The 60948-nt window shown below is 41.3% G+C and overlaps 3 protein-coding genes across 9 annotated transcripts in view; all 3 read right to left on the reverse strand.

Annotated features, from left to right (window-relative positions):
* Positions 1-12417, reverse strand: part of pbxip1b (pre-B-cell leukemia homeobox interacting protein 1b) — a 16823-nt gene extending 4406 nt beyond the window's left edge. For 2 of the 3 annotated variants that reach the window (XM_012865709.3, XM_021318131.2), the window contains exons 1-8: positions 12284-12417; positions 6830-6907; positions 6426-6501; positions 4921-4991; positions 4366-4690; positions 2459-2680; positions 2313-2336; positions 1748-1800 (exon numbers count right to left, since the gene is read on the reverse strand). In XM_012865709.3, coding sequence (XP_012721163.3) covers positions 1748-1800; positions 2313-2336; positions 2459-2680; positions 4366-4690; positions 4921-4991; positions 6426-6501; positions 6830-6880 — 822 coding nt within the window. In that variant the 5' untranslated portion in view covers positions 6881-6907; positions 12284-12417. The remainder of the gene's footprint in view (positions 1-1747; positions 1801-2312; positions 2337-2458; positions 2681-4365; positions 4691-4920; positions 4992-6425; positions 6502-6829; positions 6908-12283) is intronic. The other variant, XM_012865708.3, reaches the window with a different exon arrangement.
* A 1531-nt stretch (positions 12418-13948) lies between these two features.
* LOC105928441 (lens epithelial protein) lies at positions 13949-14685 on the reverse strand. The gene is made up of 2 exons (XM_021318177.2): positions 14219-14685; positions 13949-14079 (listed from the first exon to the last, which is right to left on the reverse strand). The coding sequence occupies exon 1, from the start codon at positions 14531-14533 to the stop codon at positions 14339-14341; it is 195 nt and encodes a 64-aa protein (XP_021173852.1). The 5' UTR covers positions 14534-14685; the 3' UTR covers positions 13949-14079; positions 14219-14338.
* A 4463-nt stretch (positions 14686-19148) lies between these two features.
* On the reverse strand, positions 19149-60715 carry shc1 (SHC (Src homology 2 domain containing) transforming protein 1). 5 transcript variants are annotated; one of them, XM_012865759.3, is made up of 14 exons: positions 60448-60715; positions 50123-50177; positions 38648-38812; positions 36210-36280; positions 35636-35696; positions 33408-33527; positions 29684-29737; positions 29217-29268; positions 24347-24473; positions 24088-24250; positions 23767-23824; positions 23484-23600; positions 21993-22246; positions 19149-21898 (listed from the first exon to the last, which is right to left on the reverse strand). In XM_012865759.3, exons 2-14 carry the CDS (start codon positions 50132-50134, stop codon positions 21770-21772), a joined length of 1383 nt encoding a protein of 460 aa, XP_012721213.3. In that variant the 5' UTR covers positions 50135-50177; positions 60448-60715; the 3' UTR covers positions 19149-21769. The 5 variants fall into 5 exon arrangements, with proteins under 5 accessions (XP_012721213.3, XP_012721214.3, XP_035990023.1 ...); XM_012865760.3 differs by lacking the exon at positions 50123-50177; XM_036134130.1 differs by lacking the exons at positions 50123-50177; positions 60448-60715 and adding an exon at positions 39202-43403.
* Between the last annotated feature and the right edge of the window lie 233 nt (positions 60716-60948).

Below are 60948 nucleotides of genomic sequence, written 5' to 3' on the forward strand. Positions count from 1 at the left end.
ACGCTCACAGAAGTGGATGCTCACAACCAAATCTGATGAAAGTCAGCAAGACTTGTTGAAGCATTGGAGAAGATAAAATGATGATGGAAATCTGGCTTAATCCATGTTAGATGGGAATTGGTCTGACATTTTTAGATTATAAAAAGACAATTATAACATGTAATTGCTTTTTGTTTTAAAAAAAAAAAGTTTTGTCAATCAGCCCATAGCTTCACAACTGTTGTAAAACAGCATCACTATAACCGTTAGTCCTTTAGTTTTCACACCGTGATTATTTTTAATAGGAAATATTTACAATTGTATTATAATTTTTTCACTAACAATGCTTGTTATTTTATTCTGTCTCTATCCAATGTTTTAACACGCTTACTAATGCATGACCCTTGCATTGTCGTTTTTCTGCTGTTACTAAACCCTTTGTTACTGCTGCTTGTGCTTAAAATAACTGCTGTTTCCACCGACTAATTTTACTTGTATTATTGCGTCTTTACTGTCGCTGCTTTAATGCTACAATGGAATAACACAGCCCTAATATTTTGTTTCAACTCTAGTTTAACACTTTATAATATTTTATGCTTCTTTTAGGGTGCCACCGTACAACAGGCAAACAGGACTGTAGATGAAAATTAGCTTTTGGCCAACTCTGACATGTTACAGGTGTATCGTCGTCGATATGCACTGTCCTGGTAAATAAAGAAATACAGAAAATACATTTATATAAAAAATAAATAAAAACACACAGCCAGTCTTTCCCGCATATATAAAACGCAGCCGCCTTCTCACAGCTAGCTGACCTGCAATCCATAGCAACGGGTTGGGGAGGGGCACAGCTACATGAGTCTATGCTCCGTAAAACCAGAGACGACTTCCGCTGGCTCCTGATTAAAAGGACTTTAAAAATAGCATAAACCGTAGACAAGAAAGCCTTCTGGTTATCGGTCCAGACTGTTCTAGTCACTGATGAAATTTGTATTGTAATTGCACAGTTTTCCCATCTGGTGCAGCTCCGTTTCATTGCATTAAACAGCCTACCGTCCAGGAACAAAACGACATCATAAAGATAAGAAGGGGACCAACTTTAATCTCCCATCTCGGGCTTGCTCAGTGTACGCTGTGTCCTTTGATGATCTAAAAAAAAAAAAAAACTGTCTCTCCCCTGAGTTTATTTAGCTCAGTTTTAAAGGCAGCCGAGCAGTGATCTTGTATGCATTTTTGCTCTGTGAAAGAGGAAATGATTCCCTCTCAAAATAAAGCTGCAAATTGATGTTTAAATTTAAAAATTGAAGCGCCCTGCTTTAAAATGTCTAAAACCGTCTACTCCTGTGTGGGCATCATAACTCAGGGTTCGGCGTTTACTCACCAACCTCACAGTAAACACTGTGACTTTGAGGAAGGCGGTTTCAATCAGAAATACATTCATCTTTTGTTTATAAAAGTATTCTGTGATGCATGGATTCATTTGCTGTTTTCTATTTTTCCATTTGCGACCAAACGTTTTTGCAAATCTGATCTTTTGGCACGAGCTTATTGAGCAACAGTGATATCTGTCCTGGGGGAACATGGTGAGCAGTACACAATCACAGTGATTGAATAAAGCAATAAATCAAATATGCTTGGAGGAATTTCTGTAACGTCGCTACTTGAGTTACTTGTGGAATCGATTCAGCCCCACACTGTACACGTACAAATTCATGCACACTGGATAAATGTGATGTCAATAAAACAGACAGAAGAGAGGGAGACTGACCTGTTTTCCTGGTGTTTCTGCATCCTTCAGTTCCCTTGTTGTGTAATCACCCTCTGCAAATCATTATAGGCAGTAGAATCAATGTGGATGACTGTAACTTCAAATCAGCATAATATCTTTAGCTTATAAAAAGGTAAGCTGCACAAATAATAAAAATGCCAAGCAAAAAATGTTCTGCAAATTTTAGGATAAAGTGAATGTATAAACCAATATCAACTTTTCTAAAAAAAGAGGGCAAGTTTGCAAACTTCTGGATAAAAACTAGAAAATTCTTGTTTTATTTTAACCTCAAACTGTATAATCTTCCTTTCACTGATTGCAATATGCATGATGGTCAAGCTACTAGACCCTTCAGACTTTAGTGTAGCTAATTTATGTGTAATTTTAATACCAATGTCAGGACAAACCAAAACAAAGCGAAAGGACTGGGGACTTTTAATGCATATTTTGAAAAGCATCCCATGCAAAGTTCTACGTGCACTTTTTTCAAAACACACTGCTGCCAAGAAAAGTTGCATCATTTTACATCCGTGTACACACAACAGGACTAATAAAAACAGCCTACCCTCGTCGAAGTCCATGAAGACACCTGCAGGCATAATACACCTCAGTCTCAGAGCCTCCCTTTAGTCTTGTTTTTTTATTACTTCCCACTTTTATGTGTTTAAAGCCTAAAACGCCGTGACGAAAAGGCCGAGGAGTGATGCTCACCAGAGAAAAAGACGGTGCCGAGACCCAACAGAATGAGAGCGGCCAGGATGCATTTGTTAAGAGAGAACACGCCGTCGGTCTCTGGCTGCGGCACCTGAAATTCTTCTTCTACTTCTTCCTCTTCCTCCTCTTTTCTTCCAATCTGCTCCAGGAGAGACTTTTTCCTCCTCTCCTCTAGCTCTACCTTCTCCCCTTTGTTCTCCGTCCTTTCTTCACAGACTCCTGAACACAAAGGGGGAAGAGATCTTTAACAGCTATTGAAATGAACTTTCTGTGCTTTACTGCAAATAAAAAGGTTTTGATGTTCAAACTCAGCTCTGACACACATTTTATATAAGCATTATGAAACTGCCACTTTATTAGGTACATGTAGATAGGAATGGATCGGTCCCCCCCCCCTTTGGCTTCAGAACTGATGATATCTTAGTAGCATCAGTTCAACAAGATGTTGGAAACACGCCTCACAGATTTTGGATCATATTGACATGATGGCATCACATAGTTGCTGCAGATCTGTCGTCTGAACGTCCATGATGGAGTTCTGTCTTGGACTGAGATCCGGTGACTGTGGAGGCCACTGGAGCACATTTAACTCCTGCTCATGTTCAACAACGCAGTTTGGGATTAGCTCTTTAGGACATGGTGAATCATCCAGCTGTTAGTAGCCATCAGATGATTGATTAAAAGTAATGAAGGTTTAAATGATGCTGCTATGGCAGGAGACCCAAAGATATCAAAGAAAAAAGAACATATCATTATACCCCCACAAGCCTGAACCAGATAATAGGGCCTGAATTTTAGACCCCACCATCTTAATGTTGCAGGTAAAAAAAAAATAAACAAATAAAAATCAAGGCTTTTTGGACCATTACCATCTAACTATGGTAATCTGTTACAGAACTGTAGAAAATGGTGATCCTCTGGTTATGGAGTGCCATCTACCCCAACTGGTTGTTGGGAGGCCTGCTGGATTTCTGTTTTACCATCAAAAACATAAACGTATTTTTGATATCTAAATGACATCAGTTTAAAGTTATTGTCCACTGTTGTGGGCTTGTTTATCTTTCAAAGGCTCCTGGAAACATGTCAAGAGTTCATGGCATTATGAACTTTGGAATGACGTCCACCTAAGCTGGGAGCTTCCCAGCTGCGAATTAGATTAAATTTGCCAATTAGTCTGGTGTCTAAATGCTAGCCATAGACAACTATAATATTTTTTTTCTCTTAACTTTATTGCTTAAAACACAAATGTTACAGGTCACCAAACTTATTTACAATGAGCACCACTGGTTTAAAGAGATAGTTTATATCCATTTACAGTTCAGAAGGTTTCTATCAGCAACCTTTCCTACATTTTACATGTGCACGCTGCCATATTGCCAAACACAGGATCACTCCATGAGTTTTGACACCCCCACTCAGGATTTAAATTAATATTTTTGTTGCATTTGCCTCGAGAAACTTGGGAATCCGACTTCCTAGTACAAAAAAAAAAAAAAAAAAAAAAAAAAACACTCCATCGGATCTTTCAGCAAGACAATAATGCAAAAAAGTCAGCCCAGATAAGGTTAACCAGATAAAAACAGGTCTTTGTTATTGGAGAAGGCTGCACTGTATCCTAATTTTAAAGGAGGATTTAAAGAAATATAAACAGTTAGGATGCTAATAATTGTTGAACTGGTGATTATGTTAAAAACTATTTTTTATTAAACATGGCACATTTTTCTAAACTGAATACATGTTCTCAAATTAAAAAGGTAAAATTGTTTTAGAGATTAATAGATAATTTTTTACATTATGCCCCTGCAATAAAACAAATTTACCCACATTTATGGGAGATCAGTGCTGTGTGTTAATAACCCGACAACCTGACCATCTTTCCGTGTCACTGGTCTGTGGATACTCACCTGACTCCTCTCCCTCTGGGTGCGCCTCCTCCTTATTTTGCAGATGCAGTTCTTCTTCTTGTGGAAGCTCCTCTTGAGCCTGTGAAAACTCTGCACCTCCAAGAGTCTCTGTGCCGAGCAGTGAGACTGGGGGCCCGTCGAGGGAAGGTGTCAGGAGGGTGTAGGAGTCGGAAGATGATTCCGGGTCAGGGCCAGACTGCGTCGTTCCCTCGGGTCTGCTCTTCACGTCGGCCCGGTCCGAGGTGCCGGGGCCATCCACGGACAGAGGAACAGAGGAGTGCTGATCTGAGTCTGCGCTTTGATCTGCTCTTTTTTCTTCAGATACCTAAAGGAGAGAACATGTTTTTCTTTAAAAATGTTCAAAACTTTTGAGGGTAAAGGACAACAATGATTCTCCAGCAATGTAAAAATAAGCAAACCTTTAAAACAGTGATAAGATTAAATGTTAAATAAAAGCAATTGATCACTGGCTAATTTTAAATGCTCGAAAATAAAGCAAGAGGACAACACAAACTACTGTTACATAATACAGTGTCATGAGTTTTGCTGTCTTACTAGGTAATCCTCCTCAGGGAGTCTTTCTGCAGACTCGGCACTTTTTGCAGGCTGGTTTTTCTCTCCAGGTCCTGGTTCGTCAAGAAAGAACAGGAGAGGAAGCATTTAAAGCAGCAGTTCAGCGTCGTTCAACCGTCACCTTTATGAACGGGAACCATTCAGGCTGCTGTAAAACACTGAGCACCTTTGACCATAACCGATGGCCGAATTCAGCTTTGATTTTAATTCTGACCAAGAAAACACAGGAAATTAATGTTCAGATGAAACAAAGTTTTAAAAAAGCATTAGTTTGCCATGGCTAAGAGACAAAAAAACAAACAAACAAAAAAACACTTATTCAAGCAAAGAGAGTGAGCCAAAAATAAAATGTAGCCCTCAATTAGACAGTTTGCAGAACAATGTTTTATTAGTGATGACTGGAAGTAGTCTTCTTCTTCTGTATCGCCACATCAGTACCAGATTATTGTGAGGAACATGATTTAAACTGATGCAGGTTTATAACATGTGTATAGCTGTCAGAGCTGATAACTGGTTAATAAAAATGTTTTTAAAGTAGTCTATACTTCTCCAGAATTCTCTCTAAATATTTTGTGGGATTTGGGTTTCTTATTTTTTATATTTTTTACCCCCACCTTTGCCTTAAGAATTGTATCATTTAGGAAATGCGCTGCATTGATGTGCACAGTGCCAGACACCTTACCTCCACTTTGGCAATGGCAAACTTTACATTTTATAATAAAAAAAAGAAATTAAAAACCCAGACTTTTAAAAAAAAACATTTAACAGCCTATACAATCCCCTTTAAAGCACTGTGAGCTCAACATGATTGGACAAATGGATACACAAAAAGTATAAATAATATATTTATGCTTTTGTATAAAAGCAGGAGAAAACACTTCAGATTTTTCGCAAAACATATTTTGCAGAAGTCTTTTCCGTTGAGGAATAAGTAAGGACAACCCAACGTACAGTTTGGATTAAAATGGCTGAAATTCCCACGTAGACACATCGGGCACACGTAACATAATCCTTACTCAGCATTTTACTTTATTTTTTTTATTTTAATTAACCAGGAAAAGTCTCATTGAGATGAAACTTTTGAAAGTTTCCTCAGTTTCTTATGTACACATAAGAAACCCCCCTAACATCTCACAGCGGGAGGTGAGGAGTGGGCAAACTTTCCTCGGACCGACGTCAGTAGATGGGTTGATCTTATGCCAGACAAGTGAAGGAAGCTTTAAGGGGGAAGGGGTGCTCAAACTTCTTCTTTAGTTAGATCACACCTTTTTGGTTCTCTAATAAATAAGAGAGTTTATTTTAAGGCGTTTATATGTACCTACATTACCTTACATTTCCGAGATTAGCGAGCATAACTTTATTCAAAGTTAGTCCAGATTCTCCGTTCATCACAAAACCCAGGCACTTGATTGGCATGTTGCGTAATTCATTGTAAATATTTTCATGTGGGTAAAAAAAAATAATAATTGCATATACTGTAACGAGACCTGCAGCAGATGTATGGCTTTCTTCATGCTGCTTTGTTCCCTCTGCGAGGGGCCTCAGGGTTTCAGCAACCGTCTCCTATGATGATCAGAGAGTCCGTCAGAAGACAGAAAGCCATTTAGGTAAAATAAAAAAATACATTAAAATATGTCAAATTGTATAGGAAAAAAACAATTCGTATGTGTGTGTACAGAAACCTTTTGATTGACTGAACTTCGTTCATCTTCTTTTACAACGTTCACATGAAAAATGTTTTTAAAACATAATGACACAAACCTAATTCATATTCAGGTGACCCGAAAGGGAAATTAACTGGGGCAAGGCTTTTTCCTTCCTTCCTCTTTCTAGAAGACTAGCTTAATAGGGTCAGCCAGTGTGACTTAACATTTTAACAAAGTGATCATACCTCAGATGTGAGGATGGTCCAACTGTTGTTGGCGGCACCGCCCCCAGACATGGCCCCCCCAGAGGCTTTGCCCGTCTCCTGCAACACAAAACCGGCAGTGAAAACAAACCTCGTGATTAGCATTAGCTGCACGGAACGAGAGTGAGGACGGCCCTGTGCTCTTCTGCTTCTTCATACCGCCTGTGTCAGGAGTTCAACCTTTCTCTCTCCACTTGTGGGCACAAGGAGAAGCTGGCCCCTTCCCTCTACTGACAAAGCCATGAGAAGAAACACAGAACAGGTTTCCAGATTGGATGGACAGACGGATAGATCGAGAGACACACAAAGGAGATGGGTGGATAGATGAAAAAAGGAAGTATACAAATGGACACAGGACAGACATATGTAATAATAGATTGAAGATCAAGAACCGTAGATAGATGGATTATTATTTAAGATAAGCTTTATTGATCTCACATTGGAGAAATTCACTTGCCACATCGGCTCATAAAAGAAGGTGCAAAAGTAGGAAAGGTGCATCAGTTATATACAGTGAATCTTCATATATACAGTGGATCAAAGGAAAAGAGAAAAATAAGAATAAAAAAAATACAAAAAGAAATAGGAATGGGCAGATGATGTCTTATTTACATTCACAGATAGATAGATAGATAGATAGATAGATAGATAGATAGATAGATAGATAGATAGATAGATAGATAGATAGATAGATAGATAGATAGACACACGTGGTGACAATAAAAGATAACAAATTCTATAAATATAGAAAGAAGTTAAAATCTGAAAATGCTAATGTTTTTATTCTCTATTCTTCTTTTTAAATCTGGAAAATAATCAACTCACATTTTCAAGCCTTCACATGAAACCTTGAGATAAAGAACAATGCTTAAAAAAAAAAAAAAAGAAGAAGAAAGAAGCAAAACCTCTTTCATAACACCCTGATGGTGACCTTGAGATTTCATTCTTCTGGTCAGGAGTTATTTGGCAGCTGTGACATTAATAAAAACCTAGGGTGTGGTTTTTTTTTTCTTCAATTTTACTTTTACAGGAGCGATGAAGAAAAATAACCTACCACTGAATGTTTGTCCAGTCTGAGCACAAATGTCTGTCCTTAAAAAAACAAGTTTTTGCTTAAAAAAAAAAAAAAAAAAACTAAAGTGTAAGTAGTTCTGAGAATGAGCCTGCTTGAAAGCTAAGTTCATCACAATGGAGTCTGCATTTTTTTTTAGGCTGATAATGCAGAGAATCAAATTAATTTACAATAAAAAGGTCATTGCTTTCTCTATCAAGTCCCCATATAGAATTGCAGATGTCTGCTGAGTCAGTGTGGGTGTTTTTTTGTGCTACTTGATCATTAAACATGCTGTGAAAAATTATCACAGCTTCTAGTTGGACCTTTTCCCTCAATCTCTTTTCTAGTTTGAACTCTGTTCTCTTTGCAACAGATCATGTTGAGGAAGCATCATTTTATCTAGGGGAAGCTACGGACGCTCGGTAAGGCCGTTTACAGCTCGAAAGGTGACCAACATCTTTTTCTGGTTAAGTCAACTCACAGTAGTTGACCACAAAAAAAAAAAAACCAAAAAAAAAAAAAACAGATTTGCTCTTGAAAACGCACAGTTGCTAAGGGACTAATCACTGCACAACTTCCATTTAGCTGCTTAGTTAGATTTAAATAATTAGACTTTTTTGAGCATCAATGATTCAGTATTTCCACGTTCAAAATGCCTTAAAAAAAGGCAGCGAATGTGTGTTGAAGTTTTCCCATTACAGTACAGCTTGGTAGGCAACTTGGGGTTAAGTGCCTTGCCAAGAGGCACATCAACACAAGGAAGCTGGAATCGAGCCAACAGCTTTTAGATTGCAAGACAACTATTCATTTTGGATCAAATATGCATTTACAGGCGCATCTGTATAAATCATCGACTTATTTTTAATTGAAAAGGTGAAAGTCATTATATAGAATCATTACTCGTGATGTATCTTTTGAAGAGTTTATTTTCTGCATTATTTGAAAAAAAAATTCTGTTTCTTAGAAAACAGAATATTATACAAGACATACAAAAGACTGATATAGAAATTGTCTCATAGGAGAACAAGTTATATGTGATAATATTGGGGAATGTTGCAGTGACAATATGTATTAGAAGAAATTAATAAAAACAAACAATTCAACGTTTTCGTCACAAACACATGGTTTTATTTTTAAAATGGCTGCATTCAACTACGTCTGCAGTTTGGGAAAGAAACAACTGATGAAGGGAAGCTTTTCCGCAGATACAGGAGGATGGGCGGAGAGGAAGCGGATCCAAACTGCTTCAGGCCCAGTTTATACCGCGTGAAGTTTCCACGGTCATCTACTGCTGCCGGTCCACTGCGGTTCATCAAGTAGAAAATCAGCACGGCCATTTTCCAGGAAGTATTAGAGCTTTTCATGCTTCCCTCTTTCTTCCAAGCTTTATTAAGACGCCAATTTTATTTTCCAGCAGGGCTTAGTTGGCACCTGACCATAGGCTGCGCGATATGGACCAAAATTAATCTCTCAACATTTTTTAGGCTGAATACACCATATTTGTCGCGATACGTTTTTCCTTTTTGCAAAGTAATTCTAAAAAGACATCTCTGACTCAAAGCTTTATCCCAAATGTCTCACAGGCAATTTTTTTTAACAAATAGCTGTAGATAAATATGAGAAACAGCTGAAAAACAACCTGCTGGAATACACACAAGTATAACTATAATGCAACATGGACCATCTCAATATGGTCTCATATCTCTTTTTTAAAAATCTCAATATTTTTAAAATCTTGATATATTGCCCAACCCTACATGCCCACACTGCCAAAAGTACCTGAGTTTAATGACTGTGCTTGATTGGCCAGAAAACGTTCACTAACCGATGCTAAGGAGCTATAAGGAATCCCATGATGCTTTGTGTGACATGATGCCCACCTCACGGAAATGAATGAAAATGTCCGGAGAGAAGAGAGCGCACACTTTGTAGTTCTTTTTTTTTTAATCGAAAGGCTGTAGGCCAGGATTTGACTCGCATCATCCATGTGTGTATCCATAACGTAATGACGTCGGAGTTAAAGGATGTCCAAAATACCCACAGTAGTATTATTACTGTTTATCTCACGAAAGGTCAAGGAACAGGAGCTAGAATCTATAATTAAGGGTATTTGGATGGATACTCCTTTTGGGGGTAACGGACAAAACGAGGTTCCTACGCTAAATTAGCTGTGTGAGGAAGCATGCAGGCTCATTTTCCTACCTCCTTCCTTACTGACTGCACTATTTAAAAACGGCACTTATCGTAGTGACCGCTGATACACTTCCCCTTTGGCTGAAGAGTCCTCACCCAATAAGGGTATTCGGACGGACCCCGAATCTTGGAAAGTAGAGCCAGGAGGAAGAGGTAAGACACAAGACCCAGCAATTGAGATGGCCGTCAATAAAGCAACCTGGGTGTCTATTGCAGAGTTTCAATTTTTGAACTGAAATAAAAGAGAATTGATCAACAAAAATATAACCGAGGTGAAAGAGTTCAGAAAACAATGTGTGTGCACATGAAATAAAAACACGTAAAGGACTGTATGCAAACAGTCAAACCAGTTCAAACTGTTTATCATCCTCAAACGGAGCAGAAAGCCTGTTTAAAAGAGACGCCGTTCCAGATATTTTGTTAATTTCCCATACCTGAACGGAGCTCACCCTCAAAACAGGCTTTCCATCCATATATCACTAAAGTCATAGTGCATGAAAGAAAATCATAAACATTTGCTTAGGAGCTACAAAATGAAAATGATTAACAAGTAGGACAATCACTGTTTATCTTGCGGCTTTAAGACATTTACATGTGTATTTGCATGCGCAGCATTTGGATTCCAGCCTCACCCATTCTACTAACATAGGCCCTACTGTAACGTGTTACAAACATTTAGTGAGAAGAAGTGTGTGGGTGTGCAGGAAAGTCTTATTGCTGTAGGAGAATTCAGCTCTTTATTAGTAGTTTGGGAGCACAGGAGGCCTTGCGGGCACCCTGGCTTTTGACTAGCAGACAAATGTTTTGGCACAGACTCGGGTAACTAAGGCCTCCGCCACTCTGAAGATAGAGGCTAAAGGAGCCTTTCATTTCAAAACGTATTGCTCCGTCCAATAGACGTCTACCAAGTGGCACATTTTAACTGCCCGCTGTATTTCTGAGGACACAAAGAGAAAGGGATTTTTAACGCCAACTTTCAGAGCAACTTCTCCAAACGTAAAAAAAAAAACGCTAATTGCTCTTTCACACGTCATCCGAGCATGATCTATTAATGCAGACACCTCACTGGTGGCCCACACGCTGGAAGGATAATGACACACTTCACTCCCCAAATTCAATTTTCCTCCCAGCGCCGCAATGTAGGTCTCCTAATCCAGTTCCTCCCGAGAGAAGTCTGCCGGATCTAGCCTGGGGGCCCCACAAGGAGCATTGTGGAGCATATAGTGGAGTGGTTTAAATAGATGGCAGCTAAATTTAGCTGCTGTGGGATTGACTAGAGACAGAAAGAAAGGGGGGGTGCATACAGAGGATGGCCGCAGGGAAAAACAGCAAGAGGAGTCTAAGGACACTTTTTAAAAGGATTACCTTACATGCACCATAAAGCCTGATGCTTTAAAAGCTAATTGCATCTCTATTCGACAGTTTTAAGAGTTTGGACTCGAGTGCATTTTTCCTCTTTGCTCATTTGCAGATAATCCGCGCAATGTCTGACCTCCCCCTTTTTACTCCATCAACTAAACACAACTCTTTATAGCTCCTTGCACGCACTGTATGCAAACGTGCACAGATGACAATGCATTATAGTGGCCGAGCATGCAAACTAACACATCAACTGGGTCCCAGCAGCTGATCCTATCTGGTCTCTCCGGGGAGGGAAGGATTGGAAGGAAGAAAAAGAATAAGAAAAAAAAAAAGATGACCAAAAAAGGTCAAGCGATTAAACTGCAAACGGGATGTGTCTTTAAAGGGTTTACAGTGAGGCAAAAGTTGGTGCCGGGAGGCTCACATGCAAAGCAGACCTGACATGCATTCATTATACGCAGAGACAATGGGAGTGAGCGGAGGGGGACAGGAAACGTCAGATGAAGCTGGCTCAGGCTTAAGAAAACCTGAAGCCTGGGATATTTTCTGCAGACCGATAAAAGTTTGGATGACTTTAACCCATTGGAGGAGAACCAAAACGCAACGACCGTGTTGTTCCTTGAAACGCTGCAACCTTAGAGGATTACGAACATGTTTTTTTTCTCTTGAAGGCGAGCGAACCAGGAAAACGTGAACCGACGTAGGCGGTGCCGCACGAAGATGTGTGCATGCGCTGCAGCTGTTTGGAGGTTAAAATAAACCCCTCCCCAAAACAAAAAACAAACAAACAAACAAGAAGGCAGCGTTAAAGTTCAGATTATGCCTACCGTGGTGGTGGTGGGTAACTTTACTCCAGACCCCCGGAGAATGTGACAAAGACAGCGGGCTGTTTCAGTCTCTTCCCATCCAACTTTGTCAACTTCAACTTCGAGTGTGTGCCGTCTGAACTTGAGGAGCTACACGCCCCTTGGCCAATCACAGCCTGAGGTCGCGCTGACCCCGCCCCTTCGCCAGACGGCGGAACCAATCAAGGCCCAGCTTCAGTTTTCCTCGAAAAAAACACGTTTATTGGTTGATTGACAGGTTTGTGTGGCATACATGTCACATTTTTTTCACGTTGCTACCGCAGACTTCAAATTGTACAACATTCGATTTTAATTTATTTAATATATAAACAAAAACGAGCACGTAATGGTGAAGTGGAGGAAAAGCGACATGCCTTTTTAAAAAATGTTTTGGACAAAAATCTGTGAAGGGCGTATATTTATAGCTGATACAGCCTTCAGGGGTGAAGTTGTTGGGTTTGGTTTTAAAACGATATCTCAAGCTTTGCACATTTAACGGAGAACTATTTAATCCATCAATCATCTACAAATCCAAAGAAAATGACATTACAGGGCAGGCAAGGAGAGCATTAATTAAAGAAACAGCCAAGAGGCGCTAAGTAACTCTGGAGGAGATGCAGAGATTCAGAGCTCGGGTGGGACAATCTGTCAATGTGAAGAGAGCCGTCGGTGTACGAAAACCAAGAGACTTTCAGTTTCCAAATCATGCACAAGAGGGTTTTTCAGTCAAACAAGACCAACCGCTTTATACTAGATACAAAAAACTGTCTGAAAACTAGCACCGCACATCAACCTGAACACAGCGATCCAACTGGAAGCACGGTGGCGGCAGCATCATGGAGTGGGCGTTTCTTCAGCAGCTGGTCAGAGTTAAGAGGGGAATGGAAAGAGCTAAACATGGCGAGAGAAAATCCCATTAGAAGCTGCACAACTCTCAAACAGCAACCCTAAAGGTTCAAGCGGAGCTACAATTGAACAGTTTAAATCGAAGCATTTTATGGGTTGGAATGGCTCTGGTTTTGGCAAGACTTTTAAAATTGCTAAACTCTTTCCCTCTAATCTGAACTTTATAGTCTGTAAAACATCAGCCATAAAATGACAAGGGGTGTTCAGAGTGCTTTACGTTGACTAAAACGTTCATAAAATTTTAATTTCATTTTACAAATTACTGAGCCATTTTGCTTTATGTTGGGTTCGTTAATATTGTTTCATATCATTTATTTTGGACGTTCTATATTTGATTGATCATTAGTGTTAAGAAATTAAGCTGATTAATATTACATGTACTGCTGGATTGCGCTGATTGCTGGCTCTTAATGACTATTCTCACAATCTTGTAATCAAAGTGCTCATTTTCTTTGATTGAAAAGCAACCTTAAATTCTGAAAAATACAGATGAATCTTAATTCTTCTCATACTTGTACAGGAACCGCTCAAGAATTCAACCTTCAGACTGATTTTTGATCAAATGTTGGACGGGCTGGTGTGTGGCGCTCAGCATAGTTTAAATTGCATTCAGCAACAATTTAAATTAGAAATACTTTACTTTCTCCACACTCAAACTTCGACAAAGTTGTTGCACACAAAAAAAAAATGTAGTTGGTAGTCTGCACAGCAAACTCTGTCAAATAGAAAGGAGACAAGATGTGAAGGTAGAAACATTTAGTTTATTTTTCTTTGGCACATCGAGGAAAAATAAGGTCGGCATAATCCAAGAAATCCCAGATCTTCAGAGTCACCCTCTGAAATATTAAACCCATTCGAGCAAAACGGGCATCCTGCGGATACCAAAACAGAAACAGATGGACTCAAATTATTGCCCTCTGGAAGAAAAAAATAGTTTGACCAGTGCTCTAAATATAAAGAAACTGATTTGGTTTTGTAAGACCACAATTGCTAAACAAGAAATTTGCTTACCACAGCATTTCCCAGAATGGTCCTCCTAACGCCCCGAAACAAATGCAGATCGAAAAGGCATCGTGCAGAGCCGCTGACAAATGTGTAAAAATAAATATGTTCGCCTTCTACTTTCTTCGTTCAGTCCAGGATCTCCTTGATGCACCAGCAGCAGAGGAGGAAATAAAGGCACTCTTTAATGGACTGGACGAAACCGTAGGCAACGTTCCCTCCCAGGAAGTTCTTGCCCCGACCCAGACCCATGGTCATGTCCCGCAGGTGCTGCCCCAACGAGGACGAGGGCATGGCCTGAGGAAGAGGACGCTGGGGGTGCATGGCTCGGGAAGCAGTAGCAGCGCAGAGGCAAAGGTGACCGCTGTCAGCGAGAGCATGTGAACAACGTTGCCTTACAGGACGGGTCGGCCCACCTGTGGCCTCTACTTATAACCTTGTGTCCAAACCGCAGTCACATCCAGGATTTTCTCTTATGCTCGCCTGCTTTCCATCATCTGCTGATTTTTTTTTTTTTTTTTTTAGAGGCTTTGTTTACCTTTGCAGTGCAACGCCCGTCTGTGTTCAATCCCTACACAAAACCCGTGTGGGACACCCCGCTGTCGCAGCCTGGTCTGCTAACAAACAGGAGAGTTCCAGTAAATGCCTCCCTCTGCCAAACCCATCCTTTTTATTTAGAACAATGCATCACACCTTTACACTTTTCTAGCAGTGTGTTGTTGTTGTTGTTGTAGTGAGCATGAATACCTCTGATTTGACCTTCACCTACAAGAACGACTTTTCTCCAGGTTAGTTTAAAAACCTTCTTTCTGGATCACGGGTCTCGCTAAAATGAAGCTGAAGCGCAAGTTCAATCGAAGAAACTCATCGCCTGCCTCCATTCAGAGTCTGATCCGCCTCTGATGTGAGCCAATCAGCTACGAACCGCACCTCCATGAAGCCAATCAGCATCCCGCGCTCATCTTAAAAGCAACTTCAAATCCACGTCTCAGCCTGCTAACCAGCAAGCGCAAACAGATTGCATGTCGGATTTCGAATCAGATGTCCGATTCAACCCACCCCCAACCCCTTCTCCACCATCATAGCTGAGTTCATCTGGCTTCCAAGACGTTCCTCCATCCTCAACCCATCAGAGTATTTTCTCCCTTCAGTCTTCATCACTCCCTATCGCCCGTTATTGGTCCGGCAGAAGACCACCATGTTGGGCCCGGTTCTGCCAGAGGTTTCTTCCCAAAGGGGAGTTTTTCCTCTCCACAGTCGCTTCATGCTTGCTCATCATGGACAGTTCATGCAAACCTGTGTTTATCAAGTTGGACTTCTATCTTAAACAGATCACCATATGGACTGAACAAACTTCTTCTATCTCCACTCCACCACCAGTTTCAGACCTGGGGGGAACATCCCTGTTCTCATACATCTACTTATGCATATTAAAGTATAATTCAGCATTAATGTTCCTGCCAAGGTCTGAGCGCCAAAGACTTAAAATATTGTGTCAATAAAATCCTTCTAATTGCTATTTCTTTCTCTGTGAGTTTTTCAGATTGAAATAACCTGTTAATCCGTTCAGGAGGGGTTCTGAGATCTTCACATTTACTTTGTGCTCTGAAGGTTTTCTCTGAATGTGTTTCAGTATATTTCCAAAGTTCCCTTACAGAAAAGGATTTCATTTAGCCGATTTAGAAATTCAGAAAGCTTTGAAATAATTCATGTCTAGTCACAACCTTGGATGCGGATTGATTTAAGCCTTGAATGTGAATAAAAAAAAAAACCCAACATGAATCTACTGCAAAAACAGCCTCGATTGTGAGAAGTTATGCGTACAGGAATACTTTGAAACTCTTTCTTCCTCTCTGTGTAAAAGTGGTTAAGAGGAAATAAGACTAAGTCTGTTTTTTTTATTGCTCGTCTAACACGCCCTAGCACAAGTCTTCCTCTGATTGGGTGATCAGCCCCTGATGATGACTCCTCTCCCAGAAGTCCATGCAGCTGAGAGCTGAGCTCGGAGTCAGAGAGAACCTTAGACCCCATCGACGTTTTTCCTGACAGAGTCTGAGAGATCTGGATTCTGACTCTCAGCTGCCTATCGGCTGATCAGGACAGGGCGACACCAATATCTCCCTGATTTTGTATTCACGCCACTGACTGCCTGTTTCTTTTCTGATTGTTTTTAGGATTCGCTTTCAGTTTTTTTTAATGTCTAAATGGTCTGGCACCTCTTTGCTTTAGTGAGCTTTTACACCCACACATCCCCGGTAGAAGATCTAAAGCTCTAGTTGATCCCTGGACTCTGCTCACGACCAGGGGAGACGGAGCTTTTCCAGCTGCAGTCTCCCTTTCTGTGAGCTATGCTCAAACTTTAAATGATTTTAAATCCCTTTTAAAAATGTTTCAAACCAGCTTTTAATTCCAGAGAGGCCAGTCTTCGTTTTTTTCTTTTCTGTTATTGCTTATTTTTTAGGGTTTATATTGTGACCCTTGTGTTGCTTATTGCAAGGCAGTGGCGGTTCTAGACCAAATTTACCAGGGGGGCCAAGGTGGGGCCAGTGTTTTTTCACAGGGGCACAGAACAAAAAAATAAAAAAAAACAATAAAATGGCAATATTTAAATGTGTAATAATATTAAGTATACCACTGGTGGCTCTGGAACTGCAGGTTTCGGACCCCTGATCTAGCAGTTGAAAACTTTGCCCCCAGCTCAATGCCGCTAAAGCTAAACATGGAACATCTTAAGTTTTAAATTCTTTTTAGTGTAAAACTGCATAGGTAAAAAATAATATTGGTCAAAGGGACCAGTCAGTTATGGTTTCTTTACCATTGGAAATAATTATGAGAAGTGTATTTATTATCATGTCTTCAGTACAGGGGCCATAATGGGCCAGGACCATTTCTACAGGGGCATGGGCCCCTGTTGGCCCCTGTCTAGAACCGCCCCTGTTGCAAGGGTTCCAAAACATTTCAGCCTGCGATCCCCAAAATAACAGTGCAAGAGACTGGGGACCCCATTTTGGCCAGTGGGATTTTTTTTTCTTGGAAATTAGGAGAATAAAGTTGTGAAATTACGAGAATTAAGTATTATTTCTCTAAGAATTATTGCAGAAAAGTGCACTCTTCCCCCTGCATTAAAATGAGGAATGTGGAACATCTTGCAAAGTTATACTTTAATATCACATTCATAAAGGAAATACTAAATCTTTTTAGCACATCAGCATCAAATCATCCACGACCCCCCTGGGGGGGTCCAGACCCCCACTTTGGGAACCCTTGGCTTATTGTTTTTCATAATTCTGTTTTTATTTTATTTACTTGTCCAGAACTCTGATGCATACTGGTTTTTAAAGCACTTTATAAATAAATAAATGGATTGCTTGTTTATGTTCATGTTAGTATCAACAGGCCACAATTATCTAATTTTGGTCTCCTTCCAGCAAGATTAAATTCACGCTGTGGTGCTTATTAAAGTCCATTTATTATTATTTTTTTTCTTACTTTAACTATGTATCCTACTCTGTTTCACAAGTGATTCATATTCAAGTAATTCATAAGTCCAGACAGAAAAAGTCCTCTGATTCAGAGTGAGCTGCGGCTGTTGGAACAGAAAAGAAAGCTGAGCCTCCAGCTCAGAGAAATTAAAGTGGGTGAATCAGGTGAGAAAAATACACGCGAGTACAAAGCCCCATTTCCCCATTTAAACCTGTGGTTGTTCTGGTACATAAAGTTGATTCCAGATCTCAGTCAATACATCAAATGGTTGAATTTTCCTCATCATAAAACATCACTTTCTTAGTAGTAAGAGAGTCGAATTAGAATAGCATTTTTGCTTTTGTGTTTCTTTCAACCTAATGAATAATTAGGGAGTAAACAATTTTCTACACTCAATTTTTGATTGTGCTGATTACTTGCGCCCGTCGATTCGCCTTAGTTGAAGTATACTTATCTTCCAAGTAAATATTATACCTGAAATAAACTAATTGTGATTTTTTTTATGATCAAGATTGCTCAGATCAAAAGGATTAAAGGAGGTTTTGATAGATGGTTAAACAGAGCCTAAACTACAGTACTTTAGTGTTTCAATTTCCTTCAAAAGGACTTTATATATATTATAAAAATAAAGTAAAATGCAAACTAAGACCCACAAAGATGAATGATGTATATATATATTTATATATGCAATCTATATTTTCAGTTACAGGTGTAACCTAAAAAGAAAGGAAAGGGACAGGTGTTTCCCTAAAAAGAACAACCGGAACGAAAAGAAAATACAAAATACAAATCAATATCTTATCACACTATTTAAAAAGGAACCTTTGGCTTAAAAATCATAAAAACAGCATCAACAATATCACCGCTGCCGACGACAAAAAACACAACGTCTTTTTCAAACGGATTTTCATGCAACAAAGGCAACTGTGATGAACAATAACAGGACCGGTTCACTAAAATGATACAGAGGGTCACTGAGTCTATTCCAGCACAACATGCACACACACACACACACACACACACACACACACACACACACACTCACAGAGTAATGACAGAGCTCCTCGCTGGTTTCCCCCCCCCCCATTTCTGACCCATCTAAAACAGTTGCCACTGCGGTACGTCTGCACGTTCGATCACTTGACGGAAAGGTCCCTTCTCACATTTCAACATTTTTGGTTTCAACCTCTTGGCCATTCTAAAAAAAAACAAACAAAAAAAATACAACACCTTAATGCTGTCCAGTCTGCATTACTCATCAAATCAATAAATGCACAATAGAAACAATAATCAAGCTGATCACTCTAAAATTCATGGTATTTACAGGCGATCGAGATATACAACCCCCCCCCCCCAATGGTGACATCAAGTATCTGTGACTAGAAGCTGAATGCAGGAATGTGCATCAGAGGAGATTGCCATCACTGGAGCCGCGTGTCATCATCAGGGTGTCGCTTTTTTCTTTTTGCTAAACTGAGAGATTCTCCTGCTGTTGACTACATCTGGATTAAGTACATAAGGTGACTACATTGAAAGAACATGACTGCATCGAGGAAACAAGGCACAATCGAAAAGATAGAAAACACGGCGTGAACTGAGGGGAGAAGAAAAAGGACGACCCCGCCTCCCCCCCCCCCATTCTTCGTAACCTTGCAAGTTTGAAAACAGCACGCTGAAGATCGACGGCGACGCTTTAAAAAAAACGTGACCTGCAGTCACGTGGAGCCGCTTTGTTTCGTTTTAAAAAGATGATTCCCTCTTTATACACGAAACGATTACAGAAATCTCTGCGTTGTATTTGCAAGCAGGATGTTCTTGCTTAAAGACTGCTGAGCGTTTCTCCTCTTTGCTTTAACTCTGAAGATATTACCCATAGATTGTCGATGCAAACACCTCCTAAAAGTGATATTGAACAGCACCCTCTATGCTTCGTAAAATGCACAATTTATTTATTTTTTGTCCTGTGGCTGACATCAGTGTACTTCATAAATCTCCTCTTTGATGCTGGATCCAGGCACGATCACCTCTATTTATTTTTTCTTTTTTCCTCCAGTAGAAAACAAGCCCATTAAAAAAATAAAATGAATATGACACAACTAGGCATGGGCCGGTAAGCAGTATCCAGGTGTACCAAGGGTTTAAACATGAATGGTTATACAGCTGCTAGAAACGTGTGTTACTTTGCTCCTGATGTTTAAAGTCTTTCTACATTGATGCTGGAGAAAACGCTTGAGTGACTGAAGTTTCACTTGTTACTGGACCAAAAAAAAAAAAAAAAAAACTGTCATGCTGTTTCTAGTATTATAGTACTTAAGCGGCCCCCAAAAAAGTGTCAGCTTTCTACAGCTGTTAGAACCATAGAGTAGCAAAAACACTGTCCCTTCCCAAACTGTTGCTGCACACTGCCAGCCAGCTGACAAAGAGAAAAAGGAAAAAAGCTGATGAAATGCAACCGTTTCAAAAACCGATAAATTTTTTCCATTAGCCGTGCCTGCAGTTTAAATTTCTTTACATTTTCCTCAGATGTGAAGAGCAACGGGTAGAAAAAAAAGCTGCTTCCTCCTCTACCTGTTGCTGCCCACTGCCGGTCAGCTGGCTGATTGTAAAAAAAAAAAAAAAAAAAAGGTGCTACATTTCTTTCAGGGCTTAAGAAAGACAACTTCAATGGCGAACGCCCCCTCCCATCACCTTTATGAAGGTAATTGTTAACCTGATAGCAGCATTTCTGCTAGGTGGACAGTCAGAGAGCATCTGACTGTCCAACTTGATGCACCAACTAGCTCGTCACCCGCCTGTTCATTTAGAAAAGAGCTGCCCTGCACAACGGTATAATTTTCTGTGCCAAAAAAAAAAAAAATGCTTTTAAAGGATGGTTCTAAACTTAGCAGGTGATAATTTTCCTTATTTTAGCAATAAAATAGATGTTTTCACGTCATTTTAACCGTTAATCATATAGTATATCATTCTAGCAGCAGTAGGAATAACGGATCTTCTGTTACTTTTTGTTTTTCCAGAAGATCCTCGCGCCACGAGAATCTAATCCCAGCCCATGCCTAGACAAAACTGCTAATAATAGTCATGGCTTCCTTTTTTTTTTTTTTTTAAGCTAATAGCAACCAAGTTTATGATCTTTGGCATGACGTGAGTGTGTGTGTGTGTGGTGTGTAAAGGTGTGTATATACATATGCATGTGTGTGCAAAAGGATTGGGGAGATACAGCTGTTTTTCTTCCTGTACTCCAAATGTCCACTGAGTGATTTGACTCACGATATCAGAACAAAACACACACAACAGAATAAAAGATATGAGGGCCTTTAGCATAGCTTTTGCATACATGCTTTCCTCCAAGGTCCAAAGTCCTCAAACAGGAGTGACTGAAGGTGGGGGCGGCGCTCCTGATAAGACAGGATGCAGACTCGTGTATGCATAATCATCTGCCCAATCTTTTTCGGACTCCGCTTCTCCAGGGAGACTTGAAGGGCGAGTCGGAAATCGGTGAAGTCTCTGAAACCGCCTGGTTTGCGCCTTTTCATCTAAAATTCCCCAGCGACGCTCCGAGGAGGCACCGTTTCCCCTCTCAGTCCAAGTCTGTTCCTCCATCCTCCACAGTTCAACAGTTTTAGGACACATTTCCACGTATTTCTAAGCACTTCTGTTTTTTTTTTCCTTTCTTCTTCCTTTCAACCGCATTAAAAGAAAAAAAGAAATTGCATCTGTTTTCTGCCCTGCTGTGATCTTGGTGAAGGGCCTCCCTGGTTCACAGTAGTTAAAGAAAATGCATCCGTGCCTCTCTGCATTAGATGGACGAGTCTGACAGTTCATACAGTTGATGAGAGTCTGCAGGTCACAGTTTGGCAGAACATGTGGCGACAGCAATAAGAAAGTAATGTTTTTTTTTTGTTTTTTTTACTGAGAAACCGGTGACATATTGTATTATTTTTTTGGCTGATGTTCCATGGGAGTGCTGTGTGTAGTGTGGTGCGTATTAAAGCATATGATTTGGGGAGTGTGTTGTTTGGATTTGCAGAGGGAGTGAGCGTCTATTTTTGGTGGAGTAATTCATTGGCGTGTGTAGCTTCAGGCCCTGCGCTCCACTGGCTGCTGCAGGAACACCTCGCTCCCGGCGGACACAATGGGAAGCCTGTTGTCCATGTGGTAGCTGATCAGGTGGCTGACGCTCCCGAAACGGTGGTCTTTCGTGCGCACCTAATAGGAAAAAATATCATGCATTACCAACAAAAAGTATCGCGCTGCTGTATCCAGTTCAAAACATAACCCCGCCTCATCACCCTCGACTTACCACTCCCTCTGGGTCGACCAGGAGCAGGTGCTTGGGCTGGCCCCCCTGCTGTCCCGTAAGGACGTACTGCCCAGGGGTGGTCCCAGACTCTCGCACCAGGAAGTCTCCGTCTCGGGTCAACAGTCTCTCGGCTTCTCTGCGACTCAGGCTACCGTGGAACCAGATTTCGTTCTGCAACTGTTGCACCAGCGAGGGCGGCACCACCACCGACATCGGGCCGTGTCCAGAGACTCCCAAGGCATCGTCAAGCGGTTCTTGGAAATAATAAATGCAAAAACATTTGTAACCCCTGCACAATTCTACCAAAATCCCTCTGGAGAGTAAACAAAAATCTCTCTTTTTTTTTTCCTATTTCTTATTGGAAAAGCAGCAGACACCCATGCCTCAGACGGCATAAAATGTTTTAGAATAAGAACATTATCCAAGGACATAGACCCAGGATTCCTACACATTTTTGATTTCATGATTCCCCTTGGTCTGGATTCAGAGATATACGAATGATGGATGGACAGGCGCCTAAACCAATGAATGGATGGAAGGACAGGCAAACAGATGGATGACTGCACAGACGGAGAGACAGACCAACAGTTGTGCAAACGAATGAGAGATCGACACATGGATGGCTGATTGGCTGGACTGACAAACTGATAGATTGATAAATGCATGTATGAATGTATGGATGAAGGGACAAATGATGGATGGATTGATGGTAGGATGGATAAACGGATGGACAAAATGGATAGAATAGACAGACGGTTGGATGGATGACAGAAAAAAAAATTAATGGATTGAAAAATGTAGGGACAGATGGATAAACTGATCAATTAGTGTATGTATGAATGTGCAGATGGAGGATCAAACTGATGGATAGACGACTGGATGGATGAACAGATAGATTATTGACAGGTGGAAGGATGGACAGACAGACTGATGGATGGATTTGATTAACTATGGTGGATAGACACCTACAATCTTTAGAGAACTGGACAGGAATAAAGTCCGGAAATCGTTCCATACTTGGAAAATACTCCAATAACATACATAAAAATGGTTAAAAATGTACTTCTCCAGATTTTCCTAACTGCGTCAGAATTCTGCAGATGACGTACGTGGATTTTTTTGGCTTTAATGGGGAAAAAAATCTTGTAAAGCAAGCCAATGATGTTCTTACAACAAAATGCACATTTATTCCCACATCTTCCCTCATGACTCCCTTCCAGAGAAGCCTCTGTATTTAGTTTTCATCTGCAGGAATGACAGCTTATTTCCACTGTTAATGTATTTTCTGCACACACTGATTAGAAGCCATTTTCCTGTTCTGATTACAACCCACGCATCCTCTTTACAATAATTCCTATCGGTGTTCACCCGTTTTGCAGCAAGGTGCTCTATTGTGGCACCACTGTGTTACCCACAAACGTACATTTGAGCACAAATTATCAAGTTAATAAATAATTATTTCAAATAAACTAAACAACCCCAAACACTTACTCATGTCAAAAGCGTCTCTGTGAGCGTTTCCATTAGCTGCTACAGGAAGTCGGGGTTTTTCCACGTTAACGTATGACGGGTCGTCAAACAGCTCCCGACCTCCTTCTTTAACACCCACTAGGAATATTTTTAAAAAGACAAGAGTTCAGTGGCTTCGGCATGTTTTTATTTGCTATAAGATGTGCAAAAAAACATTTGCTATTTTGAAGTAAAGGTAGGGTCTTGAACATGGTTAAAGCCAAAAAGTCTTTTCTTTCTTGAGAGAGGCAGAGACGGGGCTCACCTGGTAGAGGAGGCACCGGCTGTTTGTGAATGTCGCTCTGACCCGGCTGCCCATAAGGCTGCAAACACACCAACAGTCATAAAAAAAACCAGACACTGTTAGCACTGCTGAAAAGATTACAAATGTCAAAAACAACATGCAGCAGCGGATCTATTCCTTCTGGCTAACGGCGACATTTGTCACAGCTTCCAGGTTTGCAGCTTGAAAATGTATCGAAATACAAGTCATTAAACAGCACAGTGTAAGCAGCCCAGCGGTAAATTTAACCAAAACCATTGATATAAGCTGATTTTCTTCCCCCTCTAATCCACTCATCCTCACCAGCGTTGCTCCTGGACGGCTCCTCATGTCAATCAGTCCACCAGGGGGAGGCTGCTTATCAGGGAAGTTATTATAGTAGGGAACCTCAGCAGGAGGCGGAGGGAGAGAAGGAACAGCCTCGTCATCTTCTTCCTCCCAAGCAGAGCCGTCAAATGGAGCCATCCTGACACAGACGGGTTGTTTTTTTTTTTAAAAAAAAGGAAAGCAATGCAGGAAATACACATCTGCTTTCTTTCTAAGCCAATTTTTTGACCTGTACCTGTCATGAGGTGTGACCAGTTTGGGGGGGTTCTTCAGGTACTGTTTGAAGCGCAGCTCAAAGGCCTGGCCGATGGTGCTGATGACTTCCTGTGCCAAGCCCTCTGAGCACTCCAGGATGTGACACGCTGCAGTCGAGGAGGAACAAAGAGCAGATAAGGAGGCTGCAGCAACATGTCCTTGAGTTACATCCAGCGCGCAGACAGACAACACCGTTCTAGCAGAGGCAGAGACGTAGGAAGGGACCTGCAAGTTGATCAAGTTCCTCACTAAATAATAACTGTAATATGAAGAAAAATAAAACTTGCAGCAGGAGAAGAGAGAACAGACCACAGAAGAAAAACAGCAAAGATGGAAATAAAAAAGAAAGAGGAAAGGAGGATGAGATAATGAAGAAGAAAATGAAAGCAGAACAAGAATGAGGAAGACAGAAGAAGAGGGTAGAAAGAAGGAAGAGGAGAAGGAAGAACCCAAAAAAGAAAAAAGAAAGATGGAAGAAAGAAGAGAAAAAAAGACAAGTGAAGAGGAATGATGATAGAGACTACGAAGCAGGGCACACAATGGAAGAAGAATGAAAGAGAAGAAAAAGATTTTATTTATGGAGCACTTTCTAGCAGTAGTATATTCAAAGTCCTACACAGAGAAAAAAAAAAGTGCAATCAATTTATAGTGGCAGTAAAAAAAAAAAAATCTGGGAAATATAAATGAAAAATTACTACAATTCTAAAAGAAAAAAAGAAAAATGGAGCTTAGATACCAGTATAACAAAATATAAAAGCAGACCAAAACAAAGTTCAACTACAATACAATACTAAGTAATCAACAGAATCACTAAAGAGTGACTTACATTACCATTTAAAAAAATATTAAAACAGTCAGCCGCTCGTTAAGTCTTTGGGAGTGTCATAGTTTTAGGAGATAACTAAAAACAGCCTCTTCTCTCCTCATATGAGCCTTATCTTTGAAAAGTTGATACATTGAATTTTGAATGACCTTAATCTGGGTGGAACGAATAGCCATATTCAATAAATGTGATGAGGCTCGATTGCCAGATTAAAAGTACGTTTTGAAAACAACCTTTAAGCAGGGTTTAAATACAGTTTTAATAAAACCACATTGCTGTATTTTTTCCTTTGGTCTTAGATGTACTATTCTAATCTTAAATGTTGTGTTTTCAATACCTGCAGGTGGAAAATCCTCATAATTAAAAGAAATAAAGGTTTGAAAACATCAGCCTGTCTGTAATTAATCTATGCGTTTCTGAAATACATTAACTTTTCAACAATATTCTAATTTACTCAATGTGAGTGTAGATGGCAATCATGCTCACAATAAATAGTGAGTTTAATCCTATGAAAAACTAAAAACAATGTGGTACTAAAAGCTATATATGATTAAAGTTGTGTGACTGACTCCACCGTTTATAATCTCCTTTTATTCTTGAAGGAAAAATAATATAATCATCTTGTTATTTCTTTTGCATCTCATTTCCAATAACAAGAATTTCAATTTTGTTCTTTAAGTGCAATAACTTCACTTTATGTAACCTATTCCAGCAGCTTTTCTAACAGGTAGCACGTCAGTAAATTATTATTTTTCCAGCCCAAATATAATCTCGGAAACAATGGATCTATGTGCTTGTGTTTTCACTGACGTCACTGGCCAACTTCCGGTCCGCCATATTGGGTGGCACACTTCCTTATCTCTAGTTGTCTTACACGTATTATCGTATCGCGAATGGATAAGTACGCCAGCACGCTAGAGCGACCAGATAAGGACGTATATCTGAGGAAATGTTCCGTGATCGACCATATGGACCCGTATGCCCTCCACGGTGCCTTGTTTAGCCGTAATCCAGATGATCGGCCAAATGTAGAGCACGGCGACATAGTGCATTACCTGGTGTTCGGTGAAAACCCTCTGCACACTCTTGAGGAAATGAGAGCTTACAAGGTTCTAGAGGCTCACAACCAGTTCACATCTGGTTATGTACATCAAGGAAATCGCCATCATACGTGGACGGGTGAGTTTTAATAAGATGGTAAAAATGTAAACAATCCGACGCAAATGTGTTGCACCGCCTGCCGCCGGCGGGCGGTGCGCGAAGGCGCTTGGCTGCAAGGCCGATCGACGCCGCTCGCGGCTTTAATTATTTAAGCAGAACAATGACCAGTGCAAAATTAAGTTGTATTTACCGTATTGGCGCCGGTAGGAGCTGCAGATCATAAAGCCAGCAAACAGTGGGAACACAGCAACTCGTTCAAAGGTAAGCTGCGCTCAGACGGGTTAGCACATGCTAACCGTTAGCGCTAACAACCACTCGCGCATGTAATGTACTTTTAACTAGCTGCTATGTGTTTCAAACGTTTAGAACACACTCTCATTGACATCGGGATACTGTGGAAAGTTATGTTCGGTCTTACAGCCGCGATCCAAGCGAGCCGACGATCTCTTTATCTCTGTAACTCGTTCAAAGGTAAGCTGCGCCCAGCCGGGCTCTGGCTCATGCTAACCGTTAGCGCTAACAACCACTCGCGCATGTAATGTACTTTTAACTAGCTGCTATGTGTTTCAAACGTTTAGAACACACTCTCATTGACATCGGGATACTGTGGAAAGTTATGTTCGGTCTTACAGCCGCGATCCAAGCGAGCCGACGATCTCTTTATCTCTGTAACTCGTTCAAAGGTAAGCTGCGCTCAGCCGGGTTAGCACATGCTAACCGTTAGCGCTAACAACCACTCGCGCATGTAATGTACTTTTAACTTGCTGCTATGTGTTTCAAACGTTTAGAACACACTCTCATTGACATCGGGATACTGTGGAAAGTTATGTTCGGTCTTACAGCCGCGATCCAAGCGAGCCGACGATCTCTTTATCTCTGTAACTCGTTCAAAGGTAAGCTGCGCCCAGCCGGGCTCTGGCTCATGCTAACCGTTAGCGCTAACAACCACTCGCGCATGTAATGTACTTTTAACTAGCTGCTATGTGTTTCAAACGTTTAGAACACACTCTCATTGACATCGGGATACTGTGGAAAGTTATGTTCGGTCTTACAGCCGCGATCCAAGCGAGCCGACGATCTCTTTATCTCTGTAACTCGTTCAAAGGTAAGCTGCGCTCAGCCGGGTTAGCACATGCTAATCGTTAGCGCTAACAACCACTCGCGCATGTAATGTACTTTTAACTTGCTGCTATGTGTTTCAAACGTTTAGAACACACTCTCATTGACATCGGGATACTGTGGAAAGTTATGTTCGGTCGACTTACAGCCGCGATCCAAGCGAGCCGACGACTCTTTGTTATCGCTAACAGTTGTTCTCCGTGGTTGCGCCTCCAGGCAGGAAAGCGGTGGAAAATTAATCTGTTTCTATATTTTTCCCATGGCGATCATGTGTTGCGCTGTTACAGCCCACAATACAGCAACGGTTTACCATGGTTGAAATCAAGTTAAGGTGAAATTAATAAAATTAAAACACGGCTGAGAGAGGGAGTACAGTATGCGGTAGTAATAGGCAGTAGAGGCGGCGGAGGCAGTCAACACGACAGCCGCGGAAAGTAATAAGTCATAACGCCCAAGCCCTATTATTAATATATTCTTCTTATATGTTTTAAATACTTAACAGTTAATTACCTGTGACAAAGTGAGCACCGCAGACTCTGGCGTATTCCAGCTTAACACCGTCCAAATCGGACCTGGATATCCGTGTCAGCCATAGGTGACGGCGTTGTTCAGACAGCTGGTTTTTTTTTTTTCACATTGATTCACTATTACGGCTGGTAGGCGATAGAAAGAGCGTTGATCTCCACCTTCACGGGCCGTGCAACCAACCATTAAACACGTTTTCCCCATTGTTCACTTCCAATACTGCCTAAGGCGTCATACAATGCAGGTCAACGGTGCGAAACGACTGCCACCCAATATGGCGGACGCGCTGAGTAGTCACGTGAGCGTGACGTCAGCTGAAAACCCCCTATTAAGCACAAACCAAACCGGTGCAGGAACAAGTGGATATGAAGCATTACTATATCATTCAAGTACCAAACACACATGTTTCTTTATTACATCTGCCAGGTGGAACATATGCCATAACACTAAAATAATAAGGCCAAGTTTTGAGCTTTGTGGGACCCCACATTGTAATACAACAAGTAATAGGGAACTTCTCTGTTAACAAGCACAACAAAACAACTGGTGATAAGCAACGATCTAAAATCAGTTCATTACCGCGCTCGAAAAGGTCAAACTGGTTTTGAATCCTGTTCAGTAAGGTTTCGTGGTCAACAACACCAGAAGCCGTACTTAGATCCTTACATAATTGAGCTATTTCAGGACAGCTATTTCCGTACTTAAATGGTAGAAGTCCATGTTGCTGTAAATTTCCGTAGATCAACGGATTACATCATGAGGACCGTTAAGAGAAGATTGTTGTTTCTAGAACCTAAGAAATAAACTTAAAACAGCTTGGCTCTGTGGGAATGCTTTGTGTTTGGCATTCTTAACATAAGCAAACATATGCGGCGTTTAAGCAGACGTTACATAAGACGCTTATTTATTAGATTACGCAGTCTTACTTCCTGTGCTGTGAACATTGTGTATCTAATGTCCCAGCTGTGATAGGCGGTGTTTTAAATACAAAACTGGAATGAAGCAGATAAGCTTTTCAGGCGCTTAATGGAATTAATATATATTTTAATGGAAATGTTTAGACAGAAATTGACATGCTATGTAATTGGAGAACGCGATGTCAGGCTCCGTTTCCCTGCGTTGTGCACAGCTCAACACAGAAATCAGGTGATCTGTGTAAAAATTCCACATTAAGGAGTCAAATCTGTGGTTTCCGACAGATCCAGCTGCTGTTTTTGCTCACCTCTCTGGTTGACTGGATCTTTGGCCACATATGCTACGTACTCAGCTGTATCCTGTGGGAACGAGACGAGGGGAAACACAGTTAGAGGAGGAGGGGAAAAGGGAAAAATCAATAGCATGAGAAAGTAAAAAGGCAAGGTTTAAAATCGGAGGGCTGAGATAAAGACAACCAGACAGATAAAGCAGCAGCTGTAGTCTCTGAGTTGTAGCACGGGTTAAAAAAAAAAAGTAAAGCGAGCTGAAAAGGAGAACACAGGAAGTGATGTGGTCAGAGACCGTGAGCTAATAAGGCAACAATGAGGTAAGTGGAATTCACAGCAATAGACAATGACTTAAGTCAGGAAGGAAGCACATGCGGGCTGAAGAGAGATGGAAAAAAAGGCCGGATTGAGATCTGAGCTGAAAGAAAGCGAGAGGAAGAGAGAAAGAGAGAGAGAGCGAGAGAGAGGAGAGGGCAGGGCGACTCACTGGGTCTCCTCCAGAAGCGAAGGAGATGGACTGCATGTGATGGTTGGCGATAATCTGTGGAGAAAGACAAGGGAAGATCGGGGAAGGAAAAAAAAAAAGAAAAAAAGAAAGGAGAACACATGGTTGAGATGAAATATGCGGGGAGGGAAATGAAAGCGTCTGGATGGAGGAGACAAACATGGAATCATTACTAAGAATGATTTTTCTCCTCAGAACACAATCTGCAGCAAACATAAATCTAAGATGGGATGGAGCGCCTTTTTAAACAACCTGATCGATACCAGCATGAACACGTGTTAATGCTGCTTGGCCTGTATCTGATCCTGAACCTGTGACTGGATACATGTGCAGAAAAATAAATGCCCCTACATGACTGAATACCATCTCCCAACAGATTGCCCACTTTGTACCTATTAACTCATTAGAGGTCTTAGAGGAGCATCACATCCTGCCCAGTGGCAAGAATAAAGGCAGGAGGAATCCGTCCAGTGAACGAGGCTCACTAAGTGGCGTAACTAATTTATCTGCCCTAATGGTGCAGAAAGTCAAGACGTTGCGCATCCGAGCAGTGAATTAAGTTGTAACCGCTGAAGATTTTCTTTATATTTGGTTCAAACATCTATAATAACTGAACATGTGTACACGATCATTATTGGGGTGGGCTCCCTGTTTTTAGTCCGAGGCTAACGCCGTGTCTACTTTAGCCACCGCTCGTTTTAAGTTCAGGCTTAAAACGAGCGGTGGCTAAAAATATTGATTCACCAATGCACTGCAAAAAACTTTTCCCAATTCAATGTCGATTCAGATCAATCCTCTGAATAGATTAGTTCAATGGACCACTGGCTTCATGGGTGACAGTTTCGAGTGATTTGCATTCTACGGGTGAAAACCGGACAACGCTAACCTGACCCTAGCCAGATGGATGTCGCTCCGCCTAGCTCCACTCATACATCTGGGACCTCTCCATAGGAATGGCGTTTCAGAAGGCTGGGCCTTATCAAAAATCCTTGCAAATGATTGGATAAGCCACTTGTCTGTCATCTTTATCGACGTGCTATTTCAACCACTCACACCGAAGCTAACCCGTGACGCTGATGATAGCGACGCATGAAAAAAACAAAACTTTTTTTTTAATGTGTTTGCGGCTCTAGTGGCACGCGTTTTATTGACAGTGAGCTGACAGGAAGAGGGGGGAAGACAGGCGGCAAATCGCCGCGGGTCGGAGTCAATCTCGGGCCAACCGCATCGAGGACTAAAGGCCTCCTAACATGGTTCGTGCTAACCGCCCCGCCACGGCGCGCCCCGGAAAACAAAACTTGCCAAATCCGGTCAGGAGAAGGGCGAAAACATGGTTTCCACCAACAAAAGCCTTCAGAGCCGTTCTCTGATGTTCTTTTAATGAAACAATATTAGGTAGATTGGAGAAAACGGAAGAAATAGCAGCATCAATGTTAACGCTTGCTTCCTCGATGCGAGCCGCCATTGTTGTCTGAATCAAAACAGTCTCACATCACGGTCGCTTCTCCACTACGTCACATCTATGAAACTCCAGCCTTGCGTCCTGATTGGCTGGACAGTGTTAACACAGTGGCGGACCGGGGCTACAGGATAGTTTCCCACATGAGCCGCTTGTTCGGCCCATGGAAGTCCTGTCGTGCTCTGCACCGCCAAGGTTCCTCAGACGCCTCTGGTCAGTGCGCGTCCATTGGACCGGACCTTTTACTCACGAACAAGTGCTACAGTGCAGCGGACATCAGAAAAACTTGTTCCAAATCAGCAGTCAAAAATTTAATTAACCGTATGTGAAATTACTTATGGTTTAGAGTTTTTGTGCTTAGTTTGGTCTTCTTCCAGGACAAAGTCACTGATGGAAATTTATAGCTACTGTGAGCTCTGTGAGCTCAATATTAACATACCATATTTTTCGGACCACAAGAAGCACCGGATTATAAGGCGCACTGTGAATTAACGTGTCTATGTCTGTCTTTGTCCACACATTGGGTGCACCGGATTAGAAGGCGCACCAAATATTCTTCCCAAGTGTGTAATATCACTCCGCCCCTTCACGTACACAGCTCTCTACCTGTCTGTCGGGAGGACAGAGTAGTTGGACTACACTGCTCTGTTTCTAACATAAGGCCTAAATAAACGTAACTTTTATATTGAATTGACTTACTAGGTTTATTGTTGCTAGCGTGTACTCTGGGCACAGGCTGCCTTAAGGCTCCCACATACTCGGGCGTTAATGTGAGCTTGGCGGACTCTGCCCTGACTCTTCGCGGATGTTTTACCCTTCATAGTCGAGCGTACTGTTGCCAACATTTCTTGTGGCATTTTCCTAAAATTCCCGCACTTTCTGCCAGAGGGACAAATCAGTGGAACTGATGGTAAAATGTGTGATTAGCTAGCAGAGAACCTAGAGGCGTTTCTTTTCCAGCAGCCTCCCACCGCACACCTGTCAGTGAGAACAGAGAGGGACTGTGATGCTGCGTCTTTGTGACCGCCTGCTTGGAGCAGCTCAGTGTATCAAGCTCAGTGCCACATATAGAACAGTTTGATGTAAAGACTTCTTGCCTCCGAGAAGTTTATAGTGTGACACGTAACTATGGGCAGAATGAACTACGTCAGAGTATATGGGGGTCTTTATATGAATGCACTTCTAGTTTAGACATTACAGTCAGGCAGTCTTGTAGACAGCTCAGGGGTCCGATCAGGTAGTGACACAGTGTACCGTTGTAGGTACCAGATCGGCTCGGGGGGCCGATGACGTCATCATATGGCAACGCCACTCAAACATACTACATTACGCCCGCAGTCTCCATTTGTTACAAATCAATTTTATTTTGTTAATTTACGGTTATTTTCCAGTAACTTAATCGAGGCATGAAAACTTTTAACATCATTTTGGAATGCTTCTGTGGTAGTCTGACAATTTAAATCGGTAATTTTGCAGGATCAAAGTTACATCTTAAGAAAAATTTCCTTCCTCCAATTTAAAAAAAAAAAAGAAAAAAAGTTGTGAAGGGAGACTAAACCAAAAACTCTTTTCATTTTTAATAAAAGTCTGCAGCCATTTTAATTTTATCACGGCATTCATCACTTTAAAATCAATAACGTTTATTCCTCCTTTTTCTACTGATATTACTATGTCATCCTTTCTGATCACACGTTTTTTATTATTCCAGATAAAATTGTGACAATATTCTTCCAAAAATTTAGCCAACTGTGAAATATTTGTTGATTTTTTTTTTTTTTTGTAAAATGGCTTGAATATTTGTTCTGTCATTTTCAGTGTGGTCCTTATGTTAATCATTATACCTAAATATTTGAATTTGAATTGCATGGATTCTGCATAACTTGATATAAACTAAGCCTGTTATTCTTGTGAAGTTCCTAGAGTTGACACTTTTTAGCGCTCTGTAAGCTAAACTAAAACTTCAACTTAAACTGTAATAACTGTATCTTCGTGGTTTGGCTTTAGTGATACAAACACCTCGACCATATAAGCCACATGCAGTACGTCTCTTGCTGCATTGAGTGAGACTAGGAAATGAAACCAGCTGAAGCAACACAGAAAGGATGCCAAAAGTGACTCTGTGAACAAGCTTTCACAAGCCTTTACATGGACCTTCTAATTGAACTCTTCTGTGTTTTTGGGACTCAATCTACCCACGGATGTCTTGGGGAAACAAAAACATTCTTCGGGAGGCTGATTCAGCCTAACCTGTTTGCAGTCGGAGGCCAGTAGATTGAGGCTGCCAGTCGAGATGGTGAGGCTGATTGTCATGCCTGCAAACTGCAGGTTGCTTTTCCCCAGGATGGACGTCAGACCGCGAGAAGAAGGCTGCGAAAGAGAGGAATTCATGATTGAGAGAAGTAAACAAAACATCAAGCGCAAACAGGAAATGGGTAGCTTTTGTTCTACTATAGAACAGCCGCTATAAGCTATAACACTGTTATGCCTACAGGATGCTTCATTAGTGAAGACCAGTCTTTGGTGTGAAAATGCCTGCATGTGTGGGAGTGACACAACAGCTGCAATTGTTAAAGTAATCTGCTCTCCATGGCCAACTGTGACCCATAGGAAAACCTCGGCCAAGACCGTCACAGACACCTTGACAGCAGTCCGACCGACACTTTTGTTCTAACAGCTTTCATTCATAACGACCCCCCAAGTCTGAAATATTTGCTAAGAAAAGCACAATCGGGACAGAATGAGCCTACCCCACCACATTAACCTCAGTCCCGTCAAATAAGAGCGACTAGGCCAGTATAATCTATTCTAGTATGAGCACCATGACTGTATTTTGTCTGGGGTGCTTCCCTGCCAGACATTCCTTGGTCAAACCCTAGAATGGCAGCAGGCAGCTGGATTTAGCCACCTGTTTTATGGACGTTTTTAGTTTCATTTGAATACTGTGGACGGACACACAAAATCTTTAAACTGCAGACTGGCGGCTGTGTCTGCTAATCTGAAGTACCTTAAGAACCGCACTGGCTTCGCATAAGTGTCCCTCGTGGCAGGGAGAAAAAGCAGGAGAGAGACCCAACAATGATTGGTCTTTATCTGAGTGTACGGTCAGCTCAAATGAAAATATGTGTACACATCTTTTAACCTAAACAAAGTGAAGCTTTTAATTGCATCATTACAATACCGACACATTTTCCTTGCAAAGGCATTCATACCCACTGAACCTTTTCACATTTTGTCTTATTACAAAGAGTAAGGTGAACCGCCCCGCCCCAGTCACAAGTCTTTTCCAGCCTTTAAGAGGTGTTCTTCTAAGATTATTTTGTTTTCAGCTCCATCCTCTTTCTATGCTTCCCAGTCCCGGCTGAAAAGCACCCCAGTTACTATGGGCCTCTTGGCTGTTTCTCTGATTAATGCTCTTTGCTTGGGCTGCCAGTAGAGGTTTATGGCTATGCCTTTGGAGGTTTGCTGTTGTGTCATACTCTTATTAATTTTCAGATCACGATTGAACAGATCTCCGTGAGCCGTTCAAAGCCTGTGTTAATGTCTTATACCCCGGTTTTGCTTCTCCAAAATGTTATCTCTGAGCTCATAATGCTGTTTGTTCAATAATGACAAACGGACCAAACTGAATTTGGTGACATCTGAAGGCAACTAATCACACTAAATTTAATTTAGGGGGATTGGAGTAAATTGGGGTAGATACACTGCAAAAAGGGAACTAAAAGTAAGTAAAATGTTCTTGAAATGGGTGTATTTTTCCTTGATTTGAGCAACTAAACAAGACTGTTTGCCAATGGGATGACTATTTTGACCCCTAAAATAAGATAATCAGGTATCCTGCTCTTGAAATAAGATGATGGAGATGAATTGTTCTTATTTCATGTGCAAAAATCTTATTCCATTGGCAAATGGTCTTCTTGACCTGCTCAAATCAAGGAAAAATACACACATTTCAAGAAGATTTTACTTACTTTTAGTTCCATTTTTGCAGTGAAATGAATGTCACATTCTCAGAATTTTGTTTAATTAAAAAAAAATCTGAAACCATGTATTCTTCTCCTTCACAATTATGCAACATTTTTTGTTGGTCTATTGCATTAAATCCAAATAAAGCCAATTGGGACTTGTGGCTGAAAGATGACAAAATCTAAAAAGTACTGTTCATACCTTTGGAGGGACAAAATATAACCTTTCAGTTTAAGGTTTTTGCTTCGTGTAAGATATGCGGCTGATAGGAGGTTAAACTTTAGGGTTATGGCTTTGGTTATGTAGTCCGCAAATTAATGCAACTCGGTCTGGTCTGTTTGTGCGCTAGAGACAGAATAGAAACATGGCTGAACAGCCAAGTGACCACAGGGTGAACATTTAAGCTAAACTGAGATTTCAACCAGAAAACCCTTCCCCCGTGCTGTCCACTTAAGCTATATAAATAAATAATGTATAGTGTAAGGGTGTGGTCTAGTGTGAGCTGTATGTACCTTTCTCCTGCGGGCTCCTTTGGCTCCAGGTACCGCCTCGCAAACCACAGCTATAGCCTCCCTGATAAGGTAAAAAAAAAAAAACAACAACAAAAACATACAAGTCAGGCAAAATCGGCCTCTCTTTCCTGGCTTCACGTTTACATAGATTAGAAAAGAAATCTGGCAGCTGGTAGGAGAATTTATCTCTTCGCTGGCAACTGTGCTCCTCTTTACCACAGAGACAAATATCACTCCGGAAACCACGAGGAAACCAACAGTATTCCAGAGCGTTCTAATTTAGGGCTTGAGGGAACAGCAGGGGTGTACACACACACACACACACACACACACACACACACACACACACACACACACACACACACACACACAAGTAAGCAAAACAGTCCGGAAGCAGGATTGAAAGACACAGCAGAAAAAAAAAAAAAAAAAGACATGAGAGGTGAGCAGAGTGTGTGAGCCTGCAAACCCAACATGTCTTTATGCCTAAATGCTGCCACCTTCTTACATTCTCGCCCACTCGCCACGGACAAAAAGACACGGACGGCCAGCTGAAGCACATGAGTATTCTCACCTGGTGACCTGAGTTCTGGTGCTGAAGTCAAGAGCTCTCATTGACTGGAGCACCTCCACACAACCCATGTACTGTTTAGGAAACAGGAAGGCAACAAGTTAACTGGAGACATTTCCTTTGTTGCTGTAACATGTGGTCAGTAAGACAAACTGAAAAGAACCACAAACACACAGCAGCCTGGACAGAGAGACAGAAAGAGTTTACAGTTGTTTACTTAGCCTGGGTAAATTTTACATTTTTACATCTCTTTCACTCATTGTTTAGTTGTTGGGCGAAGCTATTTAGTCTGAAACTATTCAGGACAGCTCTCTCTGCTACAGGCCAGTTTTAAAAACAATGGGCCTGCAAAATCCAGAAAATGAAGAGCAGGGAGAAAGGAGGGATGCAAGGATGAAGAATAGATAGTAAAGGAGGAAGGACATTAGTGAGGTAGAGGAAAGAGAGAAGGACACAACGAAGAGAGGAAGGAAGCAAAGGAACGAAAGAGCGAATGACAGGATAAAAAAAAGACAGGAGACAAAACAGAAAGGATATAAGCAAGAAATAAATGATAGAGATGACAAAGGACAAGGAAGGAAGGAAGGAAAAAAGTAGGCTTGAAGAAAGATAAAAGAAATGGAACAAAGGAAGAAGAGACAATGTAGGAGGGAAGGATACAAGATATTAACCAAGGTAAGAAAAGGAAGAAAGGAAACAAGGAAGGTAGAAAGGATGGACAATATGTAGGTAGGTAGGTAGGAAGGAAGGAAGGAATAAATGAAGGAAATGAGAAAAAACCACAGGGAGGAAGGGAAAGAGGATAGACCATTTACAAAGCAGAACAGGGAATAAAGTTTGGGAATATAAATATTTTTTAATAAACTTTATTCTACTTTCCCCACACTTATCCAGACCTGCAAAATGAATGCAATACATCGCCAAACTGTTCTAGTCTATGTAGGATCATTATAAATCATAACGGCATCAGACCCCGATCACATATTTACATAGCTTGTATGTTTTGGTCTGATAACATAGCAACAAGCTAAATGGCTTCTAGATATAACAATCCACACCATTGATGTGTTTGCATGTGAATGGTGTGTTAAAAAAAAAAGTCAGGGAGTATCTGGGCTTCTGACAAACCCCTTTATGCTTCATCCAACATCTTGCTATTAGTCATATTCTCCGAAAAATTGTTTAATTCAACAGAATTTTGCCATTGTATGTAAACTTATAAGCAAAACTGTATTGTGGCGTAAAGAGATCTCGTGGGATGGGATTTCACAACATTGAAAAACCACAATGCTTCTTTTCAAAGAAAAGCCTATCAGCTGAAGCGCTATCCGGTAACTGTGTCAGCATTAGGCATTGATCCGTATCAAGGTACAAAGAGGTTCTGAAACGAAAAGCTTTTAAAAATCACTAAGATTTTCTGTCATACCAACCCTTGATAACGGTAACTGAGCCGAGCCTAGAGAAAGGTTTAAGCGCTACACCCTTATCTCTATAGCCATGTTTCCATCCAACTGTCATTTAAATTTTGAGCGATTGTCACTAAAAAGAAAAGAAAATGTAAATTAGACTTTTCTATCCACTGATATGGAGCGAATAAACCTGGCTATGCAAAGCGTAATTTCATCAGATGTTGATGTCACACATGGCTGTAATAAACAGGAAGTAGAGGTCGCAAACTATCATGGACCACACATCTGAGAAAATGGGAGAGAATTTCAGGAATGTGCTGCTATCGAGCATGTTGTAATTGTTCTGTCACGTCAACTAGTATTGCCGACGTTACCTGCTGTCTGGAGTCGTAGAAACGCATTTCTACGCGTATTATGAGAATATCCAAAAACAGCTGATCAATCATGTGAGGTAAATGTTCACTACGTCACAACTCATTCGGCAAAATGTGTGTCCATCTCCCATTTAGTCTTTTTTGAAAAAGCCAAAAACCACTTCAAGCAATTTATGCACGTAAGAAATTTTGACGTAAACACGGTTTATGTTTATTTTTAAGTTTTAAGTTGCCCCGTTTTACTTAAGTTAAAAATTATTTACAAGCACTTTTAGAATGAAGCTACAGGCTAAGTGCTAGTGCTAGCTGCTAATGACACAAAAGTTAGCAACTTCCACAAAGCTTCTTCTGGGTGCTAAACTAAAGGAATGTTTTCCAGTTTAAGAAGTATGACAGAAATTTGATCACATGTAGTTTAAAACCTAAAACTTTTATACTGATCAAACCTTACCTGGGAAAATTCTGCACTAAACAAAATGATTACTGAAACTTTTAATCTAATTGAGAAGCATGACGAAAAGCACATTTTCCTAAAATATTGCTAGAATCTCTGCTTGTTTTTGTGCTTCCAGCATTCTAAGTCATCTGACGAGCTGGATGCATGGTTAGACTCCTTATGAAATCAAAGTTAAGTAGTATCTTAAGAGCGCTAACTTACCCGTACAGTATAGGAAACTCCAGTGGTGCTGACCACATTGTCTGAATGCAGCCAACCACGGGTGGGCTTGTTGACAAAAGAGCCATGGCGCGTCCATTCATCGCCTCCCAGCTGGCCTCCTTCCACCCGTGCCCTTCTGGACGCCCCTGCAAGCCGGTTCATGTCCTGCGAAGGAGGTCGGGGAGGGGGACAGGGAGCAGTTAGGAGGGCGACATGTTGATGAAGAGGAGGAGAGGAGCTAGAGTTGCTCCTGTCATCTCCAGACGACTCAACAGGCGCCTGAGCTGTGTGTGACCGGCTTGTGGCCCTGGGTCCTGGGAGAAGGGTCGCAGAGACACCCAGACGAAGGGATCTAATACTAGGGAAGAAGGAGCAGAGGGTGGTAGGGCTGTTCTCAGCCGGTCGGGGAGAGGTGGGGGGCAAGATGGGAGTGAGAGACGAGGAGGAGAGGGACGAAGGTAAACCTGGTGAGGGGGACAGAGGGGTGGCAGGGCTGGAAGGTGGGAACGACGATGGGTTGGAGTTTGTTTCGTCGGTTGAGCTCAACGACTCACTCCGAATGTGGGTGTACTTGGTTTTCTGCACAAGCTCCATATTTATGCGGGGTATGATTTTAAGTCCACACTGTCTGCAGCAATTTGAAGTCTTTTTGTCTCACAATTCAAAGTTTCCCTCAGAAAAGGACATACAACCATCTGTCCGTCTTGCTCACTGCAAGAGCTCTCCGTCCATCTGTCTGGTTGTCTGTCCTCCAATCGTTACCAGGCAGCCAAAAACAAACTGCGTTAAAATTGGCTCCTTCCACGACGGGCGCGAGATGGGAGACTGTGCATTGGGGAAGCGCCGCCTCCACGATGAAGTTGGAATAAAGATGAAAATAGTTTATTAGTGCACCAATACAGCTCATGTTGTCCTCAGTTCTTATGTAAAGTTGCAGTTTGTTCAGTTCCCCTGAATAGATGAAGATGAGTTCTTAGCTCTCCACAGAGTGTTCCTCTTGGTGTTTGGACAGAAAACAATATCGGTAAGATTCTCGTCCCGCCTAAATCATCTCTGAGTGAGGGCTTGTTATTCAGCTGTCGCCAGCACCATAATAAATCAACACAAGTGATTGTCTCTAAAGGCGCCCCCCCTCGTGTGTCTTAAAGCACAAAGGGGTGCACACCTGTTAATGATTTGTCTACATGTGTGGGCCAGTTTAAACCCGTTTGTGTGTGTGTTGTGTGCACATGTGTGAAGCAGTTCGTTTTGCTAGTTCTACCTTGCTTTATATATGCCTGTAAAAATCCTATTAGCGCCTATTGCGTTCATAAGAGACTGCTGCACACACCAACTAAGGTGCAGCAATACACGCGCAATACACAACTTTAACTGGTTGATAATAGATCTGCTATAGAAGAGAGAGGAGGCTTACTGATGTACAACTACTACCAAGCACTTGGTACAGTCTCCTGGACACCTACTTTTTCAAGTGCAACGCAAATCTGTCACTGGCTCCTTTTTCACTCCCTCTCCCTCTTCCTCCAAATGCTTTCATGTCCTCTCTGAATGGCGTTCGCTCTATCCCTCCCTGCTTCCCCTTCTTCTTCTTCTTCCCTCCTCCTCCAGATCACTTCTGGCGAAGCCTCCTTCCCTTTCACAGAGCCCTTTCCTCCCTTCTCTCGTTCTCCTTTCTTATCTTGGAAGTCCTCCCTCTTCCTCCACACGATGTACTCTGCCAACCTCTGTCTCTCCAATGCCTCCGCCCTCTCCCGTGCCACCACTTCCTCTCTCCTCTTCCAGATGATCTCTCGCTCCCCCTCTCCCCCTCCCTCGATTGCTCGCCCGTTCTCCAGGCTGCCTAGTTTAACAGTCCCTTGCTCTAATGTGTTAAAGTCTAACTGCACCTTTCTGTCTCTCTAACGTAAGGATTGTAGATGGCTAGAGGCTAGACATGGTGGCTTTAGAAAAACTGTCAGAAAAAAAGTTTGTAATTAAGACCGGGCTGGCAGAGTTGAGCCAGTTCCTGACTGAGGTTACTGGTTCAAGTGGGTTTCCTTAAACTGGCCCCCTTAGTTAGGATGCATTTTTTTGTTTTCTGAAGCACCATTTGATAGCGGTACATCGAGTCTGAGATGCTGCCTGTGTCTGGTACACTGACACACACTGCAGTAGCACGGCGGTGATGTAACGCTGTAGAATGTAGGTCACTGGATGATGGTGACTACCGGCAGGCTTGTTGTGATGGTGATGAAACCTGACTGGTCAGGTTTGGACTTCCTCACTTAGGGTTCCCTGAATGAAGGCTCGTTGTTGTTTGACATGAACCCAATGCACTCTGGACCTACTTGCCTTAGCACACCTTAGTTCAAATAGCAAGCCCAGTTTACCTGAGAGAAGTGTTGACGCAGTCGCTTTTCATATGAGCAAACCCAGGGGTATATTCACTCCTTTTCTAAGGCAAGGCTTCCAGTGCACAGACACACCTTTAAACATCTCATGTTCTGCATAGTACAACCTAAAAAGACAAACAGTATCTTTGCATTAACAGTCTCCTTAAATCCCAAATCCTTCCAATAAAGCAGTGTGCAACAGTCTGACCTCAAGAGGAGGCAATGCTACACCCACAGTCCCACTGGCTCACCTCGTGAGGCACTATTCATACATGCAATGCACTGGCTTTAAAAGCTGGCTTATTCATCCAGACAACTTGCACCCAAGTTCTAAATTTGGCACCAAAGTTTCAGTAATCCCAAGCAGGCAGCTGATTGTATCCCTTTCTTCCACACTAACATTTAAATGATTTACCAGGCCTCAAGTAACAGTGCTCAAGATTGAAGTGGGCGCTGGATGCATGGTAGAGGAACAGTCGCCTACACAAGTCTAGCACCACAGAGGGATCGTCTAGCAACTCTAGCTAGTCATCCATCTGGTGTTGGCCAAAAAGCACCATGGAGGATCCAGTCCTACTAATGCACTGCCAGTTTGAAAGGCTGGGATGAGCTCCAGAAAGCTGTAAAGAGTTATGGCTGGAAAAAAAATACCCAGGCAAGTATTATACAGAACAACTAAGAGTCCAGAAAAAAGATTAGCACTTGAAAAAGGCAACGGATCCAGTATGCGTGGATGTGCAAGCAGTACAAGGAAACTCTGGTTTTTCTTGAACAAAGCCACCCTGGGCCTACAATATTTGTGAGTGCACTGAACACAGTGTAGGTCGGGTGACAACAAAGATGACGGCCCACAACATGGACACAAATTTTGAGTCACCAACCCACCACAAATCACAACTAATGAGTGGTGATTAGAGGCTTCAAGGCTAGGCAGCTGTACCCACTGATATGTACAAGTGAAATCAGGATGATGATCTAATTTATCCAGTCATGCCTAACAACAGCACACAAAGCCTAACGGTGAAGTAGACAACCCTACCGAATGGGTGACAGGGTACAGGTTACCTGAAACAACCCTGAATCACAGAATAGAGAATTGAAAAAAATTCAATGCGACAAAGAAAACACAGGGAACTACAAACTCATCTCTCCTACTTGGTGTTATCAATGAAAGGCATACACACAACAAATGTAACAGCACCAGTTTTAAAAAGACAAGGACGAGAAGAAAAGATTTTTTACATCATGCTCTGTCTGCTGCTGCAGCCCGTTGCAATGGCAACAGACATTAAGAGAGATGCCTGTGGAGGATTTACACCAAGAAGTCCTGACAACAGCAGAAATCTTCAAAGAGATAACCGCTTTGGCAAGCAATTAGCTGTTGCATCAAAGCCTCCACATAAGAGCTTTGTTTTTTTTTCATCCAATGGCAGGAAAAAACAAGAGAACTACAGACTCTTTTAGATCAATACAGTTCAGGAAATGATCAAAGTTTGACCGACATCACGCCAGCCATAAAACCCAATCAATGTTGACATCTCCACTGGCTGAATGCACCGACTCCAACTGGAGCGTTTAAAACTGAGAATATTTTAAGAACAGTAAGAAAACTGAGATTTACAGTATAAAAGAACAACCACGCCGCCTGCCTTTTGAAGACAAACTGACGTTAAGAAAAGTTGCATAAAAACAACCTGAATATTCTCTGCAGCAGTTAACAAAGACGATTGTATAACATCCTGCCGAGTGGATCTTCTTCCTCATAGAAAAATCAGGAAAGTAATAAAAGCTTGTTCTGTATAAATCAAGTCTAACAAATCTGCCTTTTTAAAAAGAAATGGCAAAGCATTAGTTAATTTTTTTTTTGGTTTATAAAGCATGCAGTTGATAAGTCACAACCATTTATCTAAAGCCGACTTCCATATTCATCTGAACACCACATTAATGTTTAAACATCCCCGGACTGTCCGAACATCCGTCCTCTCCCTCTGTCTGGCTTTTCTTTCCTCCACTGCCCGGCATAGGAAAGACAAAACAGAAAAAACAAAAAAAAAACGTGCTTCTCCTCTGATCCACTCTTCCGCTTGATCAATTCACAAAGTCACTGCCTCTCCATCTATCCTCTCCTCCTCTGCTCAGCGGTCTCCTCTTATTCCTCTTTTTTGTCCCCTCCTCCGTCTCTTTCCCTGCCTTTCAGCAGATGGTGAAATGGCAATGCTGCCAGGATGGACAATGGCACTCCTTCATTGTGCTCCTCTTCTGTCTCTCATGCCCACTTCCCTTCCACCTCTGTCTGTTGGAGGGACAAGCAACGCCGTCTGCCCTCCCCTCCCCTTCTCCCGGTCTGGGTGGGTGATGCTGCCTCCCATTTTTTCTCTTACCGTCTCTCTCCCTTCCCTTCCCTCTCTCTCCCTCTCCCTCGCAGACACACATGCGTGCGCCGCTGTATGTGCCCTCCCCACCTTCTTTTCTCCCATGCTACCTCCTTCCTGTTTCCTCCCCCATCTCCTCTCTGCAGCCAGTCATTTAGCAGAGTACATGTGCATGCACAGAAAGATGCTGCGCTCCTGCACGTTAATGCACACACTCCAGGGAGGGATGGGGATGTGGAGGAAGGAATAGAAGAGAGGGGGATGCATGTGCGTGTGTGTGTGTGTGTGTGTGTGGGTTAGACGGGGGTTGATCATGTTGGTTATTCAAAACTCCTCCCTGATTCATGTTTAGTAACTTGAGAAACAGTCAGGCAGGTCATTCTACTCAACCTTGGTGAAAGTAGATTAAAGCAACAAAAAGAATGACTTACAGTTATGCTCATAATAATAGCAGTGTGTTTAAAAAACCTGAGTAAACCTCAAAGTTCTTCAAAATTATTGTATTTTAAATAACAAATGCATCGGGAACACTGCACAGTCTATTTCAAAGCAAGGACGTTGGAAAAAGTAACTGAATTTCATATTTTAAAGAATATGTCAAAAAATAGCAGTGTTGAAATCTTTCTTTACAAATTCAAAAAATGTACTGTATAAACTATTAAATGCTTGAACATTTAACTTTCCTGAGAGTCATCTAGCTATAGTTGCTTAACCACGGTTTCTGATAATTGCCTCACATCTGCAGTACATGGAGTCGACCAACTTCTGGCATCAGTCAACAGGTACTACAGCCCAAGACAATTTCACTACAATCCACAAGTCCTTTGCATTTCTTGGTTTTGTCTCATGAACAGCATTTTTACGTCAGCCCACGAGTTTTCGTTAAGGATTAAGGTCCAGGGATTGTGCTAGCCACACCATCACTTGAATTCAGTTTGTCTGGAATCATGATTTTGCTCGCTTGCTTGTGTGTTTGGGGTCATTGTCTTGTTGAAACACCCATTTCAAAGTAATTTCCTCTTCAATATAAGGCAACATGACTTCTTTCAGTATTCTGATGTACTTAAACTGATTCATGATCCCTGGTATACGATAAATAGGACCGACACCACAGTATGAGAAACATCCCCATATCAGGATGCTTGCACCACCATGCTTCACTGCCTTTACTGTGTGCTGTGGCTTGAATTCAGTGTTTGCAGGATGTCTGACAAACTGAACAATCTTACTCTCAACCGCCCCCAAATTATTACGCCATTTCTTTTTACGTCAGTCAATGTGTTCTTTGGCAAATTGTAACCGCTTCAGCGTTTTTTTAACAATGGGACTTTACGGGGGCTTCTTGCTGGTAACTTGGCTTCTTGTAAACGTTTGTCTGATTGTTCCAGTACTCACAGGCAAGCTTAGATCTTCTTTGATCCTCCTGGAGCTGATCATTGGCTGAGCCTTTGCCATTTTAGCTATTTTCCAATCCTTCTGAATAGTCGTTTTGCTTCTGCAGCAAAACGCTCTTCTTTTGAACAGTGTCTAACCCGAACGACCCATTTTACTCAGTTTTGCAAGTACAAATGCTCAGCCAGCATATGCAGTGTCAGTTGCCTTGATCCTTAAATAAGGGCCACCTGTTTAACACATATTTTTTTCACATAATCAATGAGCTCACTAATTGAACTCTGCCCTGCTATTTTTTTAACACGCCCCTTTCAGTAAATGATTGTTTCACAGAATCAGCAGTGTGCACGCCATGCCTGTTGGTTTTCTATACATTTACTAAACCTTCTAGAAACTTACCTGCAGTGTAGAAGTTGAGATTCTAAAAAAAACAGCTAGTGATGTGGTACTGCTATTATTTTGGACACAACTGTACATTTACCTTGGATGTGAAGCACAATAATGAGATTAAGATAAATCATTTCTGAACTTCATCTGCCTTTAATGTGACCTAAAACCATTTCCACTCAATTCAGAGACCAACTGAAATCTTTCAGGTTGGGGATAATTAAAACACACCAAACAAACTAAAATGATGCAGATGCATGCAGTCCTCCTATTAGTGGAGATGTAGCTGTGTTCAGAATTGACAACCACATCCAGACTCAAGTTAAATAGGAGTCAGTTCACAACTGATATCACTTAAAGTGCCTCTTCTAAAGAGACACAAAATCCAGCTGCTCTGGTTGTGAAAGCCAGAGCTTCAAAGCATCGAGGAATCTCCTTGACAGAAAGAAATCAGTCAGCGGTTAGCGCGGACATGTACTGGTCTTTAAATGTCCGGGCTATGATGCAAGGTGCCAAGCAGGAAGTGTTGTCTAACAAAAAAAAAAAAAAAAGCATAAAAATTTAGGAAAAATCACATTTTAAGTCTCATGTGGGGGGAAAAAAACAAAAATATTGAACTTCATGACTATATTTTGAAAGGAAAAAAAAAGAAATTATGCTAACACTGAAGCATGATGTTGGCAGCATCTTTAAAATTGAGGCAAATTTGCACATCTTCTAACAAGCAGTGGCTGAAGCAGGTGCTGCACAACTGAAGGACGTCAAACTTGCACCAGCTGAAAGGTTAGTGTCCGTGAAGGTTGCTCTATAATGCTGGAAAATTTATCATATTTGGGTCTGTTTTTCCATCACCTGGAACTGGGGCCTTAGTGTGGGTAAAAGGATTTACGAATGGTTATTAGGACCCGTCAATGCTTGTACGAAAACCTTCAGTCTTCTGCTACAAAACTGAAGAGGAACTTCATCTATCAGCATCACCCAACATCATTGTGAAGAATATTACATTTTTGGAATGGCCCAGCCAAAATGTAGACCTGAATCTGATAGAAAATTTTCTGGGTTTATCTGAAGATGTTCGTGCCTTCAGGAAAAATGCCCCAAATCTGTCAAAGAGTGGGCAAATGTTGATGGGGGTAGATTGTGCCATTCTGGCTGACTCCTACCAGAAAGGCAATAAATAGGGGTTTCAACAAATTATTAGTTGAAGGGTGTGCACATTTAAGCAACCACAATAAATAAGCATTTTGTTGCTTTTTGTTGTACAGGTTACAGATCACTCAAGGTGGAGAAGGTTCTGAAATGATTCATCTTGGTGTCATTTTTCACAATTCAAAACCTTGCACTTAAAAAAAATAATAATAATTTTTTAAATATCCACTGTACATGATACATTGCATGACTACATCTCTCAAGAGGGAAAGTACAGGAAGACAAGAGATCCCAGAGATTGGCCTCGATATTCAAGCATATCTGATAAGACGTCAGTGTTGCAGAGAAGCAGAAAGCAAACCACAGAAGCTCAGCAGAGTGGATAGCACAGAGAGACTTCCTGCAGAGCAACGCTTGATTAAAGCGCAAAACCCAAGCGACTACATGTGTTCAGAATCAAGTCCATCACTATACACAGTGAGATGATTGGTAGAGACGAGTGGTGAAAACAGCGCCCTCCACCCAGTATCCTGCACTCTACCATCAACCAGTTAAACAAATGAAACACAGTGGCTAAGGGCTGACAAAAATATAACAGAGAAAAAAAAAAACTCTTCAGTTCCTAAGAAACAGCATGTTTGGTTAAAAATATATTCTGAGTTAGTTTTGAATTTCTCAACCACGTTTGTACACTCAGCTGTAGCTAAAGAAGAGTGAACAATTGCAAATAATGCTGGATATACAGCTTAGGGTTTTGTTGTAGGATTTAAGACTTCAAGAGGAAAAACAGCTGAGATCAAGGTTACAGGTTGGGAAACAAGTTCTCTTTAATGGAAAAATACAAGAAAACATTGAACTCAACCGCAACCTTTAACATAATTCATTAAGATTTATTCGATAACCCAACATTGTAAAGTGTACCGATATTGAGTTTAACTTTTTTTTTGTTTTTTGTTTTTACAAATTGAATCTGAAAAATGTGTCTTGCATTTGTATTTTACCCATATCCCTAAAAAAATCCATTCCTTCAGAAACCCCTAAAGTAATTGGGATTCCAGCTGCGGGCAACTTAATGAGAGTGTGATTCCAGCTGTTCTCCAAAGACCCCAGAGGTTTGTTTGTTGGAGAACATTAATGAACAAAGCATCATGAAGCCCAAGAAACCCAACAGGGAGGGCGGGTTTGGGTTAGAAAACAACATCTCAAGTTTTGAACATCTCGCAGAGCGCTGTTCAACCCGTCATTTAAAAAAAGGACAGTCGGCCATAACTGCAAACTAGGGATGCACGGCATATCGGCATTAACATCAGCATTAGCTGATTTTGCCAAATTTGTACCATATCGGTATCAGTCCGATAAGTAAAACTGGGACAAAATTAGTAACCTATGTTTATTTCCACCTTGTTGTGTTCGTGCTTCTGCATAAACATCGCTGTATGTGGTAATTATGCAGCGCAGGATTGCTGGCTGTTTAACTGAAGCAGAGAAGCAATGTCAGAGGTGGGGACATTTTTAAGTGGTGTCCAAGGGTAGGGAAATACATATAACGATAAAAATATTTTTTCTGCCATAACAGCAATATTAATATCGGTGCAACCCTACTGCAAACCCACCCAAAACATGTTTGCCTTATCAGCTAACCTGATAAGACCTGCCAATCACATCAATCACCAAAACAGGCAATAGGCCAACAGTAACTCTAGAGGAGCTGCAAAGACTCACAGCTCAGGTGGGGAAATCTGTCAACAGGACAGCTGTTGTGCACTCTAGATATTTGGTATCGTAAAAAAAAGTGGCAAGAACAAAGTCATTGTTTTAAGAAAACCATAAGGAGTCCAGATGCAGTTTGGCAAAGGCCTAGAAGGGCAAAAAAGTGGAGGATAGTGGTCTGGTCTAATGTGGCCAAGATGTAATTTTCTGCCCTACATGTGTAATTGGAAAACTAACCATACACATGACCCTGAAAACATCATCCCCCTTAGTAAAATGTGGTGGTGGCAGTAATGTCCTGTGGGTTAGGACTTTCTTCAGGGAGAATAAAGGAGGTTAGAGTTGATGATGGGAAGATGGCAGGAGCCAAATACAGGGACGATCCAGGAAGAGAACCTGTTAGAACCTGCCACAGCCTGGAGTCTGGGCTGAGTTAAAGCCAGAGCTACATATCGAATGATTTAGATCAAAGCTTATTTATATGTTAGAAAGACTTTAGACCAAGTATAGATCTAAATCTAAGTGAGAAATAGTAGTAAGACCTGAAAACCCATGTTCACACTCCCCAACCAATTTGAATGAGCTCGAACTATTTGGCCCAAACAAATTAGTAAAAAAAGAGAAACAAAAGCTTTCCCTAGAGTTGCAAAGCTATTAGGAGACGGACCCCTGAGGAGCGGCAGAGCGAATGGTGGTTCTACAAAGTACTGAATCAGGTGGGGCAGACTACAAATGCATGTCATACTTCTCAGGTTCTCAATTGTAAAAAAAAAGTATAAAAGCCTTGCATCATCTTTTTTAACGGCTTACAGTTATGTGCAACACTGTTTATCTATCGCACAGAAGCCCAGAAAAATGCAACCAGCTTTGTGGCACTTTCTCATACAGCATAAGAAGATAATCCACTCATTACATTAGAGTTAAGCAATGTAAACACAACAGCCAGATGTCAACCTGTAGGTAAGGCTAAGCTGTGCTTTTGTTACGCAGTCATACAATCTGGCGGTCGTGTGTAACAGCTTCAGGGTGTTATGTAATATTTCACATTATATATGCGAAAAAATTAAATGGGAATATGTATTCACCTGCTGTGTCTAGCCTCTTAATGTCTGATGTAAAAAAAATAAAGATGTGAGACTGTAGGAAAACGCTTATTTAAAGGGGAAACGTTAACTTTTGAATTGCCTTCTTTTTTTTTCTTCCAGTTTTGTCATCATTGATATTCGACTTCCCCTCCATTGTTCTTTACAGTCTGGCTCAATTTCAATTCCTAACTTCTAATGTGGAGGATGCTTCGTTTTTGTTAAACGCACGCCGCGTTGGGTTTCTTTTCCTCCAACTCCCCGGTAACACCTTGCTGGAAAATAAAGAAACAACTCTCTCTTTATGAAGGCGCGATTTATTGCTCGGCTGTTATAAACGGCATCTCGTTGACGTAGCTGAGACTAATAAACCGGCCAGAGACTTCGGCTTTAGCAAACCCACAATAAATTTTTATAAGCTGGGCTCCGTGAATTCATGCTGGCTTTAAGGCACGACTCATAATGAAAGCATTTTAGACGGCGCAGCTGGGAAGTCTCCTTCCTTCTCAATTTAAAGAAAGTCACAAATAGTTCCTTTTAAATGTTTATTAATCCGGCTTCTTTTTTTTTTTTCAACTTTATTAATCCTAACTGATCTAAAACGAGAAGAGGTTTAGTCTGACCTAATGTATATGTTTAAAAAAAACAAACAGATAATCTGTCTTTTTATATGAAGTATGTTCATATTTAGTTTCAGTTCCCCTTTGAGCAACACTTTAACCGATAGAAATTAAGCATCGGACAGATATATAGGACATTTTTGACCAATCTGTATAATATAATTGAACTTGACTTTGTAAAGAGCCTTGAGATGACATGTTTCATGAATTGGTGCTATATAAATAAAATTGAATTGAATTTAATATATCTAAAAAGAAAAAGATAAAAAAAAAATTTGAGCTTAACCAAATGGGTAATTTTATGAGACGTTCACTTTACCCTCAGCACCTAATCAGCCACTGTGGTACATTATGTTTACGATTGGCTGGCTGTGTCATTTGAATATCTTACCACATATTCCATCGGCCAACACAGGCGGCCTGTGAGTCTCCAACACTAGAAACACCTGAGCACATAGAGACACACACACACACACACACACAGGTAAAAACACAGACAGCCAGCTGCAGCATGCATAGTTGCCGCCCTTGCACCCCCCCGCCAGCAGCATGCTTTACTCCCGGGATCCGCTGCGGAGAGGATCATGGGACTGGCTCGTTACCGCCGGCGCAGGCAAAGACAGAGCAATTACTGAGTGGGAGAAAGTAACGAGAGTCAAGACAACCAAGGAGCAACAGTGGTAGGAGAAGGGCAATAATGGGCTGAGCATGTTCAAACACACCTTGTGGAATGACAGGAATTACATGCAAAGAGGTCAGGAGTTACGCATTTCTGTTTCAGCTTGCCTTGGTGCAAGGCAAGCGTTTGGTTTGTTTAAATGGAGAGAGACCTGAAAACCTGCGTTTAGTCAGCATTCACTGAAACAAACTGAACACAGTGGTCTGGAGCGTGCTGCGTCTGCCGTCTGATCACATGCCGGATGCATGTTAGCGTTTGTGTGTGGGCCCTGATTCTGCAGCCTCACTCCCCCATGTCGATACACCAGGGTGAAAGATAAAATGCAGCTGAGTTCATCGTGAGGTCTCCCCGCTTTCTCGGCCCTTCTCCTGGACCTTTACCATCTCAGGCACAGTTGACCATTAGTACACATTATGAAGACACACACACAAAAAAACGCTCCCAGATAGGAGAAAGAACAGAGCAAATTTGTGTAGCTGGGAAAAGACATGCCTGCATGCAAAAGCAGATGGGGGAAAAAAAAAAAAAAAGTCAATTACATTATGAAAGTTCAGGCTCAGACATTAGATTAGCCAGACATTCAGCAGGACGTCTTTCTGCCGGTTTCACAGCTCACTACGCAGACAGCAAACATGTGAGCTGGCTATTTTTGGTCGAGCCCCCCCCTCACACCATCACCCCACCAGCAACAATCCCTTATCTCTCTCTCTCTCCCTCCATCACTAACTTCTTTCTACTCTCCACCTCCTCCATTTACTCTCCAACTTCCTCTTACAACTCCACTGTTGCTGCAACAGTTTCTTTGTATTTCTGGCTCAACCGCTCCTTTTATTCTACAAAACTACATATTTAAAACATTATATTTAAATCAAGAGGGGAGAAAACAGTTGGGATAATCTGCATTGTCGTGTCTTATTTAAAACAAGCTTTGTTTATACACCTCTCTAAAAAGATAACTAACAAGCTTTAAACCCCTTTTGAAACTTAATCTTGTTTTAACAGGAAAAGCAGAACAAAGGCGTCTTAGTTTCTGCACATTTCAGTAAATCTGGTTTAAATCTATTGCTGTTATTATCATTAGAGCAAAGTTGCTACTGACACCAGAGTCAAAATGTCAACCCTCAAACAGATCCTGATTATAAACCGCATGCACATACAGTATTTCACGTTCTTATTTACATAGACTGTCAAAGAAAGCCGGCTTTGTGATGTGGCATTTGTTAGTCTGATCTGTTACTTTTGATATACATTTCAGTGGTAATGTTCTCATCCCCTCATTCTATGTGGTCATTTTAAACATCTTAAGGAGGCCGCTGCTTCACGAGATAAACTGAAATATAGATTGACATTGGTAGCGATTTTTATTAAGCAAAGAAGTGAAAGCAGTGATTTTACAATATTGTCAAGGTTGTTTTTTTATTAAAAATTATCAGTGACTAAATATTTACTGTAATTAAAAATAATTATTATTGTGAGTCATTTTGGATACAATTGTGTTGTCTGAGCAGTTCAAATGAAATCACGTACGGTAAAAAAAATAAAAATAAAGATGTTGCCAAGGACTGACTCCTGTGGAGCACCATAAGACCAATGAGTAAAATTATGTTGAAGAGGTTATTTAAACAAACTTAACTTATTGGGGCAAAATTACAGTATGGATAAGGTTTAGGGCTGCACACTTTAAAATTTTGTGGTTGCAAAGTTATTGTGAAAACAACAGTCTTAGGACAATTTAACATTTTTATACCATTACTATACCTGGTATAACTCTCCTTGGCCTTTAGCATCTTAAGCAACATCATCTGCATCAGGTGTGGCGATCTACTGGACTGGAACTAAAACCAACAGATTCAATATACTGCCATGCATAATTTGAATTTGTGACGTTTCAATGCAAGAAATTTTTGCAATCCAACGAGTCCTTTTTGATATCGAACTGATATTGCAATGTTGATATATTTTCAACGTATTGTGAAGCCCTAACACTGTTTTGAGAGAGCTGAATTCATGGTTCTATAACTTACGGCAAGTCATTTGGGTCTTGAAGAAGCAAAGCACCGTCAGAACTTCAAATCTCACTCCAATAATGTTGTGCTTGGATTACATGGTATTGCGGCAGGATGTGTTGCTGTTTTAGGGCTTTCAGCCTACTTCATGCTGTCAGACAGGTTCTTATCAAGTGATTTCCTAATTTTACAGGTCTGACTGTAATCATGCCTCGGTGTGGCCAGTTAGGTCAATGAAAAACGCGGTTAATTGGAGTTTATTCATGAGTTAAACAAGGGGGCGATTGCCTTTTCGAAAGGGACCGGGCTGGTTTTAACCTGACTCTCGCCATATGGATTTCGCTCCGCCTAGCTCCACTCACATCCACAGATGGATATGCCTTTTTTGAAGGCTGGGCCTTATCAAAAATCCTTGCATATGATTGGATAAGCCACTTGTCTGTCATCTTTATCGACGTGCTATTTCAACTAGTGTTGCACCGATACCAGTATCGGCCGGGGCCCCGATACCGCACTAAAATGGTGGTATCGGTATCGGCAAGTACCAACAAATAGGGCACCGATACCATTTTGATGTTTGTATGTCACTTGAACGCAGCCTTTTCTCTCCCGACACTCACTAGTTCTACTGGATTCACTTTGTATTAGTCTTTTTTCCTGCTTTAATAAGGTAGCAGCTTGACAAAGCCATGATAACAATTATTTTACATCCAAGTAGTATGCAGTTCTTCATATATACACACACATCAATTTCAAACAGATGGTATCGGTATGGAATCGGTATCGGCCGATACTGCACAGCCAGGTATCGGGTATCAGTATTGGGGCCAAAAAATGGCATCGGCGCAACACTAATTTCAACCACTCACACTGAAGCTAACCCGTGACACTGTGAGAGCGACGCAGGAAAAAAAATAATTTATTTTTTTATTTTTTTATGTGTTTGCGGCTCTAGTGGTGCGCGTTTTATTGACAGTGAGCTGACAGGAAGAGGGGGAAGACAGGCGGCAAAGCGCCGCGGGTCGGAGTCGATCCCGGGCCGACTGCGTTGAGGACTAAAGGCCTCCTAATATGGTTCGCGCTAACCGCTCCGCCACGGACGCGCCCCGGAAAACAAAACATGCCAAATCCGGTCGGAAGAAGGGCAAAAACATCGTTTCCACCAACAAAAGCCTTCAGAGCCGTTCTCTGATGTTCTTTTAATGAAACAATATTAGGTAGATTGGACAACACGGAAGAAATAGCAGCATCAATGTTAACGCTTGCTTCCTCGATGCGAGCCGCCATTGCTATCAAAACAGTCTCACGGTCGCTTGTCCACTTCGTCACATCTATGAAACTCCAGCCCTGCGTCCTGATTGGCCAGACAATAAAATTGGTTGGAGAAATCACTCTCTATGGGAGATGTCCCAGATGGATGTTAGTGGAGCTAGGCGGAGTGACATACATCTGGCGAGAGTCAGGTTAGGCTGGTTTAGCTTCAAATGAAAATCCTCATATGAAAAACTTGATTTGTACCAGACTCCTAGTGATATTCAGCATCTTGGTTATTGACCAGTAGATTTAATGTTCAGAACTACAAGCCAAACTAAATTAAAGCTACCAGGTATGAGGTATAACCTTCACAGTTTGTAGCCCTATAGGATTTAGTCATGTTAAAGCAGAATCTACAGACAACATTCAACTAAGGTTAAAAAGTAAGTTAGGTTCATTGTTGTTGTAAACAGCAAGCATCTGTCAGCTTTCATCATCTTACACCTAAAGATTTTATCAAACCTGTAGTTGACACAGAGCATTTAACCATGAAAATGCAGCAATGAACCACCCACTACAGGAGGAAATGCAGCCCAGGTTCAGGGCCCATTGTATGAGACAGAGACGGACAACCACATGCTATGAGCTCAAAAACAAACTCCTACGCTTTTTTTTCCCACAACACACACGAATACCTCGACAACAGTGGTAGACAAAAAAAAGACCGAGAACCTTTCTTCACGTGGGGAAAGAGGGGGGGGGGGGGCAGTCTCTAACACAACCCTGGATGTCCTGCCAGGAAACGGCAACGTTTGTACTGTTAAAAGGCCTGATTCAGGCTAAATGACATGAACTCCGTCACAGCTTACGTGACACACTGAGGGTTTGTGGGACGGCGGTGTGTTGCAGAGCGCGGCAGTTTGCACAAAGCTCCGGTAGTGAAGCAATAATAACAACCAAATGTCATTCTCTGCTGTCAATCAGAACTAAAAAAAAGTTCTCTCTTGTGACTGACGGGGTCCGAGCAGAACCGGCCCGATCCCGCTTTAATCAAACGGATTTCAGACTGTGGCAGTGTTGTGACAGCGTGACCGTGACGCTCCCCCCCTCTGACTGACAGATCCCGTCTCGGACCGTCCTTCTGCCCGTGTGACGTTTGCCCTTGTATGGTTAAGCGTCTGTTACTTGTTGGGCTCCTGTCATCTGGCTGAATCTGATTTTTATTTTATTTTTTTTGTGGGATCTGTGGCAGATTGCACCTTCTTTTCGCCTGCATTTCATCAGCGATGATAACTTCCACCATTTAATATCACGTCACGGGGCTGCTGGCCCCAGCCTTGTGGCTGACCCTGATAAGGGCGCCAAAGCCCGCTGGTTTCAGTCGCCTCAATCATCCGGCGTTGCCTTCAGTCCGTTTCCGTAATGGTGTGTCTGCCCTTCATTCGTCCACTTTGAACTTCAACTCTGTCACAGTGACCCTGTTTCAGCGCATCCGAGGTGTGTTTATACTGGCTGGTCTCCCCAGATAATAATTGTAAGAACTAGTGGAACGGAGCTCACACTTTTTTTTTTTTTTTTTTTTTTTAAGTCTGATTGTGTACAGATTTGTACGCATGTGTGCAGCGACTGACTCCGGCTTATCCCACTGACAATTTTAGCAGAGCCCGGAGCAAAACAGCTCGACTCTGACAATACAAGGACCTTTTCATGGAAGGTTTGCCGCACACCCGTGTGGGGAAGGTTGCTTTCTGAATGTGATATGGTAAAAAAAAAAAAAAAGAAAAAAAAAAACAGGAGTTAATAAAAGGGGCGCAAAGGCAGCTATCGGCAAAAGCCCAACAGCCAGGGTTTGTGTTGTTGCAGGCTTGTATTATTGCCCTTTGCAAAACCAATTTAAACTAATGCGATTCCAGCATGTCTGTGAAAAACTCAAAAGCAATACAGACATTTCTTAAGCAAGAAAATACAAAACCTCGTTCTGCACACATGTTGGCGCAGAATGACAGATTGCTGCAAAGTTAATGTCTCAATGCACCCAGCCAGGCTTCCTTAGACAGACATTTACCAACTGGCTTAATAATCAGTACCTGACTGCATTATATTAGAATTTGAATTGAGCTGGAATGTACGCAATTGAATTAATCTATTTATATGATTGGACTAATTTAATGATGCATTTCTGGGTGCGAGATTATAGGAATAATGAAAACTGAATTGCAAAAGTGTGGCTACGGCGGGAAAAGGGGAAATGCACAACAGTCTTGACGTGTCCTTTGGAGAGAAAATGTCTTCAGAGAACACTGTAATCTTACACAACTTAAAACATCTTTGCAGAAAGACAACGTGCACCTGAATTACTTAATTGTTTGGCAACATGTAGGCCTGCTCTGGCAGCAAATAAAATTGGTATTTCCTCCTTGGTTCCAAGGATTTTAAATCCATAACTCGACCTGTCTCATTGGTTATATAAAAACAAATCACCCATAGCAGACCAGATAAAATTAACTTTATCTGAAGATAAATTCTCAACTTTTCAACTGCGCTCTTAAAATTAAAGGTTTCTTTATAACGACATCCATTGGAAAAATGAACAGAAAATCAAACAGTTTACAAGACTGTCACATCTAATAGGAATACATTTCTATGCTACAACTATAGAAAGTACAGAATGCCATGTTCAAACAAAAAAATAAAACACTGACAAAAAAAATTGTAAACTACACACCGCTTGTGGAATGAGATCAAATGGAATGGTAGCTCTTCTCTTTATGAAGCTGATAAAACCCCAAAACTTATCGAGCGTCGATTCTCGGGCTTTAAGAGGAAGATTCATTTTCACGGCGATAAAATTTTAAGTCGGTAATCGCCCGTTCCTAGTTCATACCGCCTGTGATGAAGTCGAAGTTTGAAGTCGGCTTTTAACGTCGGCTGATTAGGGGATGAGCTGCACAAACAAATTATGCCAATTATTCGCGGCTAAATGTGGGACCCGCAAACACTCAGGAACAAGAATGCCAAAACGAACAATCACATTTCAAAGAAACATTTATCAACTGATCAATCATTTCCTGCTGTCTTATCAAACAGATCACAACAAGCTGAATATTATACCTCTGTTCACTGTCTTGGCTTTATTGCAGTTATTAGGTGGCCTCATGTTATGCATTTTCAGCTGTTTTGTTAAAGTCTGCACTGTACCCTAAAGGAGAGCTGGATGTTTTTTTTTTTTTTAACTCTCCAGGGGCCACATCTGTATCTTAACATGGCTAAGGCCATGTGTGCATGACAAAAATATATAAAAAAAAATGGGCAATGTGCAAGTTTTGAAGTTAAACGTTATTTATTTATTTCCCATACAGGCCCTTACAATTGCCTGACGTGCAAAATGAGTTCTCCTCTATTTATCTGAATAGAGGCTGAATTAGTCAGTCCATGAGAAAGCGATTCGGGCCGATTCCCCTGGGTGTGTGCCTGTGCGTGACACGCTGCACGCTCTCGTTCGCCCGGCTACTTTGTTAAGTCTCCACTGTACGCAATGCAAATAGCGAGAGAACGCTAGCTAATTTCAATATCTACAGCTTTCTTACCTCAGAATACATTATGCCTCTAAACAAGAGACCTATACGGTCGCAGCGGCAGATGCTGTTCCTCACCTCCCATGCAACTTACGCTTACACCTTTAAAAACTGGATCGTTGTTCAGTTTCTGTAAACACATCTTTATGACAATGTTTTAATTGCCATCTCTATGCACAACGCAAGACTAGCAGAAACACTAAAAAGTGTAATTTCCCTGCCACGCCACTAGCGGGCAGTATATTCTCTGAAACTGAACGCATGAGTCCAAACACTCCCTGCATAAAAAAAAAGGTGCCACTACTAAATAAACGTTTATATGGACAGATGGCGAGGTTCACCTGCTGCTTCGGGTGACTAAATCATAAAACCACCACAGTGGGCTTTAAACTGGTTGACACCATTTATGCTGGTCATCCTGTGCAAGTGCCAGGGCTTCCCCATACAGGCACTTTCTGTTTTCCTTGTCTACACGACAACCAGGATGTTATTAAACAGTTCTAATCCGGAACCCGGTTACACCATTGTGGTGTACACCGGCAGTAGAAACTTTTTCCACTTTAACCAAAAAACGTTGCCCTGTACACAGGGCCCTAGACTGACCTGCTGTGGTCAATGGAAAATTTGATTTCAAACACGCATAAACTGGCAGATCTCAATGCCCTCCTTTTATTCTGAAAAAAAAAAAAAAAAAAAAACTCAATTTTTTTAATGTACACTCTCCTATGTGCAGCAATGTCAGCACAGGTCAAAAAGAGAGATGGACACAGAACATTGATAAAATGTATCTAAAAAAATAACGTTATATTGTTTTTTTTCAACATTACATTGACTTCCAAGGATTGCAAAATATATAATTATTGCAAAGTCAGCGTGTGCATGAATAATATGGAAAATAGGAACTTTCAGAGTGCAAAATCCGCTGCCGTTTCCAGTTTTCATGTGTGCCCACGCTGCATGCCATCAAGTTATCCCGCCTGCTGGAAGGAGCCTAACTGCAGCAGATGCAGATGATATAGTGCCCAGAATGGCAAAGATCACAGATATTATTATTACAAGAAAATATCTTGCAGCTGGAATGTGTGTTACTGAAATAAAAGGTAAAGCACTTATGTTAATTAGCAATGTGAGATTTGGTGACCATAACGATTTACTATTCTCATAGTTTGACCTTGCTGAATGATGGATAATCCACGTGCTGCCACAACATCTCAATTGGATTGAAGTGCATACTTTGACTAGGCCACTCCAAAACCTCAATTTTGTTTTTTTGAGCCTTTCAGTGCTGGTAAATGTGAGACAGGTCTTTGTGCTCCTTTTGGTCTGCTGTAGCGCTGGGCGATAAATCGATTTAATCGATTAATTCGAATTTACAATTCTTTAAGATTTCATTTTTGGAAAATCTGGATTTTATTTTGCCAATACACTCATTGGGTTTCCATGAAGAGAACAGCATGTGATGCTGAATATATGTTTAGGCAAATGTATTGTCAAAATATTGTTAAGTAGAAACTTTTTTTTTACCATAATACGAGGTACTTCATTTACTTATTTACTTTTTTTTTAACTTAGTTTGAAGTTCACAAGTGCAGTGAAGCCTGTTCTTAGCTCAATGTGTAATACCACTAGCAGCAAATGTTTTGTTATACAAGCATGTTTCACAGCTTGTTTTTAGTTGCACTTTGAATTCTGGTCAACTCCCTGACGAAATGCTTGACATAAAAGCAAGGTTTTAAAATAATTTCTTTTTATGAAACAAAAAGGAGGAAAAAAAATCGATTAATCGGATTTGGTATGATAAAATCGGAGATTTATTTTTTAATCCATATCGCCCAGCCTAGTCTGCTGTGATTTTTGCCTTGCCATCCCCCCCCCCCCCCCCCCCCCCCCCCCCGCCCAGCCTCTTTCTTAGTTGTTGTCGAAACATGAACACTAACCAAAACTGAAAAAAAAAAAAAAAGTGGTTCTGGGTTCTGTTGTGACCTCCTGGATGAAGTGCACTCTTGTTGAGCAGTTTTGATTGGCCAGCCACCCGTTTGAAGGTTCACCACGCTTCCATTTTTGTGTATAACGACCCACGTCATTGTTCACTGGAGCGCCGATGCCTTAGAAATGGCTTCAACACTTTCCAGACTGACAGATTAGATTTCAGTGATTTTTGTTTCTCATCTATACTTTTAGATCAGGGCATTATGGGTTGCTTTTTAAGATCCGCTAATCCACTTCATGTTGTCATTCAGGTTATATTTAATTTAGTTATAGGTTATATAGTTCTGGCAGTAATAAAGAATGGCTGTGACTGGTGAAACTGAACTTACTACAATAACATTGCCTAATTAAAGTTGGAATTGAAGTTTATGATTTATCAAGATGACAATCACAAAGTTCCAGGATTGTTTTCTATAATAATGAAATCATCATCTTGATGCTATTTTTGCATTTACTCATGTCATCTTTGTCTGATATTAAAATGAGTAAATGACATGACCCACTCAGGTGTGACATAAAATTAAAAAAATTAAAAAAAAGAATAAAAAAAGAGAAGAAATCTGTAAATCAGATTTGTCATCTAGCCGTCACATCTAGATTAATCAGATTTCATACATTAGTATTCGTTAAAATATGTGACTGACTACTGTTTGGGATTAAATTACTAAATCAACTCCCTTTTCTATGCTTTTAAGCATCAACATGTTGCAGATTGCTGTTCTCAGGAACACCTTCAATTAACATTATACATGATTATAGCGAAATACAAAATGTGCTCATTTCTTTCTTTTCTTACAGTTTTGTTTATATGAAAACCCCTTTTTAACAGTCATATAATGTATATATTTTTTAAATATAACAAGTTTCAGCTGTCAACATGACATATCCCATTATATGGTGTAGTTGCTGCCTTGTTACCAGCAGCCGATTGTTTTTAGAGTAAATGAGGAAACAGAACAGCAACGATCATAGATACTAATCTGGAAGAAATTAGCTATTCGCCTATACAGAGTCGTCTGACACCTTCTTCCAAAAGGGTGAATAAACACGCAGCGCTTCTAAATGCTACCCTTTATTTCGGCGGCGCACATTGCAGACTGCGACGTGTCGCTGAAACTTTTCAAACGCGCGGAAAGAGGCTTCCTCGCAGCGTCCGCCGCACCGTGACCCGAAAACAAGAGTGCGGTCAGTTAACTTTTAACGAGAAACTTACCAGCTCTCTTCCTCCTCTTCCCGCAGCGGCTCCTCCTGCCTCACAGCCTGCTGTCGCTGCACAAACTTTAGCTTCAAGTCATGTAAACAAAGCGAAGGGGATAAATATATATATACATATATATTTTTTTTACATTAGCGCGCTCCTCCTGCTTTAGTTTAACTTCAGAGAAAATGAGCCTAAACTTCTTCTTCTTTTTTCGGCTTTCTTCTTCTTCTTTCCCCTGTCTGCCTTTCCTTTCTCCTCCCTCCCCTTCACCTCCGCTGCCCCCTCACGACAGAAGCTACTTCCGTGAACAAATGGCAACGTCATCTGGCCGCGGTTCCTGTGCGCGTGTCTGTGCGCGCGTGCACGCAGGCCGCTTCGCTGCACCTGGGCCGCCGCGCTGCAGATTGCGTAAAATAGAAGTGCCTGACTACAAGACGACGTTTATTTTCGCTCGTTTCACTTGATATGAACGATACCAGCAGCTGGCTGGTTCCCGTCCACCGCGGCTGTTTA

This window comes from Fundulus heteroclitus, chromosome 3 (assembly GCF_011125445.2).
Source record: "Fundulus heteroclitus isolate FHET01 chromosome 3, MU-UCD_Fhet_4.1, whole genome shotgun sequence".
NCBI lineage: Eukaryota > Metazoa > Chordata > Actinopteri > Cyprinodontiformes > Fundulidae > Fundulus > Fundulus heteroclitus.

Coding starts and splice junctions, on each gene's coding strand:
- LOC105928441 (XM_021318177.2), bottom strand. CDS start 14,533: ATGCACCCCCAGCGTCCTCTTCCTCAGGCCATGCCCTCGTCCTCGTTG.
- shc1 (XM_012865758.3), bottom strand. CDS start 39,241: ATGGAGCTTGTGCAGAAAACCAAGTACACCCACATTCGGAGTGAGTCG. Junction 35,697..36,209: donor ACCAGAACTCAGGTCACCAG/GTGAGAATACTC, acceptor TTACCTTATCAG/GGAGGCTATAGCTGTGGTTT. Junction 24,474..29,216: donor AGATCCAGTCAACCAGAGAG/GTGAGCAAAAAC, acceptor CCTCGACTGCAG/CGTGTCACATCCTGGAGTGC.